General features: G+C 33.6%; 4 protein-coding genes and 1 long non-coding RNA gene across 6 annotated transcripts; 3 read left to right on the forward strand and 2 right to left on the reverse strand.

Moving 5' to 3' along the window:
• Positions 1-13385: 13385 nt before the first annotated feature.
• LOC132731597 (uncharacterized) lies at positions 13386-23495 on the forward strand. Its single transcript, XM_060717805.1, has 7 exons — positions 13386-13882; positions 15796-16711; positions 17511-17601; positions 18605-19180; positions 19436-19591; positions 20916-21066; positions 23392-23495. The coding sequence occupies exons 1-7, from the start codon at positions 13495-13497 to the stop codon at positions 23493-23495; spliced, it is 2382 nt and encodes a 793-aa protein (XP_060573788.1). The 5' UTR covers positions 13386-13494.
• A 7-nt stretch (positions 23496-23502) lies between these two features.
• Positions 23503-26229, forward strand: LOC132731608 (zinc finger protein 501-like). The gene is made up of 2 exons (XM_060717817.1): positions 23503-24257; positions 25860-26229. The coding sequence occupies exons 1-2, from the start codon at positions 23663-23665 to the stop codon at positions 26003-26005; spliced, it is 741 nt and encodes a 246-aa protein (XP_060573800.1). The 5' UTR covers positions 23503-23662; the 3' UTR covers positions 26006-26229.
• Positions 26230-26568: 339 nt separating this feature from the next.
• On the forward strand, positions 26569-27636 carry LOC132731609 (uncharacterized). The gene is made up of 2 exons (XR_009625911.1): positions 26569-26892; positions 26971-27636. It is a non-coding gene; the product is annotated as an uncharacterized LOC132731609 (long non-coding RNA).
• A 2415-nt stretch (positions 27637-30051) lies between these two features.
• On the reverse strand, positions 30052-39726 carry LOC132731612 (uncharacterized). Of its 2 annotated transcripts, none has more exons than XM_060717824.1 (5): positions 39590-39726; positions 34235-34347; positions 33558-33651; positions 32666-32801; positions 30052-30697 (listed from the first exon to the last, which is right to left on the reverse strand). In XM_060717824.1, the coding sequence occupies exons 2-5, from the start codon at positions 34324-34326 to the stop codon at positions 30531-30533; spliced, it is 489 nt and encodes a 162-aa protein (XP_060573807.1). In that variant the 5' UTR covers positions 34327-34347; positions 39590-39726; the 3' UTR covers positions 30052-30530. The 2 variants fall into 2 exon arrangements, with proteins under 2 accessions (XP_060573807.1, XP_060573806.1); XM_060717823.1 differs by lacking the exon at positions 39590-39726 and adding an exon at positions 35572-35949.
• A 7050-nt stretch (positions 39727-46776) lies between these two features.
• Positions 46777-56328, reverse strand: LOC132731605 (G patch domain-containing protein 4-like). The gene is made up of 7 exons (XM_060717811.1): positions 56169-56328; positions 52607-52680; positions 51999-52091; positions 50737-50838; positions 49940-50031; positions 49550-49603; positions 46777-47694 (listed from the first exon to the last, which is right to left on the reverse strand). The coding sequence occupies exons 1-7, from the start codon at positions 56212-56214 to the stop codon at positions 47145-47147; spliced, it is 1011 nt and encodes a 336-aa protein (XP_060573794.1). The 5' UTR covers positions 56215-56328; the 3' UTR covers positions 46777-47144.
• Between the last annotated feature and the right edge of the window lie 4256 nt (positions 56329-60584).

The raw sequence follows: 60584 nt of genomic DNA on the forward strand, positions 1-60584 counted from the left end.
AGCGTCCAATCATTTTTGAACAATGTCAAGTCTATCAATCATAATGATTTAAGTATATACAGAGCACAGACATATCACCATGACTACTGACAGGTTTACTTACATGCTATGATGGGTCCGATAGTGGTAAATTCTGGAAGATCACTGCTACAAAGAACAGGTTGTACGTCACCCATGAACGTGGCATGAAACAAGTATTTCAAGTTCGGTTTATTAAGTTCGTACAAGTTCTTCCTATGAAACCAAACACCACTGTCCCCCTTTGGTTCCACGCTTGTTCCCACCCAGTCCTAGTAAAAATGTAGTTTTAGATGAAAATGTTTTTAGGGTAAATCGTAAAATGTTTATGGCGTTTAAATCAGACATTCATGTCACATGAATAGTGATAAATTCAGGGGGCAAAAACTGTACACAAGAAATGGGTCCAGTGCATTTGTTATAATATAATTATTGCCATACACATTATCTTAAAGCATTGTTGAAACAATCTGAATTAAAATAAAGGTTTTAGCGTGAATATATGCTTCATTACATTTCTAGTGCAATAAACATGTATGTTCTATGCTTGTTTGTTGCGTGAAGAAGGATTTGTCAAAAAAAGGAACAGATGATAACATAGTCAATGTATATCGGTGATGCGTATGTTGTGCATGTCTATCGATTATCAATTTATCACTGAAACAAACAAGGCTGTAAATCACCTCATATTTTGTCACTTGTGTCCCAAAATCTATTGTGAAGTTTTTCCTGTTAGCTTTTATCTTTTTTGCCACTTCAAACATACACAGGCCTTCAATCCTTGTCCCTCCATTATCAGGCCACGATTGTAAAATGGTTGCAGCGAACGTGTTTGAAACTACATAAATTTATGAAGACAAAAGGTATGAAGCAAACAGAGTCATAAACATATTTCACAAGCTTGTTTCTACAACTGGTAGTGGAAATAAAGTACAGAATTGTAAAGTGATAAACAGTTGCTCAAAACATGTAAAAATGTCAACAAAAAACAAATAAACAAATTGATCCTGCTGGAACTGAAGGAGATAAACTTTTGCAACAAGTATAGAGCCATGCAAGCGTGCAAGGTCCCGCTGTCCGGCTAGGCTCAATACTGTTAGCAGCTCTAGGCTTTTGTTAGCATTATTATTATTATTTTGATACTGAAAACAATTAACTTTTAAAACTGAAACATTCAAAAAAAAAAAACCTTTATGATTTTAAAATTGGGGGGTTTTTTTTTAAATTTAAAATTAGAAGGGAGAAATAAAAATTTTGTTTTTGATCACCCTTTCTTTGGGAATTTTTTGTTCAAGGGTTTTCCCCCTCTAAACTAAAAAAGAACAGAGTTTCAAAAATTTATTTAAAACATGTAAAAAAATTTTAAAAACCAATTTTCATTTACTTTCCATAATAATTTGTAAGCCCAGCAAAAAATTATTATTTTCTAAAAAATTTTTTTTTGCGTTAAATCCCCCGTTATTTTTTTTTTTAAATTTAAATTTTTTTTTTATGTAGACTGAAAAAACGAAGGAGTTATTAAAAGGGAGCAAATTCAAAAGTGGAAAAAAATTAGGGAATTTTAAAGGCAAAAGAAAAATGTACCCACAAAAACCCCACTTACACCGTTGATCCAAATTTTAAATTGGGCGCGCGTCGGACCCTTTAACAAAGCCAAAACCCAAAAATTTAAACCCCAGTTTAAAAAATGTTTCATTTTACTGACCCGACGTTTGGGTTTTTTGGCGGTAAACTGACAAATTGTAAAATTTAATTTATAAAACCAATATATTAAATTTTAAACCCTAAAAATTTAGAAAATTTTAAATTTCTTTTAAAAAGGGGAAAATTTTAAAATTTTTTTGCCTAAAAACAAAAAGGGCAGTGGGTGGCTACCCTTCGATAATTTGTGGGGGGCTCGTTAAAAAGGTAGCGCAATCAGAAAAAATAAAATTGCTCTATTTTTTTTTTTAATAAAAAACTTTCCCTGTTAGTGAAGAAGCTTTTTAAATAAATAACAATGAAGTTGTAATCAATTTTGTGGCTTCAATTTAATAGTGGAAATAATCTAGTAAATTCGAATTGGGGTCTTATCGGATTTGAAAAATTCAATTGTATTGGCGGACAAAAACGAAAACGGGTTGACAGACAAAGTTGTATATTCCAAACAAATAGAAAAAGGTAGGCATACTTTATACATTGTTTTTAATGCTTATTTACCGCATGTTTGCATGGATTCGACGGTTAAATTGATCATTGTAAAGTTTGACTGGTAAAACTTAAATTCACATGATTTCGCGAGATAATATATTTTCGTTTCCTCGTTAGAGCACTTTTTTATTTGCTTTAGAACAATTTGTGTTATCGGATCATTTTTCCCACACTATATCGCCATTGCCAATTATTTTTTTTTTTTGCATAAACAATGGTAATGGTAAAAATATACTAGCAATTAAAATCAATAAAAGGTTAAAAATTTATGCAGTACGTTAATTAGACCTATTTTTAAAATTTGGGGCTATTTAAAATTTTCCCTTATTCTTATAAACCCTGATTTTTTTTATTATGGGGGCCCGTATTTACAAAGTATCAATAACTGTAGGATCCCCCCCCAAAATTTTATTTTTATTCTTTAGTTGTTAAATAAGGTTTTTTAAATTGAAATTTTAAACCCTTTAGATATTTTGTGTTTCCTTTTTTATTTTATTCAAAGGTTTTTTTTTATGTAAAAGATACAAACTTTGGGAAGGATTATCTGAAACCAAAATTGTTTTTACTTTATTTTTTATTAAAAGTAAAAAACAAAAATATTTCCCGTCAGTAAAAAAATTAAAGGGTTTTTTCACAAAAAAAAATATTTGTTAATTAGCTGCCTTTTCAAAATAATGAAACAATTTAAAAATCCTATAAAAACTTTTTACCCAGCCCCGTCTGTCCTTTTTTTACTCTTAGGGAACCCGGGTTTGCTGGGCAGAGATATTATATCTATAAAAATGACAGTAACATGTGAATTTCTTTGATGTTGTAGCATTTATATAAATTAATAATAAATATAAAAAATATCAGTTTCATATTAAATTTTGCGCAGGCAAAAATCATAATTTCTTACTAAATTTTCAGGTCATACTTAATGAAAATTAAATGTAATTATTGAAGATTTTTATCAGTTTTTTTTTTTTTTTTTTTTTTTTTTTTTTCGTAAACGTGCTTTGATAATCGTAAAATTGTTTTGTCTTTCAGTGAATATCAGAGATTGTGAAAAATTATGATAATTCAACAACTGTCGAAAGTTCAGAGGAGCAAGATGAAATTATTAAGAGGAAAAGAAGAAGAAAAAAAAAAGATTTTGTGACAGGTATATTAAAAATATTACATTGATCACGAAGCATTTTTATCAAAATCAAAGGATATATAGGTACATGAAACTACATGGTTAAAACTAAAGTATAATAAAAATAAGCCTCTTTTTGTTAAAGTAGTCGGAGAGTTTTTGTCAGAATTTCAATTTTTGTAATATGTAAAAGTGATTTATTGCTTGCAATTGTAAGTGATTATTTGATTTATTTTTAAATTTCAGATAGTGTGAATGATGATATCTCAGGTTGGGGACGGTAAAAAGGTTCAGATTATGATATGCTTGAACTTTTAAAGTATGCCCAGATCGTCATAGTGGAGGTGGACGAAAGAAGAATGCTAATTAAGATATATGAACATTGATTTGTAGTAATATCAAATTATTCACAATATTGTTCCATTTAACATTCAGAACAAAAGTACAAAGAAAAATATACAATCAGTGAGTTGGATAGATGATTGGAAAATCCCAACCTCAGGGTGATCGGGTTCAGTCGGAAATAAGCCTTGGTGATATAAAAAAACATGCATGAAAATGTTAACCATAAAAAATGTCCAGTGTTAATGTTTATGAAGAATTTTGTATATCTAAAACATGATTATTAATACATGAAGCGTTATTTACGTACATACTGTCAAGTTTAATAGTTCAAAATACATTATGTTTAATGTTACATTTGTTATAGTACCACATTTATTGTTTTGTACATGTGATTCGTATTTGAAAATAAATTGTTGAAATTATAAGAATGCTTATTTGTTACCCTACTAATGAGCTTAAAATGAAAACATCATATTCCAAAAAAGTTTGAAATAAGGTTAAATCATGGTCAGATAAGTTTTGATTATGGTCAGATGATGGTCAGAAAAGGTTGGATTTATGGTCAGATAATGGTCAGAAAAGGTTGGATTTTGGTCAGATAAATGGTCAGAAAAGGTTGGTTTATGGTCAGATAATGGTCAGAAAAGGTTGGATTATGGTCAGATAAGGTTGGATAAGGGTCATTTTATGACATTGTTAGACGTCCGATTTGACGTTAAAAAAATTTTAAATCAACTTTGAACGTTTATCCCTTCAGGGGCTAACGTCAAATTTCAAATTGGGAAAAACTCTTTTTTTTTCCGGGAAAGGGGGTTAATTTAAATTTTTGTTAAAATTTACTCTTAAGGGGACACCCTTGGGGGGGTTTTTTTTTTCTAAGTAGAGGGGATGGGTTCCCTTTGGCACCATTTCAACCCTTTTCAAAATCACTGAAAAAGCCAACAAAAAAATTTTTTTTCATCTTTGTTTTTAATAGCTTTTTAAAACATTTCCCCGTTTTTCCCGTTTACCCGAAAGTTGCTTTATTAAACATGGGAAAAAGAATAGTTTCAATTTTATAGATTTTAAATTTGGGATGCAAAAATTATACCTTTAAATTTTAAAAAAAAGCATTTTCTATTTATTAAAATTCTATTTAAACATTTCTTATCAAATTTTTTTATATTTGAAAAATTTTTTGCAAATTTTAAAACAAAATCAAAAAAAGGAAATAATTTTGCGAATTTTCTTATCAATTCAAATTAAATTTTTGGGATTGAATTTATTTGTTTTTAAATTTAAAAAAAAAAGGATTGGTCGAAAAGTTTTGGGATAAATTTCATTTAATAACAAAATTTGGGTCGCATTTTTAGGGACAAAAAATCTTTAAAAACAAGCTCCCCTAAGCATTTGCATTAAAGGTTTTTAATTTTTACGGGCACCCTTGTGACTTTTAAACAAAGTTTCGTTTTTTCCCGTGCTTAGGGTTTATATAAATATTTCAATATTAGTAACACAAAATTATAAAAAGATAACTATACTATAAATATATATACACACATAATATCCCCTATAGTTTCAAAGTTTATTTCATCCAAATGCTTTAATCATGCATAACAAGATATGCCAAATAATTGACAAACTGAGTGATTGCATTAAACATGTACATGGAATATTTTGCTGTTCTGAAAATTGAATTGTGACATTGAATGTGTTTGTGGGTGTGTCAAATCCTATATCAAAAGCAACTTGTGCAGTCTGTTTGGATAGTTTATAAACGCATTTTGCTTTGAGTAGCATGGACTTCTTTGTCTTCAAGAAAACATAATTACAATTCTGGCCATTACGAACAAGTAACAACATCGACGCAACCAACAACCTACAAAACAAAATATTGTGGTTTGAATTAAGAAATATATATATATTTACTACTTACATGTATTTATATATTTTTATTATCTAAATAAACAAAATGTATTTTTTATTAATCATACTGCAAGCAGTTACAAACTTGCAATGAAGAACGCAATTAGAATTTTCATTTCACAAGTTGTTTCAAGTGGACTTAAACAAAAAGGCGCTGGAAACGGTCTAAACACTCAAAACATCAAGCTCTACAACAATAAAGACACCAACAAAAAACATGTGTAACAGCACAGTATTATTTGCTATTTTGTTATGAATTGAAATTTGAAAGTTGCGTTTTATTGAAAATTGAGTTATATTGTCAACAACAATGTCAAAGAATGCCGCAGTAAATGACATAAGTATTTGTCTTTCGAATCTGTTTTTTATAAAAGATTGAATTAAATTAAATTTAATTTATCTTTTTTGCAATACGTACATGACTGTATGTCCTTTGTGAAGAATTTATTCTTTGAAATTGTAATTGAAACTGAAAGAAAACGTTTGTCATAGAATCAAAAGATCTTTATTAAAAAGCACATTAAAGTTAATTGCTAGTTATCGTCCACGCCTTTTAGAATAGCTGGAGCAGAATTTAACATTAATATATTTATTTCATACGGCGGTTGTCCTGGAATCTTCGATGTGACAGGCACATGATATTCCATGAATAGCGGCGTATGGTCCCCCAAGTAAAAGAATGTTTTTGCCCTAAACGCGAAAACAATGGGCGGAACTAAACAAAATGAAATTTTGACAAGGGATCAAAGGTTATGAAGTTGTATGAATATGTATCCTAGTAAATAAGATAAACTAATTAAAGTAATTTTCAGGGTTACAAAAAATATTACAATATTCAAAGCGAAACATGTTTTGATACTTAATTTGTGTTGGTTTTTTATCCAATTATCCTAAAAAATATTACACAAATATAACTGTACATATATATTGTACAATTATAGTATTACAGGCAATTTTTAAATTGCCTCAGTCATTCATTATGGTAATATGTTTACAGTTATGTCTCGGATGAATACATCCAGTTAAGGTGACAAATCATCGGTCTTAAGTAATAAAGTTATATTTCGGATCAGATTTGTTGATTAGATATCAACTATATAATGCCTGTAGGGATGTTTAAATATAGATGTATGAAATATTACAGCTTCAAACATATATTCACAAATCATGCACCATTAAGATAAAAATATGTATATGAGAAATTAATACACGAATAGATATTTCGCAATTTAACGAAATATTTCAACAAATATCATAAAGTGTGTTTGTTTTTTATTCATATGCCATTCAAAGTATTTATTCAAAAATATATTGCACGAAAATTATCAATTGTAAAATGTTAATATTCATGTTTTATCAATCGTATATTTTATGTAATATTTGCTATACATTTGTATACCATGTATAATGCCAGAGATATTAAACAAATGAATATATTTATATAGCTGAGCTTGAGCTGGTTGAGGCAAAATTAACAATTTAACCAATTTGATTTACAGTGTAGTCAATTTGATAAACAATGTAAGTAACCAATCTCATTAACTGTGTACAAATGTAACTAATTTCATTAACATTTCAGCTTATTTGATTAACAGTGTAACCAATTTGATGAACAGTGTAACCAATTTAATCAATAGTTTAGCCAATTTCATTAACAGTGTACCCAGTATGATTAACAATGTGGCCAAATAAATAAATTGTATAGTTTATTTAATCAGCAGTGTAAACAATTTAATTAACAATATAGTAATAGTACATTTGATTTACAGTTAATTGTTTGACAAATTTTATTAACAGTCAATTTAGCCAATTATATTAACAGTGTAGTTGACATGATTAATAGTCTAGCCAATTCTTTAAGAGACAATCGCATAAAGAATAGTTTTATGATTACGGAAAAGTGTCTTACTTCCAACGTTTATCAAATTTTCTCTAAATCAAAATCAAGTCAATTTCCTTTATTACATACATTTGTTGTCAACTTGAATAATTGTGATAGTAACAAGAACAATGTTAGTAGAGGTTCTATGGGCATTTACAATGTATATATAAATATGCGTTATAAATCGCAAAGGTGTATTTGTTGCTGTTATTTGCTAATGCATAGGCCACTGTTCAGTTTACCATATAAATAAAACACTACAAATTGATAGATATTTTAACAAATCAGTAAACACAGTGTCTTTCAATTTAAATGACCCTGGTAAGCCATCATAAAACTTGAATAGTTACATGAAGTAGACGATCTTAAGAAATAATTTCATTCATTATATAGAAAATTGTTATTACCATGATGATGATGACGATGACGCTGATGATGATGATGAAACATAAGTAATAATTTTACAACTGAAAAGTGACATATACTCATATACTTCTATATTTTACAATGCCATTTAAGTTATTCCTTTTTTTTTAATTTTCGCTGTTGTTTTGCTTAACAGTCGATTTGTATCTCATATCAAAATTAAAATCATAAATGTTATGTTACACCCGCTAATTTACAATTAAATTGAAATATATCAAGTCATAATCACCTACCTTATAAAAATCATCATACAGTCTCTGCTTCAAACTCTATATGTGATACAATACAAATGTTGCAATTTATTTACAAAATATGATTAACACTTTTGGGTGGTGGATGAAGATCTTCTATATAACATAACAGTGAAACAGTGAGTGACATTTCAGCGGCATATCTGATCACTCGGGCTGTTGTTTGTGCACGCATATTAAGTTTTATCTTCCAAATTATCTCGTGCGGGTTTTTTTTTTTTTTTTTTTTTTTTTTTCATTGACAACAAGTCAACCAAGAAGTTGAGATTTGATTATTATGTAAATATATAAATAATATAAAACTGTAAATGCGCTACTTATATAATTTTATTTTACAAGACATTTTGGATAATCTGAACTTTGATCCGAATAAACAGAATCCTATGTACATGTTTATCATAGCTTTTAACCAGTAAACAGGAAACTGTGTGTCACAATGTAAACAGGATCCTTTGTATAATGATCATTGTTTTTAACTAGTAAACAGGATACGGTGTGTCACAAGGTAAGATGTGATTAAAATGATCGGTGATATGGACTAAAGGCACACTTGCCCCATGTAATAACCTCTACGTACAAAATATACGGAAAGAGAAATGGAATTACATTATGCCCTGAATCTGTTCTATTGTATATCAGAAACATACCAGTTAGTAATCATAATAAATATGCGATGAAACACTATGCCACACGTTTACCTATTACTTATATAGTTATTTATTTTATTTTAAACTCCTACTTATGCCACTAACAGCATACTTACTGTACGGGGAATATACAATAGGTGTTTATTTTGTCATGTGTATATACAGATACCACATCAAAATAGTTTCCAGTGTGATGAAAACATATACGTATAACACATAAAAAATATAGAGAGAGCTAATTTCTGTCTTTTGCAAGACAATTCGTCGAAAGCCGATTAAAAGAATACAAAAAACTGTGGTAGAATGCTATATTCAAGTATGACCTTTTAAAGGTAGGGCACGAAACTGTACTATTTGTTGTATAAGTCTCTGGCAAGGAGCTGCATATCAATGTTATGAGCTAGGCCTTATATAGGTTTATGGGTAGCAGTTTGTTAGAAATAAAGAATAATAAATTAAAGAATAATATGAAACTGTTTTACCAGATTTTTGCTGATTCATCGTAAGACCTATTGTCAGTGCTATATATGATTTTTCCAATCATTTAGATATATAGTTCTGTATTGACTAGCACGAGTAACTTCTTTGTTATAAACAACAAAAATTTACAATCAAAACAAATAGTTTCAGTAGCATCAACATCGGGTCGAATACTCTGATGCATTTGAAATGGCCTAATTTCTTAAATAGCTAGGTATATTGTTGTGGTTCATCACATATAACGGGTACATGTTTATAAACCAACGTTGAATAAGGAACTGCCTTTATATTAAAACTTTTTTCGCCATCAAAATTTAATGATTTGTCAGAAATGGTTGTTTTGGCGCAAACTGTCGGTACTATGAGCCGTGTCACGACAGAACCAACATAGTGCGTTTGCGACCAGCATGGATCCAGACCAGCCTGCGCCTTCGAGCAGTCGGATCAGGATCCATGCTGTTCGCTTACAAACCATATAACAAGTAGAGAAACTGATAGCGAACAGCATGGATCCTGATCAGACTGCGCGGATGCGCAGGCTGGTCTGGATCAATGCTGGTTGCAAACCCATTATGTTGGTTTTGTCGTGACACGGCTCAATTATCAAAACCAGATCAGACAACGTAATCATTGAAATGTTATGAACAGATAGTTGACATAAGAGGCAGCGCCTAGTAACTTTAAAGATCCTGTAACTCATTTTTTATGGTTTTATATCATAAATCTAATGCTCAAATGAAGATTTATCAATAGTGTAAGTTCCAAAAAAAGTAAAGGTAAAGATATTACCGAATTTACATTTCATGTTAATAAAGGGAGGTACATGTAATTCAAAATTTATTTTCAAAAGTCTTATTTTTCAGTAAGAAATGAATGCATATATTTTAATGATCGTATATATTGTGGACAAATATTTGCAGTACATATTAAATATTCTTCGATATTTGATAATTGTTGTAGAAGCATTATTCTTCTTCTTCTTCTTCCAATATACTGGCCACCTTCAACTAACTGAAGTTTACTGCCAGGTTAATGCGCAAGACGGAAAGAAAGAGTAAAAAATAGTGAGGAATATATACAGTGCAGGTTAAAAACGGACAAGAGTGTGGTTTAGATATAGAGTTGGGACAGATGAGTACGGAATGACTCAACTGTACCGGCTGACGTAGCGTCTGGAGGTAGGCTGTTCCAGTCTTTGATGGTACGTGGGAAGAAGGATTGTTGACGGTATTGTGTACGGCAGTAGGGTATCTTGTAGGTTAGGTTGTGTGAATTTCTTGTAGATGTGGAGTTGGAGGGTATGAGTTGTGAATTGTCTAGAGCGACCTTGTTGTTGATGACTTTGTAGAGCATGATCAGTCTGGCCTCCTTTCGACGTTCTTGTAATGGTTTCCATTCAAGATCTGCAAGCATGTCTGTGACGCTGGACCTGTTGTGGTACTTGTTTTTAACAAACCGTGCAGCACGTCGTTGGACCATGTCTAGACGGTGTATGTCTCCCTTCTCGTGGGGGTCCCAGACAGTGCTCGCATACTCTACTGTGGGGCGGACTAGAGCTTTGTAGGCTGTTTCTTTGGTGGAAGTAGAGGCGATGTTGAGGTTTCTTCGCAGGAAGCTGGTGGTGCGGTTGGCTTTGTTACAAATGTTGTGTATATGTTGGCCCCAGTCTATGTTGTTATTCAGGGTGCATCCAAGGTATTTAGCTGATGTAACGTGCTCTAAAGTATGACCATGAAGAGTGTAGTTATGGCAGATGGGGCTTCTTTTCTTGGAGATGGTGAGGACTTGGCATTTGTCTGGATGGAATGACATTTTCCATTTCTCTTCCCAGACAGCTAGTTTGTCGAGGTCAGCTTGTAGGGTGGAACAGTCAGACTTGTTTGTGATGGCAAGATAGGCCAGCGTATCATCTGCAAATAATCGGACGACTGCGTTGAGACCCTCTGGGATGTCATTTATGTAGAAGAGGAACAGACTCGGGCCAAGGACTGAGCCCTTTGGGACGCCGGATTCTACAGATACTGTATCTGAGGTTACCCCTTCCAAGACTACAGATTGGGATCGGTTGCTTAAGAAAGCCTGAATCCACAGGTTGGTCTTGCCTCTGATGCCGTAGTGCTCCAGTTTGTGGGATAAAAGGCTGTGACAAACTTTGTCGAAGGCCTTGGCGAAGTCCATGATGAGAACATCAGTCTGTTTGCCATTTTCCATGTTCCGGGTTATGTCATCTGTGAATTCAAGAAGCTGTGTTTCCACAGGATCTGCCCTTTCTGAAGCCATGTTGGAGAGGATAGAGAATCTTTTGTTTTTCGGCATGGTTCATGATGTGGCTGGTGACAATGTGTTCTAGGAGCTTGCAGCAGATGCACGTTAGGGAGATAGGGCGATAGTTTTCTGGTTTATATCTGCTGCCTTTCTTGTAGACTGGGGATACATTGGCTTTCTTCCAGTCATTAGGGATGGTGCTATTTTCAAGTGACAGAGTGAAGATGGTGTTGAGTATTGGAGCGATGTCAGATGCCAATTCCTTGAGGATGCGAGGACTTATGGTGTCGGGTCCTGCAGCTTTATGTGGGTTCAGTGCAAGAAGGAGTTTGGTGATTCCGTTTGTGGTTATCGATATTTCAGGGGCTACAGGATGTGTTGATTGTGGATTGACGTAGTCCCCCTTCTTGAAGTCATCAGCAGTGATATTGATGTTGTCTGTGAATACAGATTTGAACTGCCGATTTAGAACGTTAGCTTTGGACTTAGGATCGGAGTGGAGTTGTCCATGTTCTTTTAGTCCAGTAATTGTTTGATTGTCTTTCTTCTTGTGTTTTATGAAGGTCCAGAAACGTTTCTGACTGCTGTGTATGTTTGGATCTGAAGGCTGCGGCGTTACAATATTATCGACATATGTCCAGTAGACTTGTCGGAGTTTCTTCTGTACTAAGTGTTTGCAGGTCTTGTAATTTCTTTGATGTTGTTTGTCTTGAGATTTTTTCATTTTCTTATGGAGACGGTCACGTTTTCGAATAAGTCTTTTGATGCTTTTGTCAATCCATGGTGATGTTTCTCTTGGCCTAGCAGTTTTGTGGGGGATATGTTGTTGTATACTTGTTTTCAGTGTAATTGTAAATTTGTCCCAGATAGTGTTGATGTCGGTGTTGTTTTCCGCCATGGACTTGATAGTTTGGTGGAGTGTTGCCATGTCTTCCTTCATGCTATCCCATCTAGCCTTCTTGTATAGTGGGATCTTCCGGGGTGTTTGAGTGTGGGTGACAGGGCTGAGGTCAAGCTCAACGAAGACAGTGTTATGGTCAGATATGCCGGGCATTGTAGTTACTTGCTGTACTTTGCTAGGGAGATTTGTTATTACAAGGTCAAGAGTGTTGTTATTTCTTGTTGTATCTTCAACAATTTGGGTAAGTCCCTTGTCATCTAGGCAGTCTGAGAACTGATAATGGAGGCGTGCATGGGCTGTGCCTGCTTTCAGTGTTTTTGATTTCCAGTCCCAGCCTGGGAGGTTAAAGTCTCCCGCAATGAGTAGAACAGAGTCTTTAATTGATGTTGCACGACTAACAGATTCTTGGAATTGAAGTAGGCTGTGTTCATCTGATGTTTTAGGATGGTAGAATGAGCAAATAAGTTATGATTTGGCTCCAACAATGTTGACCTTGGCCCAGACTATCTCACAGTCTGTTTGGAGTTCTGGGATGTCTGTGCTGAGTATTGAATCCTTGACTGCGATGAGTACTCCACCGCCTGTGCCTGTCTTGCGATCATTTCGCCAAAGTTTGAAGTTGTCTGGGAAAACTTGGTTGTCGGTGATAGAGGGGTCCAGCCATGTTTCTGTGGCAATGATGATATCTGGTTTAGTACGTGCTCTCTATGAGGTTTTCTATTCTGTCTTGTTTTTTCTTTATTATATACATATATAGCTAAAATTTCACTTAAGTGTGGAAACAACCTTAATTACAGCATACAGGATCTTAAAATTCCCATACAAAATGGGTGTAGCTCAGCAAAGATCATGACCTCCCTTGCGTGTTTAAGTTTTACCGTTCATTTCGTTTTAAGCAACATACCGCTATTTGACAAGTAAGTTATCGTTCTTACTTTCTAATCAATCACCTCTAATTTCTACTTCCGGTGTAAATAATAAAAAATTAAACATGCTAAATTGCATTTTCCTTTTAAAGTTCAATAGATTTTTTCATTAATGAATGGTGTTAATTAACATTGAAAATGATGGGTGTTTTTGCAGCCGCTGTAGCACGTTTAACCCCGGCATTTGTTGAAAGTTTTGATCCCGAAAAATTAGCATCAAAATTTGTGAGGGTAGAAAAAGAATTTGGAGTGAAATTCACAAAATCGAACAGTACTTTTAATATAGTTGGCCATTGGGAAGCAGTAAGGAAAGCACACAAAAGCTTATTAAAATTGAAATTTAATGAAAAGGTTACTGAAAACAGCTCTGAGAGTGTTGACATCAAGGCAGATATATCGGGTACTAAGATAACTCCATTATCAAAGTCAGGAAATGTTCCTGATGAATACAATAATGTTGAAGTTCCTCAGACATCAGAAACAGAGCAGATCACAGAAAAAGAACCACTTTTAGTCCGAGGAAAAGGTCAGTAAATTAATTGGCAGTTGATTGTTGTGTTAACATGTAAATGTAGGCCAATAAATATGACATTGCTTTATAATATTTATACTTCTTGGCAAAGCAAAATCATGTCGAAAATGCTTATTAACCCACAGCACTTTCTGTGGGAAAATCTTGCTATAAGATGAAAAACATAAGTCTGCGTATGCATATAAATACATTAAACATGCATACATGTATATTGCACAAACTACAACACACGGATTGACAGTTTCCGAACTAGCAGATGACAGGCTATTCTTATCAGTAGAATTGCAAGTAAAGATAACCAATTGCATATCTCGCTGTATAAAACTTATGTAAAATGGTCTGACTATTGGTAGGTTTAACTGTAAATTTAAATACCTTCAGTGTCAAATAATGTGTTGAAATATATACTGAGACGAAGTTAAGATCAAAAGCTTTTCATTGATGTAATAATTTTTTTAATCTGACATTAAATGGCCCCAAACTAGCGGTTTAAAAATGGCTAAATTTGCATTGTTTCAGCATTAGGGATATCGAATTTACTCGAAGATAAGGAAAACAACTCGTGTTTTTTCACTTGACATACCTCGGTTATTTACGTAGTTCATATAGAGACTGTCAATGGGTGTATTCTTTTTCACATCCTCCTGACAAGGGTGACACAAGGTTAAAGTTGGATACAGTTAATATCCAGATTTGTTTGGGTCAGAAGCTCACTTTAAAGGTTGAAATATTGACTTTGCCTAAAATTAATACAATATCTTGATTCAAGTGCAATAAGCACAGCTCAAGCGATTTTTGCACTTTCAGCTTTGTCTCTGCGGACACTTGTAACGGCTAGTTGAAAATACTGGGGGACATCCTAGGGTCAGTCACAGTGACAAATCACCGCAGACCGGTTAAAACATCCCCGCAAACCCCAGTGGAAAGTTACAGAGATATGCCGTGCTAAATATCTCATACAAATTACAATTATAAATGTTCACATACATGTATTACAATGCAGTCTTGTTAGAAAATAAATCAATAACACTTACCCATTGGTAAATAATAACAGCCGTAACAATCTGTATATGTATAAAAGTCGGTAGTTTTGAAGTTCCATTTGCGTAAAAAAATGTTACAAAAATATCACAATCAAAATGCACGATTATCATCCAACATTTTATTTTTACTTTTGAGCAATAATTGATTATGTGTTATCGTTTCTTTCGCAAAAAAGATGACAGGTTTTTTTCTGATATAAAAAAGGGTGGAAGTCAATTGAGTATTGGTACTTCTTTGATGAATTGGCAGGGACTACACATGTGTAGACATCAAAGATTGACAGATTCTTTTGTAGAGCTGACTAGTCATTTGTCAGAGGTCATCTTTTGTGTAAATTTTGTGTATATTATTTAACAATGGAAACATTATATTTTATTTAATTATGGATGCTACTTTGTGCAGGTTTATTTTGTGTACTTTAGCGCTTTGGAATTTCAACAATTGGCATTGAATTTTGGTAACTAACATTAAAGATTTTAACATTTTTAAAACAGGTGTGCAAATATCTGCCATTCAGAAATTATAGAAGACAAATGTTGCCTTATTTTTCACAGATGCAAGTAAATACATGTAATAAATTGATAGATGGTCATCCATTATAGAGCGAAATGACCCTGCAATATTTAACAGTGATCCACGATGAGGATATTCTGTGGTGAAGCATTACCAGATCGGATGATGAGCAGAACATCACAACTGTCCAGGGGTGTCACAGTGAAAATCCACCTTTAAAAAAATCACGGGGATTGGCAGACTTTGGAAAAATTGTTAAAGCTGTTCTGTATGTACATTACATGTATGAATAAGGCAGATGCATTTACATGTGTACAGGTTTGATTTCATATATATTTTATCTTTTATAGGAAATCCAAAACGAGGGAGACATGCTGCTAAAGAGAGTCCATATTCCGGTGTTCCTGAGCCAGTATTCTACTTGCAATACCAAGATAAAACGTTCGCTGATGCATGTAGCCTAGACATTGACTCTGTCTTAGAAGACTTTGAAAAGTCGCACAATAATACAAAGGTCACAAAAGAAGAGTTGAAGAAAATTTTAGAGAAGAACAAAGATCAGATGGGAAAGCCATTGGAAAAGGGAATTCCTAAGGGGGCTATATTACCAGTGGCAAAAGTAACTGAAGATAATTGTGAAACATTTGCAGTGGAGGATATGTTAAATCCAATACCACCATCAACTCGTATGCCCTCAGATGTTCCCCAAGGATATGGATATGGAATGCCAGGATGTTCTAAAGAAAATACTATCAGTTTCATGAGCAATGGCCAACCTTTACTTTGTTCATCTGGTGCTATGAATATGGAAATGGCAAATCAATTTAACACCTCCATGGTAACAACATACACTGTAAATTCAAAAATGACTACTCAAAGTCCAGGATTGGTTCCTTGTATCAATGAGGCTATTAATCAAAATTCTACAACAAGTGGACATTTAAATGTATCAGACTTTTACAATCATACAGATGTTAAAAATGGTAGAGTACATGTTAATGAAGCAGTCTTTTCAGAAAACCAGTACAATGTGAACAATACAAGGCCAGTACAGTTGTCAGACTCAGACAGTGATTCATTCAGCAGTATGTTTGGAGACTATGATCCCCAGGCCATGTTAAATCAAATTCCTGCTTCTGAGATGATGGGAAATATTACTGAAGTTCCTGACAAAAGGTTGCAGGAAGTGGATACTAAACTGGCTAGGAATGATAAAGAATTACAAGGGGAAGCTGTATCAAATACTGATAATGAAAGTAAACAAAGGTTAGTAATATGTTTGATCAGGAATACTGCAAAAGATTAAATGGAATATTTTTTAAATAAAAAAAATATTATGAAGTCTGTTTAGTGGAATGAAAGGGAGGTCCAAGGTAACAAATTATGATAATTGTAAGTGAACGTTTTGTTGGTGGCTCTACATGGTTACAGAAATGTACCTTAAATAATGTACAAAAGGTAACCTGAGGTCTTCCACAAGTAAAGCTGAGAAAATAAAAGCCCATCAAAGAACAGAAGTCTTGGACATTTTTCCCCCAACTCCTGTCCCAAGACATGATTGTGCCCTTTAGTCTAAGTGTGTATTCTTGGACATCCCTTCTCAGGTGCCTTCATTAGCCTGACTTACAGTTACCTACTGACTTACAGAAGCAAATTGCTTTTTCCCAGGTGCCCTCAGTGAGGTTTTTGTGCCTAACTTACAGTGGCTTAATGCTTCTTCCCAGGTGCCCTCGGTGAGGTTTTTGTGCCTAACTTACAGTGGCTTAATGCTTCTTCATAGGTGCCCTCATTTTCCTGATATTTTCATGATATACATAGGAAAATCTTTGTTCTTCCTACACAACAAAAAGGTTGGAAATTTGCAATAAGACCAATACTATTAAACCTTATAAAAATAAGACATCCAAACCTTAAAAAATATTTTGAAAATTTCTCTTTCAAAATTTCAGAACTCATTATGTGTTATTTGTTTGTATTTATTTTGTTGTTGTTGTTGTTGTTGTTTGCAATGTTTAGGGATGCTGAATGTTACTGATCTGTACATTTGTATTCTGTCTTATTTCAGAAATTTCCAGAATTCTGAAGAATTAGAAACAAGTTTCAACCCTCCAGAAGTAGCCAATGACGGTATTCCTTGTGAAAGTAATGGGATAAAAGTATGTTAACTGTTATGCTGTTTGTGAACATTTTGTCAAAATATATTTAGAGCTACGATACAATGATTATGTAACATTTGAACAGTAAGGAATTTTAAGCATGACTATTCCAACCAAGAATGGGAGAGCCAATGTACTCATGTCAGTATGGGCGTTGCAGTCACGCTCAGGTTATGTTTTCCATGCAGGCTGGTATCTCCAAAACAACAAAAGGGAATGGGTTAAAACATCACACACTTGTTCTGTGTGACTGTCTTACATGATGGGCACAGGTCCCATAAAGTATACCCATATCTTTTTACATAGTTATGCCCCTTTTTTACAGTACTGTCATGAATAACAAGGGTTCCAGTCTGTCGATTCTTATTGTGCTTCTGATCGCAAATCGACAGTTGATACTATCAAAAACATGATCGAATGAGTAAAATAATAGCACGTATGTGATGAATAAGCAAAATATATCAACGTCCGAATCCCAGGCTATGTCATGCACTAAGAACAGTAGAGTACACTGACTTATAGACAGCTCTTGTTTGTTATTATGTTCAGCAATAAAAAATGTTACATTGACTAATTGCTACAAGTTATTAATATTTCTTTTTGTCCAATAGGATTGCAGTGTTTTAAATGAATCAGAACATGTAATTACTTTCAAATTGCTAAATCAGCTTTAATTAATTAACCAGTCTAATAAATTGACTGATAATGAAAATTTAAATAGGTTAGGGTTCATTAGTTAAGCATTTAAAAAAAAATAGATTTGTCAGATGGCTGCAAAAATAAAATATCAAACATATTTATCACTTTCAAAATGAAAAGAAGGCTTGTATGGAATCTATATTTAAATTAATTTGTAAATATGATTTTAAATCTTTTTTTTTTCAAGTTTTACTAGGGTGTTACTAAAGATGTTATAACCAAACAAATTTAAACACCAAAGTCTGATGTAAGACTGATTAATGTCTTAATTTATATTATTAAAATATGTGTTATTATTTCATAGATGGAAATGCATGATTTCAAAGACGGCACAGCGTCATTTGAAGATTTTACAGATCTGCCTGTTGGATCAAAGACATTTACTGCCAAAGACTTCTCCCGTATTGTGTTACATGATAGTGAAAATAACTCTGCTATAAACAACACTAATACGGATATCATTTCCATGGCAACAAAGGCTGAACATGACAATGTAGGTATTCCCAATGCTGGTCCACCAAGCCACCACATAAATAGCAATAACACTGTTGTATCAAACAACCAAATGATCCAGAATAATCCAAGTGATTTTCTGAAATCAATGCCAACTGGAGAAGAGTTTATGAAAAGTTTAGAGGTTGCCACGGCAACTGAAAACCAATCTGTGCTGTATTCTAATGAACATTCTGCTGGACAAGCTTCTTTTCAAAACAGTGCAGATGCCTTGGACAAGAAAATTGCACACTCAGATAGATCAACAGTTGCCATGACAACACAAGTTGTAACCATAGCAACCAACTTTAAAGGTCAACAAGTCTATGGAAATGCTGCAAGTGATCATTCTGCTGTGTTCAGCAATAACGACAATATGAATCCTCAGGTTAGTGCCATTTGGTTTGAAAATTTTTGTGCCCCCCACTTATGGGGATGCATTTAGATTTGCCCTTGTCCGTCTGTGTGTCCAAATGACCAATCTCGAGTGTGCTATTTAGGGCCTTTATGACCATCTTGATGCTGAATTATATCCTTAAGTAAGCTAAGTAAATTTCTTGATAATATTTTATAAGCAAGATTAATCGCTGCAAGTTTGACTGTAATGGTAATCATAAACTGAATTAACTCTATTTGTGAACAGGCTGAGTCTACTTTTGAAAGATTTGTACCAGTGCATGAGGTAAATATGATCAATAATGATGTTCCAGACACAAGAAATGGTGGTAATATTCATGATGCTGAAAATATATCTCAAGATGAGGGCAAAAAGGAACAGGATCAGGACTCAGTAGGAAAGGTATATAACTTATTTGAGCCGCGTCACGACAAAACCAACATAGTGCGTTTGCGACCAGCATTGATCCAGACCAGCCTGCGCATCCGCGCACTCTGATCAGGATCCATGCTGTTCGCTTACATACTCTATAAAAAGTAGAGAAACTAATAGCGAACAGCATGGATCCTGATCAGACTGCGCAGATGCGCAGGCTAGTCTGGATCCCTGCTGGTCGCAAACCCATTATGTTGGTTTTGTCATGACTCGGCTCATTTATAGTTCAGAAAGTCTACCTTTTAGCTAATTGATGGGATAATTTACATGTATAATTTATTTTTACTGATTTTGTAATACATTTAACATGATGTCCATCTTGTGTAGTCCAACTGTATCCACAATTTGTTTAAACAACATCTCTTTAAAAACATAGTAGATTTTTACGAAACTTCACTAGAATGGTCATTAATTGGCCCTCTACTAAGGGTGTATAATTTTTTCCAATGTAATGCATAATTTTTATCAGACTTGGCTGGCACAGTATAACATATGTGTAACATATGTTGTATGCAAAACCGATTGGTATTATTTTGTTCACATAGACTTATGATGAAAGACACATTTTTATCTTCTTCTTGTAAAAACTACATGCCCTAGAGCTTAGATATGTGGCAGCTGCATGTAGCATTGATAATTGATTTCTGTATTGAAAACAGTTATATAAACCATTTCCAAAGGATAAAAATCCTCTATCAATTTTTTATTTTTATAGGAAACAGACCTTAAAAACTATCTTTTCATAAACAACAGCTCCCAGAGCTTAGATATGTAGCTTTCTTTTGTTGTCATCTACAGAGCTGAAATATATCCCAGGTTAAAATTGACACTGCCTGAGGGTCACTTATTTTTACATGGTCTTGTATAAAAGAAAAACTTTGAAATCTTTTTGTGTGAAACTGCAAGATCAAAAACTTGAATATTTCGCTTTTTTATAAACATATGTGCAAAATTGGTCCCAATCATGGGGGTTATTTATTTAACAAAGGTTTATATACATATATACATGTATGAAAAACATTTAGACTTTCTTGTGAGAAACTGCATGGCCTAGAGCTAAGATGCTTAGCTTGTAGCACTGCTTTAGTGAACCTCTATTTAAGTTTAATAGATAATGGCCCTAGAAAATATGTTTTCAACCCAATTTTATATCTAAATGATATTTTAGTTTGGATCTTCATTTGGGTATTGTACATAATCATGTAAAGAGTCTTTGATGATGTCTCTTTCTATACAGAACTAAATTATTTGCATGGTTAATAGTACTTTACTAAATATCTTAACTATTCAGAAAACATCACAGTTAAAGGTGAAAAAGTCAAGACCATCTGTCAAGAGAGTCAGGAAAAAAACATCAGAGAAATTAGAAAAACACAACAGAGGAAAGAAGCCAATCACTTCAGATGTAAAGGGTTTAGAGGAGAGAACTGCAAGAAAAGATGGTACATTGTTTTCATTTTGGGCCTACATTCTTTTCTGTGGAACAGTATACCACTTTCATGGAACAGATAGTATATGAGCTGTGTCACGACAAAACCAACATAGTGTGTTTGCGACCAGCATGGATCCAGACCAGCCTGCGCTTTCGCGCAGTCTGATCAGGATCCATACTGTTCGCTTACCAACTCTATTACAAGTAGAGAAACTGATAGCGAACAGCATGGATCCTGATCAGACTGCGCGGAGGCGCAGGCTTGTCTTGATCCATGCTGGTCGCAAACCCACTATGTTGGTTTTGTCATGACGCGGCTCGTATATTGTTTGTATTTAAGGCACACACACTTCTTTTTTCTTTGGGAACAGCATATCACTTTCATTGAATTGCCAGATATTGTCACATTGAAGATTCTATGATAATTGCCATATAATCACATTTTATGTTGATGTAAAATGAATTCTAAATTTCACCATTTCCATACATAAATTTTGAATTCTGATTAAGATGGTGCTAGGTGGCCTGGACAGTAGTTTGTAATTACCTCTACCGTCTGTAAAAAGGTTCACCTGTAACATTTTCAGTTTTTTGCTATGTTGGGTGTTCTTAAAGGTTTGCATTTTATTATTATATATAAAATCTGTTTATAGTTTGGAACTTTAGTTATGCATTGCTTGAATGCAAACCATGATAAAGGTTTGCCCTTGTTACCCGTATAGAACCACAATTCAGTTTTTACTTTCAACTGCTTAATTTCAGAGTTTTTAGCTCACCTGTCACAAAGTGACAGGGTGAGCTTTTGTGATCGCTTTTCGTCCGGCGTCCGTCCGTCCGGCGTCCGTCCGTCGTCCGTCCGTAAACTTTTGCTTTAAATGACATCTCCTCATAAACCACTGAGCCAATTTCATCCAAACTTCACAGGAATGTTCCTTTGGTGATCACCTTTAAAAATTGTTCAAAGAATTTAATTCCATGCAGAACTCTGGTTGCCATGGTAACCGAAAGAAAAACCTTTAAATATCTTCTTTTAAAAAACCCTAAGAGCTAGAGCTTAGATATTTGGCATGGAATATCTTCTAGTGAGTGTCTACCAAGTTTGTTCAAATAAAATCCCTGGGGTCAAAATTGGCCCCGCCCCAGGAGGTCATTGATTTTCCCTATATGCATATAGTAAAAACTTACAAAATCTTCTTTGAAAGAACCCAAAGAGCTAGAGCTAAGATATTCAGCATAAAACATCTTCTAATGGGTGTCTACCAAGTTTGTTCAAATAAAAGCCCTGGGGTCAAAATTGGCCCCGCCCAGGGGGTTATGATTTTCCTTATATGTGTATAGCAAAAACTTAAATAATCTTCTTTGAAAAAACCCAAATAGCTAGAGTTTAGATATTAAGCATGAAACATCTTCTAGTGAGTGTCTACAAAGTTTGTTCAAATAATAGCCCTGGGGTCAAAATTGGCCCCGCCCCGGGGGTCTTGATTTTCCCTATATGCATATAGTAAAAACTTAAAAAATCTTCTTTGAAAAAACCCAAATAGCTAGAGTTAGATATTAAGCATGAAACATCTTCTAATAAGTGTCTACAAAGTTTGTTCAAATAAAAGCCCCGGGGTCAAAACTGGCCCCGCCCCAGGGGTGTCATTGTTTTTAACTATATGTGTGTAGTAAAAACTTAAAAATCTTCTTTTAAAAAACCCAATGAACTAGAGCTTAGATGTTTAGCATGAAATATCTTCTTATGGATGTCTACCAAGTTTGTTCAAATAAAAGCCCTTGGGTGAAAATTGGCTCTGCCGGGGGGGGGGGGGGGGGTGAAATCATTGTTTTTCATTACATGTGTGTAGTAAAAACTTAACATTGTGAAACATCTTCTAATGAGTGTCTTCCAAGTTTGTTCAAATAAAAGCCCTGGGGTTTAAACTGGCCCCGCTCCGGGGGCCTATATACAGGTGAGCGACCTCAGGGCCATCATGGCCCTCTTGTTAATTAACACATTTTCATTTTGAAATTACTTGAATTACATGTTGTATAGAAATGTTGATATCAGAAATGCAATTTCATAACAAAAATGGGTAACAGTTCTTATTAGCAATGCTGCCTGTGTAGAAATGAAATTGTTTAATCGTCTAAAAGTAGCAATAGGTAATAGCATGGCTCTTCCGGTTAACACTTTAGTAGGAATCTGTGTTCACTTAATTTGCAATTTGCTCTAGTATTAAACTTTTTTTTTCCAAAGGAGCTGAAAGATGGCATAATTAAATTTCTTGAATTACACACTTGATAAGCATTATTCCTTTAATTTTTATACAAAATTACCTTTAATGTGTTTCAGGGAGTACATCTGACGGAAAAGAAGAACCAATGCGAACAGACGCTGAGAAACTAGATTTAAACAGTATCAAACTTGACAGTTCTTATAATAAAAAGATCTCGTAAAATAAGCTTGACAAGATATCAGAAGTTAAGTTAACATCAGAAGTGAAAGGGAAACAGATTTATAAGTGTACTGAATGTGATTATCAGGGATACAGAAAGAAAAGGCTCTCGGAACATATGGGAAGAGTCCATGGTCTCCTGCCTAACGGATCATTGCCAGAAAACCAATGTTCTCTTGTGACGAATGTGAGAAAACTTTCGTTTTTGAGAAAGATCTGTCCAGGCATAAAAAGATAGTGCACCATGGACAAGTGTTTGTTTGCCTTGTGTGTAATAAGAATTATAAATCAAAATACGTGTACGATAGGCATACAGCAACCCACGCGGAGGGATATGTTCAGCCAAAGTTTAAATGCCAAATCTGTGAGCAGGAGTTTACAACGAAATTTTCTCTGAGTTCTCATATAAAGTCAAAGCACCTCGGCGTGAAGAAGACTTACAGTTGTCCTACATGTGGTAAAACTTTCAGTCAGATCCGTTCATACAGGCAGCATGCCAATGTTCATGCTGGAATCCGTCCATACACATGTGAGGTTTGTGGAAAATCCTTCACGTATGACAAATCTTTAAAAGAGCACCGTTACATGCACGATACTGTGCGAAGATTTCAGTGTACTGTGTGTCAGAAGGCTTTTCGCCAACAAACCTGTTTACTGATTCACATGAAAACACACAAAGATAAGAAAGATCACATATGTAGTGTGTGTGGCCGTGAATTTACACAGAAACAGTCCCTTTTACGCCATGAACGTATCCATACAGGTAAGCATTTAACCTATCCTGATTGTTGTGGAAATAAGTTAAAACAAGTCGAGTCAAATATTTTATTGGCGTATAACAAATTTTATGCATGTTCAACGCCAAGTGTCAGTGGCTGATATAACATATTATATCTCATAAGAAAAGTGTTGTCAGAACGAAAGTCGTATTTCTGAGAATAATGAACGTTTTTAGCTCGACTTTTCTATGAAAAGGGGAGCTATCCTACTCGCCCCGGCGTCGGCGTCGGCGTTAGCGTTGGCGTCACACCTTGGTTAAGTTTTTCGTACCACCCCACTTTATTTCAGAAGTATTACAAGTATGGCTTTGAAACTTACCATACTTGTTCACCATCATAACCTCCATCTACAGACAGGAGTACATAACTCTGTCAAGGTTTTTGACAGAATTATGGCCCTTTTTTGACTTAGAAAGTGTATTGAGCTTGGTTAAGTTTTTTGTACCACCTCACTTTATTTCAAAACCATTGGAGGTATTGCTTTGAAACTGACCATACTTGTTTACCATCACGACCTTCATCAACAGACAAGAGGACATAACTCTGTCAAGGTTTTTGACAGAATTATGCCCCTTTTTGACTTAGAAAATACATTGAATATGGGTAAAATCCACTTATTGCCTTAACCCTTTGAGATATTGCTTTGAAACTTTTAATGCTATTTCACATCATTACCCCCATCTGTACGCAAGAGAAGGTAACTCTGTCAGGGATTTGTTTTAAAAATTAAGGCCTTTTATCGACTTAGAATCTTGGTTAACTTTTTTGTACCAGTCAACTTTTTGACTGAACTGGTTGAGATATTAAATTGAAAGTTGGAATACTTGTTTACCATCATGGTCCCAAAACATGGGCAGGAGAAGGTAATTCTGTTAAGGATTTTATTTGAATTATGGCCCTTTTTGACTTAGAAACTCAGTTAAAATTTTCATTCTTGTCCACTTGTTGACTTAACCATTTGAGATATTACTTTGGAAGTTGGAGTTCTTATGTGCCATCATGAGACCTATCTGTAAGCAAGAGAAGATAACTCTGTGAAAATGTTTCTTGATTTGTACTTAGAAATTCCTAGTTAAAGTCTTGTGTGCCCTTAACTGTCAAAGTTTTGTTTTATAGGCAAGCACTAAAAAAGTCGAGCGCGCTGTCCTTCTGACAGCTCTTGTTAAGTATTCGCCCGCCTAAAATATATAGGTTGTAAAATATTATGTAGGCGAAGGGGCAGAACTCTTCTGCAGCATTATTATAAAATTTCCTTTTAACGTTTATGTTCCCATTAATGATACAGTGTACATTAATAAAGTTAATGCTCAATTATGTTTGAATCATTGTACTATTTCGTTTCCTCACTTATGGCATATACTTGCTCTTTTATATTAACTCGGCGAGAGGTCAAGTTAGTGGCCGATGTTCATGTGTACATGTATATTTATTTCTATCATGGTTCCTTTGTTCTTTTAATTTTCATTTGAAAATAGTTTGTAAAAATTCATGAGTTACATTTGTATTTAAGAAACTGTATACAAGTTGTAAGATAGTGTTAGCCATTAAGTTTATGCGTATTAACATTTTATTCTTTCCTGGTATAGGTGACAAGCCGTATTCTTGCAAGCTTTGCTTCAAGTCATTTGGTGATTATGCAGTCATACGTAAGCATATCATGATGGCGCATAAAGACCGACAAAGACGGATGGAAACAATTTGCATTGACAACAGAGAAGAGCAAACGCTCTAATCATTATATAGACGGTGGTCCAGGATATGTCCCCCCGTGAATCGTATGCAAAAATAAATGAGAAACCTCAAGAAAAAGTGACTACACCAATCCTTCACTTTGGACAAGATGCTATTAATCAAAGACTTCAACCTGGTACCGAAGTCGTGATGCCAGGAAATGAAATGATATCCCGCACCAGAGATGTACCAGATGCCCTCATATACGGCCAATTTAGATTTCCCCATTCTTTTTCGAAAAGGCAGCCCCTCCAATAAAGCAAGAGTCTGTTTTTAGATATTAAAATATCAGTTTTAATGGGTTCCCCCAAAAATAAATTTTCCGAAAAATATCGTCCTTTTACCCCGCAAATCATTCCCCTGGGTGCCCCCATCACAGTTCCAAAAATTCCCTTCTTTTTTATTTTTGTTGCCCCGTTTTCCAGCGCCCTTCCCTTTGCCCGTTGAAAGAAATATTGAATTCTTTCCCCCCCGGGGTCGTTTCAAATGCGGGGCTTTACTACTTGTGGTTTTTTTATAGTTTTCAGCATATCAAAAATTCCCAAAAAAATTTAAACCCCCCGTACTCCACAATAATTAACCTTTTAGCCCTAAATCAGCTGAATTCTTGAAATGAAATAGTCAAGCTTCCATTTTATCCATTTTCGAGATATCAAGATGAAAATGTTAGGTCATCCTTCTAACATTATAGAGCCTGGTCAGGCGCGTGGACGTGCAGGATGGTCTGGCTCTACTGGTGGCAGAAAGTTATCTTTTTAAGTTCCAACACTTGTATGGTTAATTATATAACCATTAGTCTGACTTTTATCAGTGGAAATATTTTTTCTAATAGGAATTGCCTTTGTTAGGTTGAATGCCATACGCATCACATATTTTCCAACATGATTCGTTATTCGAATGCCGTTATGTTTAAGCTTATTCGAATGCCGTTATGTTTAAGCTTATTCGAATGCCGTTATGTTTAAGCTTATTCGAATGCCGTTATGTTTAAGTTTATCCTGACAAGATATTCATATAAAATGTTTACAGTTTTTGGCTGACAAGAAATATTGGTTAGTTTAAGTTTAAAACTCGATTAGTTCTCCTAGGTAATTGTATGTCATCTTGAAATACATTTTCATAGAGATTCTAAACCAAAGCAAAAAGAAGCACTTGTTTGTATTCATCCATGATTCAGCGAATGTTTTTTTGTTGTTTTTTTCAAACAGATGATTTACATGAGTCTTGTATTATTGTGTTATTGGTCAGGATCTTTAATCTTTTAATTAATATTTGTCAAGCTCAACTATTTTGTTGCTTGTTTTAATGTCCTTTATAAAGGATAGTATGCCTATTATTACGACTGACACGGTGCAATATCTATATTTCCTGTCTATCATTTGTTTCTGATAATAACTAAGTGTGGAGTAAAATTTTGAATTTCATGAAACGAATCAAAAAGTTTACTCAGCTTTTCTGATTTTATATAACTGTTGGCGTATATTGTTGCATGTATTATATTATCACTTGCGCTCAATCAAGTCTAGCTAGCTAGAAGTATAACAAATATGAGAAACAACCTAGTCATATTGATAGATTTTGTTTTTGGAATCTCATGTTTGAGACAGTAGAAGAATAAAAACTAATTTGCAATGCTTTTGTTGTTTTTATTGTGCCCCCACTTTAGTGGCGGGCATTTAGATTTTCCCTTGTCCGTCCGTCCGTAACCAAGCAACCAAATAGGGTTCCGAGCAACCAAATAGGGTTAGGGGGCCATCTAACAGTAAACAGAACAAAAGAGAACAATAAAGTTCATTCCGTAACAATAGAATAAGGGGCCATGGCCCTCTATTAAACAAAAGAAAATAACAAAAGAAATGGCCCTTTAGTCCATTTAAGTGGCACTTCCGTCCGTCCGTTCTCTTTTGTGTCGCACGTAACTCAAAAAGTATTTGACCTAGAGTCATGAAACTTTACAGGAATGTTGATCAGCATGTGTAGTTGTGCACCTGGGTATTTTCGTCTGGATATGTTTAGTATTTTTAGAGTTATTGCCCTTGACTTAGTAAAATTTTGCAATTTTTCAACTTGTGTCGCATGTAACTCAAAAGTATTAGACCTAGAGTCATGAAACTTTACAGGAATGTTGATCAGCATGTGTAGTTGTGTACCTGGGTATTTTTGTCTGGATATTTTTAGAGTTATTGCCCTTGACTTAGTAAAATTTTGCAATTTTCAACTTGAGTCGCATTTAACTCAAAAAGTATTTGCCCTAGAGTCATAAAAACTTTATAGGAATGGTGATCAGCATGTGTACCTGGGTATTTTCGTCTGTATATCTTTAGTATTTTTAGAGTTATTGCCCTTGACTTAGTAAAATTTTGCAATTTTCAACTAGAGTCGCTTGTAACTCAAAAAGTATAAGACTTAGAGTCATGAAACTTTACAGGAATGTTGGTCAGCATATGTAGTTGTGCACCTGGGTATTTTCGTCTGGATTTATTTAGTATTTTTAAGAGTTATTGCCCTTGACTTAGTAAAATTTTGCAATTTTCAACTTGTGTCGCATGTAACTCAAAAAGGATTTGACATAGAGTCATTAAACCTTACGGGAAGGTTGCTCAGCATATTTAGTTTTGCACCTGGGGTTTCGCTTGTGGATTTATCCAGTATTTGTAGAGTTATTTCCCTTGACTTAGTAAAAACCGTTTCATTATGTTGTTATTTGTTCCTTGAGTGCTTGAGTTAGAATCAACCAACTTTACAGGAATAATGATCAACATCACTAAATTACAGGAATAATGATTCACATCACTGTGAAGCTATGCACCTGGGACTTTGCATGTGGATTTTTTCAGTTTTGTTAGAGTTATTGCCCTTGACTTACAGTAGTATAAATTTGCAATTTTCAACTTGTTCATGCATAGCTCAAAAAGTATTTCACTTGTAGGCCTGAAAGTTTACAAGAATGTTGGTCAGCACGTGTACTTATGCACCTTGGGATTTGCTTGTGAATTTATATTTGTTAAGTTCTTGCCCTTTACTTAGTAAAAGAGTTTTAGTTTTCAAAAAAATAGTTGACCTAGAGTTCATAAGATTGACAGAACAGTGGCGCGGTGGGGGCACCCGTGTCCTATGGACACATTTCTAGTTGTGTTTTAACTCACTTGTCCAAGAGTTAAGGTTTTCAAATAACGCAGTGTGGTCTGTGCGTTGTATGCCTGTTAAATTCAGAGACATTTTAATGTATGATGATGTTAATTCAGAAAGTGATTTTCTGTGGTATTTTGCCAATGATCCTATTCCAGAACGAAGGCTTACTGTCGCCTACTTTGAACCATTTGTGGAAGCATTTGTTATCTCTCAACTTATGTTTCACGTGTTTGGATGATGACCATGTTTCCTCATATGACCATGCTGCCGATACTACGACACCTTATGATCTGCGTGGGACAAACAAACAAAACCTCAACACAAACGACAGTTTTTTCTATAACTCACAAAATATACACTCTTTTTTTATAACTTTTTAAATATTTCTTATTTTTTATCAGATAAAGTGTAGAACTCTCTCATTCTAGTAACACATACATGAAATGTTTCAGGGGGAAATCAGTATGCTTTACCTGGGACCAAAAATATACATCATATATTTTTTGTCCCAGGTTTTACGGATAGTGAAAACGCGTGTTTTAATAATCAGATTTTCACGCGGTTACACATTTTTCTAGGAAACATTCTTTGTATGGGTTCCTCACACTAGAATGAGTGGTCTCTACACTTTATTCCATAATAAATAATGAAATATTTGAAAAGTTATGGCAGAGAATAAAAATTGGAACTTTTTTTTGTATACGCACAGCACAAAAAGTCACGTGGTTTCGGCACCATGATAACACCAGTACCGGTTACTTCCGGGAATAGTGGTTTGAAAATACGTTTCAAGTTGACCTAAAATTGATGTGCCTAATGATTCAAAAGTGACATGTGTTCTATAAAACGATATTATAAGAAAAAAAACATGTTTTGAAATAATTTTCTGATTCAATAATAGAAACAAATTCATAGTTTTGTTTAAATGTCCTTTATCTAACAAACAATTTTGAAAAAGAAGAACGCAATTTGCGATGATCACTTGCATACATTTTTTTTCTCAATCAATTTTAGTCATGTTTTTATAAATTTGGAGATGAATCTAAAAGTAACAAAATACTAGTATTGCAGAATTTTACGACGGCATGATTTGGTCGGATAACATTTAACACACGAGTGGCAATACTGCAACATGAAAGCTTCATGGGTGTATTCCGTGCGATTCGCTCGGCTCTTGAGGTACAAGAGTCGTTCATGAACACTGTCCACCGACTGCTGAATGAGCTTTGAACTTCACAAATACATGTATGGTACCAATTTCCGGTTTATCCTTCCATCAGATTTAAAGCAAAACTGGTGTAATGCTTCAACACTGACCAATGAACATGCTTGTACCAGCTTCTGTTGACACCACGTGTCTATTTTCATGATCGTAAGTGGTGTATCGTCAGCAATCAAGGCACATCTTGTTGATATTTGACATCTGTTGTATTTGTCAACCCATTTGTTAGTAGCACTGGAGTTTTAGGTATATGTGCCGCTTGCAATTTCGTTGATAAATCCCCCTTCCCTTGTGTTTCATTAAATATGTAAACATTTGAGCGTAGGTGGGGTTTCGAATCTGAAAATAAAGAAGAAATAGAATTATTATGGTAATTATGTAAGTTATACAGACACACTATAAATCAGATTCTGCCGTTTTTAACATAAACGCGGCAAGAGATTTTATAATGTGAATATCTTCAACAAGGTTTAAATGAAGGGTGGTATAGATGTATAGATTTATGGCACTTGATTATCATCATAAAAATAGTGTGAATCAATTATCTGCTTTAAAATATGCAAAGTGATATTTTATTATGCTCTTATGATTATACGTTCATAAACCATATACATGTACCCGATGTTAAGTATGCAAAATGAATAAGAAACTTTCCCTTCCTTGAGTAACAATTCTTTGTAATTGCATTTTTTACAATTGTCATAATAAATTATGACATTTTTAGAAAAAAAAAGATATATGTTGTTAACCTATGTTTATGGGAATTTTAAAGTTATGCCAATTGCCATCAAAGCAAAAGAAAAAAAGAAAGATCATGTGTATGGCAAATGGGTGTTTATAGAAACTGTTACAACATACCAAAAATTTTAAGTTTTTAGTGAAATATAAAAATGATAGGATTTTTTGGCTTAATGGGCCTTTAAAAATACTTATGATAATAAATACAGGTTAAAACAAAATTTCTCTTTCATTTCTCCTTATTGATTTATAGTGGGCTTGTCGATACTTGCTGTTTAGTTGTGTAGTTTGCTCTCCTGGAGCTATATAAATGCTGGATAGGCTATTGAAAAAAATTTGAATAGGATCGTATAGAATTACAAGCGCAATATTTAACATTGACGGTCATATGCGGGTAGGTTTATAAAATGGGACAAAATTCCTGATGTAAACACACATACCATAGATATCAAATAAGAATAGTTTTAAAATCGGTTTTGCTTCACAATGCTCGTTTGCTGAATAAATATGAAAAAAAATCTGTCAGGTTAGAAAAAAATATTTACATTTACATACTCACAAACCAAAACCCTGTCCAGTCGAGACTCGAATAATTTATTAGCATGTTAGGTTTAACTGAGATGTCTGACATCATAGATATTGCTTTAAAGGCACATTAGGCCTCAGAAACATATAAATATAACTTCTTGAGGAAGAGCAAACGTGAATTTTATAATGTTTAAATAATGGTTTTAGAGAATGTTAGATGCTTGTTACTTGAAGAAAGTAGCGATAAATGTGAAAATATTTGTAATAAAAGTATCAATGTAAACAAATTAGTATTTTGACTTCCATACAAAATATTAACTTACTTTACATAATATTATACTTAATGCCAAAAAGCAAAAGATGAAAAAAAGCATGAATCAGACAGGTATAATTGGCATGCAATGATTAACTGTTTGGATACTATAAAAGTTCACCAAAGTATAAAAAAAGCTTGTTTAGACAATAAAAATAAAATCATATCTAAGACATAATGGGCCTTTAAGCATAGTTAACTAAATCTAACAAAATACACAATTTCAGGACAAATTAAGTTTAATTTTCAAATTAAATATCAAAAGCGTACGAACGTTTTACTCAATACTGCTCAATATTGGATTAAATTCTCCAAGACAACTATACAAAGACACTGTTATTTTGTTTGTCGCTATCATATGTTTACCTTTACATAATACTTATTCTTATTTCCTTTTTTGAAAATTATGTGCGGTATGGATGCTATGTTGTGCAGATTAATACAGTTCTTTAAGAGTATAATGTATACCGCATGTACATGATATGATATTTATAGTAACACGACCCTATGTTATTAATTCGGCTATTTAGTGAAGTACGAGGAAACATGACCGTAAAACTTGTAGGGCTCGAACCCTTGATGCCTTAACAATGCACAGACGGTCTCCAAGAAAAAAATGTTTTGTATGGAAATCTGTAGAATATGTTACGATGTTAGACGCAAAAATGTGGATTTTGTACGGTGAAAGTAAATGTTACATATGAGAAACATTAAGAATGTCTCATTACCTTGACCGTTGCTTAGCAGTGTTGTTGTTGTAGAATTGTTAGCCTCGTTCTGGATGACAATGTCACGTGTCTTCCTTGTATATTGGATACATTTCTTCTTTAGGTTGTCCAGGGTCAGGCATATTTCTATACGAGTCTGAAAAAGTTAACCAATTAATAGTATATACATTAGTTACTATTACATGTGTACTTCATTATATTTGAATATAAACATCTTTTAATGCACGTGGTGACATCAAGTTTTAAGTTCTTAAGTTGTACCACTACGAGATATTTAAGAACCTAGATCATCGAACTTATGTGAGTAAAGCATGTTTACGTAATAATAGGATTTGATCATTAAATAACGTACGGTCAACATAGCTCGGAGACTTGTACGGGAAACTCATACACTGTTTTGTAAGGCTATACGTAGGTGATACATTTCACTAAGGAATGTGGACAATTAAATTCACGACAAGTTTGATATATAGTTGCTGTATGTTAGATTCATTTCTCCTTTCATAATCACATAATGAAACACAACACCTCGATATGTATGGTTTTAGCTTTCATGCGAAAATATAGACAAACATTTACATCAAGGTTACTTAATTAAACGTATGTCTATCTGTGACATAACGAATATTTTCAGAAAAAAAGAAAAGCTGTTACCAAAGTCAATCAAGTAGCAGACGTTACAAAATTGTCTACAGTAAAACATGTGCTTACAGACCAAGTAAAGAACAATCGGTCATCATGGCAAATTGTATGCTAGTAAATCTTTTAATTTGAGCAAAATCAGCTTTAATAAGGACCAGATTCTGGTGCTAAGTTCTTTATATTTGCTTTACGTGCTCTTTATAGGAAGGTTTGAGTGTTTGTTATACAAAGACAGCAAGGTGAAACTTACTGCAAAGCACGGGCACACGAGCATTATCATTAACCATATTATAATACTGCCAAGTGCCCCTCCTGTCGCCAGTTCACACTCTTCTTCTGATTTGCTAAAATGGAAGAATGTACAGGAACTTTACTGTAACTTGTACATAATCTTTCTCCTTAAAGTCATAGAAAGAGATTACGTTTCACTTAAAACATATCAGTTACGAATGTAGACAATTGATGAAAGAACGTTTTCGCTTTGTTTAATCATCCTTATGGTAAAAAGAATAAACATTTGAGCCGCGTCACGACAAAATCAACATAGTGGGTTTGCGACCAGTCTGATCAGGATCCATGCTGTTCGCTTACCAATTCTATTACAAGTAGAGAAACTGATAGCGAACAGCATGGATCCTGATCAGACTGCGCGGATGCGCAGGCTGGTCTGGATCCATGCTGGTCGCAAACCCGTTATGTTGGTTTTGTCGTGACGCGGCTCATTTGTTATCTGCCGAGACATTCATGCCTTATACATAAATAGTGCGCAAAACACACCAGATGGAATCGGAAAGATACATTATTTTTCTTTGAACTTTGCGTACTTGAATCGTGTTCTTGGCGGCATTAGAAGTAGTCTTTTTTTCTTATGACTATTATAGGTTGCTACAGTGAATTATAAAATAATGCTACAGTAAAGTTCAGTACCTGATATAACATTTCCATAATATGATTGACCCTCCTACTATCAAGTCCATCACCAGCACTAACACATAGATCACCATAGCATAATTCGGCATCCTTCTATAATCTTTATACGCCTGAAATGAGGTGTGTAAACAAAGCTTTATTTCAATACTGTATTCCTGTTTTCCAGCTCTTTACCTGTTTTACATATGAGCCGCGTCATGACAAAACCAACACAATGCGTTTGCGACCAGCATGGATCCAGACCAGCCTGCGCATCCGCGCAGTCTGATCAGGATCCATGCTGTTCGCTTACAAACCCTATAACAAGTAGAGAAACTGATAGCGAACAGCATGGATCCTGATCAGACTGCGCCGATGCGCAGGCTGGTCTGGATCCATGCTGGTCGCAAACCCATTATGTTGGTTTTGTCGTGACGCGGCTTATATATTTTAACTTGAGAGATTATGATCAGTGTGTGCAGGCGCATTATTTTCTAGGATATACCATATTTTCTTTAAGACAATTCAGAAAGCAGCAATTTGGATCATGCCACTTGGCCTCTCCCACTGGTCATATGTAGAAGTTGTCATTAACTTGCCGAGGAAATGTTTATCATTTATACAGAAGAAAGTATTTTGATAATGCTTTGAAAAATCTCATAATTGAGAGAAAAAAATCTACTGTCTACATTTTTACCAATTTTTCTATGTAAAGCCAATAGCAAATGGCAATATTTTAATAATTCCTTATTTGACACGGATTTTTAACGGTCCACCATCTTTTCTTCATTGATTGTTTTGAATCAATGAATCAACTGAAAATGTATAAACATATGTTTTTGATACACGCTATCAAAGACTGATGTTACATATTTTGTAACATTTTTTCATAAAGTTTTCTCTTTCTTTAAAAAATAGCAAAGATTTTAATAAACAAAATACAACAGCACGCGTAAAGACACGTCTTACATAATGTTTATCTTCGTATTTTAAAAACAATGGTAAGAGCAATGATTTAGAATTACATGTAAAAATATAAAATAATTTAAATGTCTACATTGAGTCATACGTCCAGAGTCTGATAAGGACTTTAAAATGTACATCTATATCTTATATTATAGTTTTCATTCATCACGTGCATTGAATAGAAAGTGCTTGTACTTAAAGATCTGTTTTTTTCTCTCTCTTTAAATCAAACAAAAGGCAGGTATTTCCCTTTTAAGCGAGCAGAATTTTATCCTTCAACTTGAGAAAGAAAATACCATTTACGACTACTAGTATATTTTATACACGGCTGACTACATAAATTTATAAAAATAAAAAAAAAATAAAAAAATATTTAAATAAAATATTACCTTGAATAAAACAAAGCTTAGTAGTAATCCAATTATATAATACATATATACATGTACACATGTCGGTATACCAACATACTCTTCTAAAACATTGGTATATATATCTATAAGTAGTTCCTGTTCCCAAAACAACTACCAGCTTTTAAAAAATGTTAACATTCACATAAGCTTGGGCGCTCTATGTGTGATATATCGTTTTTCTTTCCTAAGTCCTTGGGGTTTCAATTACATATATGAATAACATCAAATATCGCATAACGGGGTTGAAAGCTTAAACATAATACATGTACATGTATTTTATTTTAAAGAAGTATCGGAGCACGCTCTATTAATTTATGGCATCTAAAAACTTAATAAGTACGAGAATTTGAACGCATAAAATTTACACTAGTAGATGGGCGCATGCCATAACTTTAAGTCAAAACGAGGCCGTTGTAAATGTGTTTAACGTAGAACTATTGATTCTACTGTTTCTTTGTTAAGGATTGAATTACAAAAATAATTGACTGAACTCTTTATGTTAATTGTGCTTAAATCATTCTGTCAATGTATTGATGAACTATTAATGTATTTACATAGACTATGTGGCATTGATTCTGGCAAACTTAAAATCATAATTACTGGCAAATAAACTCGAAATTGAATATAAGTTGTTGGAGACAATTATTTAATTTAATTGTTACAATACTATCCTGTTTCACTTATAAAAATGTATGTCCTTTAAAAACAGGAAAGGTATATAAATTACAAAGAAAAAACAGTTTTTTATGACCTCCATAAAAGAACTTATATCACCCAACCTCTATGTTTAACTATTGCACAAGTAAGAGACCACCGTGTTAACAAATGAAAAACACTGGCTAAACGTCAAAATACACGAGACAATGTCACATGGGTTAGGAACGGACCAGTCCCCACCACCTTACTAAAGTCGTTTCATTAAACAAGACAGATTAGTAATTTATGTAATGTTGTTTTCTCATTTATGTTTGATAAAAATTAGATTCGGTCGTGTACAATATCCAACACCAAAATATGATAAAACTATTATTTTTTTAAACATAGAAAAGTTCTCATGCATCGCACCTTACGGCCCACTTTAACAAAATGTCTATCTACCCTTATTAAACAGAAATTAATACTTTGAACATTGCAGCTTCTGCACCATCCTAATTACAATTTATTCACATTTTAGTACTAATATACATGTTTCCAACTGCAAGAAAAAGTTACTTTAAACAATTCAACTGAATATGTATTAAGTCTTTATTGTTATTGTTGTTGCTAGCAAATTTAAACAATTTTGTTGAATATAGAAATCAGTTCTTTTCAATCTTACATTTATATAAACAATACGCGCTTAAGGGCGTATTGTTCAAATCTTTTTTCAAAATATTTTCTCGATCCCTCTCCGTCCAGTAGTGACATAATAACAGAATGTACCAAATAAACAAAACCGTATTTGTTTGATGTGGTTTTGGAGTACTACTGTACAGAAACCGACCATTTAATTCCAAAGGCAAACATATTTTGTAGGGTCTATTCTTCATATTGTATTCTTAAAAGCACTGTTTGCAAAATAAATGTCAATTTGTTATGGATACCAAACTTACCGAAATTGTGTTTTTTACTTGGTTTAGCAGACGATACATTGTAGCCTTCTTAAGTCGGCCATTGCAAAGAACAACAATATGCATACGCGTAACCATATTACCAAAGACTGGTGGTGACGTATAAAAACATAACCTCCTCTGCTCAACCCCAACAACCCCGCACCATAAATGCAACATTTCAACTTCGTAAAGATGAAATCTTGAATTCGTGAAGTTGAAATCGTGAAGTTCAAAACATGAATTCATAAAGTTGAATTCAGGAAGTTGAAATCGCGAATTCATGAAGTTAAAACCGTGAATTTCGTATGTTGAAAACTTAAAATCATAACATTCAAATTGTAAATTCACGCAGATGAAATCGGGAATTCATGAAACCAGTCTTCCGTTCAATATTGTGCGTAAATCAGACCAAAAATATGTAAATTAAATAAATATGAGAAACTTCATTCTGTATTGGTTCATATATGTATTAAAAACATCACACGTGCTAGTGAAAAAAAGATAAATTTTAACCATTATATTGGTTTTAAACGTTTTTAAAAACTGTGAATTAGTAGCGTAGCGTGACAGTCTCGCAAGAAGTCTTTTTTTATAACTTCACTCTTACATATCTTTTTCTTTAAGGTGTTGGTTCTTCGAGTGATAACTCATTAATATATTAATATTAATAAAAAAAACATTCAAATTTCGGAAATCGCCTTCCTTCAGTACTTAAAAATACTTGTATACAATTCAAAAATTAACCATGTATCGATAAACCAATTGCCCAAATGATTAACTCTTATTTGTATGTCATTAAGCAATCTCGGTTTAATAAGAGATCAAGAATTTACTGTCTTTTTAACCCCCACCCCTCCTGTCGAAAGGCGGTTGAGAATATGGTAATGGCAGAGCTTGAAAATTGTCTACGGAAATTGAAAATCAAAATATGAAAAATAGGTGACAATTTGAATAATTGTAAATATCTCCCTTTCTTTCATTTCAACATACATTTTTGCCTATAATATTTGTATTACCAATATTAATGCACAAACATGATACCCTAGCCTTCTAGAATTACACATTATTACTCAATATTTTTACAAACACTTTTCATAGACGTCGTATTAGTTTTCAGAATAAAATTACGCTTTGGAAAAAGAAAAATGAGCCGTGTCACGACAAAACCAACATAATGGGCTTGCGACCAGCATGGATCCAGACCAGCCTGCGCATCCGCGTAGTCTGATCAGGATCCATGCTGTTCGCTTACAAACTGTATAACAAGTAGAGCAACTGATAGCAAACAGCATGGATCCTGATCAGACTACGCGGATGCGCAGGCTGGTCTGGATCCATGCTGGTTGCAAGCCCATTATGTTGGTTTTGTCGTGACGCGGCTCAAATCATTTTTTATAATCCAGGTCTCAATTTTCTTAATTTTTAGGCGTGTTAAACATTCTAGAAACAGCAGAGAGCACGTTTTATATTCTAGACACGTGACAATGACGTAATAAATTATAATGAGAAAACATATATAATTTCCCGAGCTTCGATTAATCATGCCCGGGCTGATGAAGAAAAAGAAAAAAAATATGTTCGGTTCTGTCGATGAAGAAGTTGGGGGAGGGTGGCTCGCATATCAAGTGTCTGTAGGTTCGAACTCCCTCTGCATAAAAAAGATGTCAACCACACGTGTCACGTGGAGAGCTGGGGGTCTTAAAAACAATATGACCAATTGAAAATATCACTTTTTCGTCAGATTACAATAAGTGAATGTCCCCAACATTCATAAATCAGTGAAGCGCTTATAAATTAACACATCCTTAAGTATACTTCACATGATTTATTCATTATATTAATTTATTGCCAGATTTCATCAATTGATATATAGATCTTAATGTGGATTAAGTGCTAGCAGGCACATATTGATTGAACCTAAAGTATATACCAGACCGTATGCGTTCTACAACATTTAAATCATATATTTTATCTATATATGAGAGTCTTAAATGACTCATCATATAAAACAATAACATTTGTATATACTTATAGTTCATAATGTGGCTTTTTCGTTACATATTTGTTTCTATATCATAATTACATCATTAGTGCAAAAAGGTCACACGTACCCTTCAGAAACTTACATGTAATTTATCTCGAAGTTAAATAGTGTTGAAAACAACACTAAAGAAACCTATATACAGCTTTTGTACAGTAAAAATGTTATATAAACAACATAGTACATGTAATTAATTCATCTTATATTACATTGCTAGAAACAAGACTTAATTAGTGTCATTGTTTTTATGATTATTTCTCTGTTGTACATATGATTTACCCTGAAACATTAATATAAACTATTCTCTATTCTATTTTTATTCAGATATTAAAGTCAATCATGAAATATATATTAAAATGCGTACCTTATAAATTTGCTTTATACATACATCCGATGAAAGATACACATATACATGTTTATGATCTACGCAGTTCAAGTAGTCGTTCTTTGTTTACTTATTTTTAAAGAGCTAGGTCAAATGTGCCTTCTAGTGTATGTTTTATAAATATATAACCTTTTAAAAACCTCGTGGTCACAAATCGTACGATGGTGCGATATTAAAATCTAATTTTATCACGTATTAACGCATTAAATTAATGCAAAATCTTTTCGAATTCACTCTTAATAGAATTATGTATTTGGTAAAATGTCATATATCTTTCTTGATTTAAATACAAGTATTGATTAAACTGATATAAAAGTTACATTTAATATCGAATTAAACACATGTTTATTATCTATTCTCGGTTAGTGATACCTATAGTTCAACTGGGTTCAATAGATTACATAAATTGAAAATCGAACAAATTACACTTTAAGTTCAAGAATTGTTAAAAGTTATGATATCAATCAAGCATTCCTCTTTAATAATTAATCAAGCAACATGGAGTCTTAAGCCAATCGACTTCTGAAATAAAATTGCATATTTAACTTTTTTTAGTCCTTGTCACACAAGACAATAAACCTATGGTACAGAAAATCGGACATAAGTCATCAACGGGTCAAAAAGTAGCTCAATATTTTGAAAATCAAATTACATCAAAACACATTTGATTGAATCTAAATCAAGCCTGATCTAATTATTTCGACAGTTTTTGGTAACACAATCTACATCGATATTGCTACGGTGGAAAAATTTGTTGGAAAAAATATGTATACCGATTCCGAACCCATACAACGGGCTGCAAGGCAAAGATTAGGGAAATGTTTTCTTACAGTCTTAAAATAATAAAAATAAATCAGAAGAATGGAACCAAATCATTCTTAGCCAAAGCAAAAATAATCTTAAATAAAGCATAATGTGGATAAAAACTGATTCAGACTTTACAAAATAATGTAGGGTCATGATCTGGGATACTGTTCCATTGTTAATGTATATGGCTAGATGCAATATTGACGTAACGTAAATGGCTTAGCAAGTTTCTGTCATAATGTTTATGTATCGGTTTAAGCATTGGTTTAAAAATTGACCATTGAAACTACTTTATACAACAAAGAGGACCAATTAACTTGCGAACAAACATTAATTGGTCTATTGATCGTATGTTTGTTTAAAGTATTAGAAACGGCAATAAACAAGACGACAAAGCACGATTTTGCAATACAAATAATTAATAGCTTTCCTTAGCTGTATAGTGGTTAATGTATAGTATAAGAATGCCATACAGTCACAGTGAGCACGAGAAATCACAAACTTTAAAAGAATCACATACTTTAAATAAAAGGAACCGAAAGTCTTTTAATGTCTATTATTTCATCACACCAGGCATGATCTAGTACTTAGTTAAAATAGCCAAGATTGCACCTGGATACTTAACTACATGCTTTCATAAATTGTTAATGATTAGTTATTTAATTACTATTTAAAGACTGAACTGAAGTTTTGCAAAAATGAGTTGTTACATCACCAGAGAAGAGGCATGTATTGAAATATAATTCATGTACATGTACCCCTGATTTACGTAAGTGCAACGTGATAATGATGAAACAAAACTTATCAAATAAATCATTCTCAGAGCTTTATACAGGACTTTCCGAGGACAGCTCCGTTTTTTACCCCAGGCTCATTAAGTTATATTTCTTTTTGTAGTTGTTAACCAATACTCATAATTTTCATTCATTATTGATTTGTAAGGTATGATTTTGGCTGGGCAACCAAAAAATAACTGATTGGCTGAAATAATAGATGAAAATGTTCATTTAGTGGGAAATTAGCAGAGTGCAGCTTATAACGGAATCCATTTATCAAACTTTATTTTAATCTTGGACATAATATCCAGCGACTGTCATTCACTAGACTTAACAATTACAGAGACATAGATAACAATGAATGACAGTAGCTGGATATCATAATATGACCTTGAAGGATAACCTTTCAACAATTCAGACTCAACATTTTTTCCTTTAAGTGTGGCCTTACCCTGCAATGCATTTAACATTCTTCAAATTATTTTAACTCCTTAACTTAATAGAACCGAATGTGATCATCAAATATTCCCCTTTACTTCATTAAAATATCGTAAAAACAAGAAACATGGCAATGCCACGACACCAGGTTTTCAATTATCGCCATTGTAGATAAATATGTAGTAGCTGAAATACAAATACAAGCAACAAACAATGTAACTATGTGCAATGTAAATCATGAATAATGAATTTTCTATTTTTAGTAACTGTAACCTTGACCCTAGGAGGCCAAAAAGCCATCCCAAATGAGGTCTTCATAAAAACTTGCTTTATACCAAATTTCATAAAAATATCTTATTCCAAACAAGTTATTGACCGGAAACCTATTTTCTATTTTTAGTAACAGTGACCTGACTGGAAAACAGATTTTCTATTTTTAACAACAATGACCTTGACTCTACAGGACCCAAAAACAGGCAGATGAGCTGGCAGGCATGCAACAACCTAGATAGTTTCTGTTTTATAACTAAAAAAAGTTTGTTGTGATTAATAGGATATATTACACTTATAATTAAATCTTATGGCAAAACAAAGGGCCATAATAAGGTAAAAACTTATCCAATCATAAAACCCTTACAATACACATCACGGCACTTGAAGATAAAGCTAATCTGTGTTTGCATGACTGGAAACTTTAGGTTCACGACTGGTGAGATTACTGGAGGTTACGTACCATGAAGGAAACGTACCAGGAGTTTGCGTACCATTTTTTGAGGTTACGTACCACATATATATTTTGAAGTATATATGTACCATTGATATATTTTCATCTAATTTCTATAAAATATTTACAGAGAAAATATTGATGGCTTTTTAATAATTAAAATAATAAAATAAATGAACAAATTATTATATTAGACTTTTACTTATTTCCTTAAAGACATATCATATCAAAGCGATCTTAAATGGCAATAGTATCTACATATATCAGGCTCTGTACTGGTGGTACTGCTAGCTCGATTGTTTGCATTCTCATATTGAAATATTTCAAATTTTGAATGGACTGTTCAAAATTCAAACCATGGCAAAATTCATTCCGCAAATTTAGCAGGCTATGAATCAATGTTGTTAACATTTAACTGATACAAGTTTCATTACTAACTTGGCATGGTATTGTCCAAGGTATTTCAAGTGTGGACCTTAACCTTGAGCTCCAACAAGGTGTCCTGCTGATGATGAAATTGTGGTTAGAATTTGAAACAATTTTTTTATTTTTCTAAAGAATCTTCAATATAGAAGATATTAATATCCAGATGTGAAAGGCAAATTATTCAGCAATCCCCTTGAAACAACAGCAGGACACAAAGAAGAAAAATAAAATATTTAACAAATTAAAAAATTTACTATGCTCACCCTTGAGTATACCATTTTATTCACAGAAATGGGTGAATTCTTACTGAATATGTCTAATTTCAATAAAAGAATAAACTATGTAAGAGAAGCTGCGTTTCCTATTACCAGACAAGTAAAATTGGTCCTTTCTTAAAAATGCCAGTTTTTTTAATGACACAATATATTCATATTGTAACCATCTACAGAGTGTAAAATTTTAAACATAACATATCTAAGTCTTGTGAAGTCAAAACGTGTTTTATTTATATTGGAAAAAAAAAACTGTATAGCAATTATCAATATATGACAGTGTCAAATTTGAGCATTGTGTATCTTTAAAGCTTTCTAGTTTCCAAATAACCTTACTTACTTTTTGATGCTAAACCAAATTTCTGAATTTAAACAGGGATATAACTTTGACAAAATGTTTGCAAGATAAATTCAAACGGAAAGTACATTTTCTAAAAACATGAGTGAAACTATTAGAGAGTTTCTTTAAACCAAATTTTCTGTCTTAAAAACTTGGGAGTACAAGTTACTATAACTTTTAGCATTAAATCTTACAGTCAAAATAGCCATATATATTTGTCAGCTAGTGTGTCTAAAATATCAAGTATCATTTCCAACATCTGACACATTCCAAACTATTAACAGGCAGGCAGGGTGATTTTTCTGTAGAGGGGACATGTTTGTAATTGGATATAAACTAAAGGTTATGCAATTGTACCATAAACTTGAATTAATCATCATCACGCAAAGAATATTTCCAAGATACATGAAAGCATCTGACAAAATAATTTCTGAGATACATGTATTCAACTTTTCTGCTAATAATTTCATATAACAGTGTTATAAAATTCCTGGGAAAAGCAGGTTTTATTTACTTTTCAAAGAAATATTGACTACAACAAGAGCCACCGCCGGGCGGGGGCAACGCTCTACTTTTTACTTTCTCTAAAATCAAACAAAGAAATGTTTGTACAAAATCTTAACGTTTCCTTTTTATAAAATTAATCGGTCTGTCTTGTCACATAAGTTTTGTCTATATATTTTGTATATAAATATACTAAATTATATATATATATATATATATATAAATAGAAACACTCAATTCTATAAATAGAAAATTCTATAAATAGAAACATGCAATTCTATAAATAGAAACATGCAATTCTATAAATAGAAACACACAATTCTATAAATAGAAAATTCTATAAATAGATACATGTGGTAGTCACGTGGTGGAGTCACGTGGTAAAGTCATGTGGTGAAGTAACGTGGTAGAGTCACGTGGTAAAGTCACGTGGTGGAGTCACATGTTAAAGTCACGTGGTGGAGTCACATTGTAAAGTCACGTGCTGGAGACACTCAGTAGAGACACGTGGTAGAGTCACATGCTAGTCACGTGGTAAAGTCACGTGGTGGAGTCATGTGGTGGAGTCACGTGGTGGAGTCATGTGGTAAAGTCATGTGGTGGAGTCATGTGGTGGAGTCATGTGGTAAAGTCACATGGTGGTGTCACGTGGTGGAGACATGTGGTAAAGTCACGTGGTGGAGTCACGTGGTGAAGTCACGTGGTGGAGTCACGTTGTGGAGTCACGTGGTGGAATCACCTGGTGAAGTCACGTGGTAAAGTCACATGGTGGAGTCACGTGGTGGAGTCACGTGGTGGAGTCAAGTGTTGGAGTTCAAGTGGTGGAGTCACGTGGTGGTGTCACATGGTGGAGTCACGTGGTGGAGTCACGTGGTGGAGTCATGTGGTGGAGTCAGGTGGTGGAGTCACGTGGTGAAGTCACGTGGTAAAGTCATGTGGTGGAGTCACGTGGTGGTGTCACTTGGTGGGGTCACGCGGTGGAGTCACGTGGTGGAGTCACGTGGTCAAGCCATGTGGTCTAGTCATGTGGTAAAGTCACAACAAGGTCTTGTCCTTAAGTATGTTCTGTTATAAGATGAAGTTGATCCCTTCAATAATAGCAAAGTTACAGCCAGTTACAGCCAAAACAATGAAAATTTCAATAATTTGAACTTCAAAGTCAAGGTCATTAATGAGTGAAGGTCAAGGTCTGTCTGGTTATTTTTAAGGGTTTTCCTTGAAGATTATTATGTTCAAGTTTGAAGACAATCAATTCAAAAATAACAAAGTTACAGCCAATAACAGCATGAAAATTTGGACTTTTAACCTTGAAGGTCAAGGTCATTTATGGATGAAGGTCAAGGTTAGTGTGGTCTACTGAAAAGTCTTGTCCCAAGGGTTGTTGAGGCCAAGTATGAACACAATACACCAAGAAATAAACAAGAGCACCGCTAGGCGGAGCATTATATGCCCGAAAGTGTTTTTTTTTTTTTAGTAAAGATGAAGCATTTGTAAGACATGGGAATCAAATAAAGTATTACCTTCTTCACAAAACAATCCTCCTTTGAAGTTTCAATATTTAGGTCCAAATGGAACTTAAGTTATGCCCCGGAAACTGTTTTCAGTTCTAAGGTAATAGTGACCTTGACCTTTGACCTTGTGACCCCAAAATCAATAGGGGTCTTCAACCCAATATGGACAATCATACTATGAAGTTTAAACACTGTGGGCCAAATGAAACTTAAGTTATGTTCCAACAACTGTTTTCAATTTTAAGTTAATAGTGACTTTGACCTTGTGACCCCAATATCAATAGGAGTCTTCTACCTAATATGGACAATCATCCTATGAAGTTTGAATATTGTGGGCCAAATTGAACTAAATTTATGCTAAAGAAACTGTTTTCAATTTCTAAGTAATAGTGACCTTGACCTTTGACCTTGTGACCCCAAAATCAATAGGGGTCTTCAACCTAATATTGACAATCATCCTATGAAGTTTGAACACTGTGGGCCAAATGGAACTTAAGTTATGCCCCGGAAACTGTTTTCAGTTTTAAGGTCATAGTGACCTTGACCTTTGACCTTGTGACCCCAAAATCAATAGGGGTCTTTTACCCAATATGGACAATAATCTTATGAAGTTTGAACACTGTGGGCCAAATGGAACTAAAGTTATACTCCGGAAACTGTTTTCAGTTTAAAGGTAATAGTGACCTTGACCTTTGACCTCAAATTCAATAGGGGTCTTCTACCCAATATGGACAATCATACTATGAAGTTTGAACACTGTGGGCCAAATGGAACTTAAGTTATGTTCCAACAACTGTTTTCAGTTTAAAGGTCATAGTGACCTTGACCTTTGACCTTGCAACCCCAAAATCAATAGGGGTCTTCTACCCAATATGGACAATCATCCTATGAAGTTTGAACACTGTGGGCCAAATTGAACTTAAGTTATGCTCCGGAAACTGTTTTCAGTTTTAAGGTCATAGTGACCTTGACCTTTGACCTTGTGACCCCAAAATCAATAGGGGTCTTCTACCCAATATGGACAATCATCCTATGAAGTTTGAACACTGTGGGCCAAATGGAACTTAAGTTATGCTCCGGAAACCAAATTGCTAACGGACGGACGGACAGACGGACGGACGGACGCCAGGGGGTATAACATAATATGCCCGAAATTCTTTCGGGCATATAAAAAGTTATGATCCAGGTACAAGTTTGCGGACGTCAACGGCAACGCCGCCGCGACTATAACAATACCTTCACTTTTTTTTTTCAAAAAAAAAAAAGTCGAGCTAAAAACATTTCATTTCATAAATAGCTCAAGCTCAACTTGACGTTTGACCACTGCTGAACTGAAATCTGAGGAATCAAAAAAAAAAACTTTTAAAATTATAATGTTATACAATAATTTAATTGTACATGTAGATCTATATATAACTTCCTAACATTTAAAATTTATCTAAAATTTCATAAAATGAAATAATCATATAATTCATATTAAACATACTGTTCCATAAAATTTTGCAACTAACACATCACAAAGCACCTATAAAATGCTACAATAACACCAGTTACAAGTTTTTACTGTCATTTCTTAAACATCAGTTGAATCAGATTTCGAAAATTCACTTCACACTTTATTTTTGAAATTTAAATAATCATTTTCCACATTGTGAACTTTGAAATATAAATAATCATTTTCAATTAAATACATGTATATAAAAATTTTGCTATTCTCATTCCTGTTTTCTATTCAATCATATATCTCTTTGTTTTTTCTTCTTCTTTTTCTTTAATTTCTTAATAGATCTACCATCATTATTATCTGCCAAGTCATTTTCCACAGCTTTACTATCTATATCATCACCTACACCTGAATCAGGTATGTCATCATTATTACCATCTATAACATCATCTTGTATCTCAACATTCTCCATGTCCGTCCGCTTTTTACTTTTCTTACTTTTTTTCTTTTTCTTTGGCTTACTACAGTCTTCAGTGCTTTTAGATTCTATAATTTTACTTTCGTTTTCTATTTCATCTACAGTACCATCATTTATTGCATCTGTATTTACATCATTATCCTGATGCTTTCTTTTCTTTTTCTTACTTTTCTTCAAGGTTTCATTTTCAACTTTGTTCTCATTCATTTCATTACTGTCATTCACTTGTCCATTTACATGATCACATGACATGTCACGATCTTTCTGATTGGCTGATTTTGAATTGTACTGTTCTAATAATAGTTTTTCTTGCTCCTGAATCCTCAACAATTTCCCATTTGCCTTTAATCCATGTCTTGCACCCCTGCAATTCATTAATTTTATAATGCAAAATAATGGTATATTTAAAAATATGTTTTCAATATATATATATACAAGAGCTTACGGAAGGACAGTGTGCCTGACTATTCTCGGTGTTTGATAGTTAAACTAGAGTCTGGCTAATGTATAATTTTGTTAAAATATGGCCAAATTGTGTCAAAATCCATGTTAAGAGTTATAGGCCTAGGACAACGACCTCCAATTAAGCTCTCAAATAAATGTGTGGAGTTTCATTCCATTTTCCATCTGTAGTTTTACAGATACCAACTTGAAACGAAAAACTAATTGAAGTGTAACATCAACACCAAGGCTAACTAGAAATGTGTCCATAGGACACGGATGCCCCCACACGCCACTGTTCTGTCAATCTTATGACTCTAGGTCAAATATTTTTTGGACTACATGTGCCACAAGTTGAAAACTAAAAATCAACAAAGGGCCATAATTCTGTTAAATTTGGTCGCACCAAAAAATTCCTTCCTTTACCATCTACACATTAAGGTTGTTCATCCCTGGAAGTTTAAGCAAAATCTGCCATCCGGTTTAAGAGGAGTTGCGTTCACAAAATTTCTACATAGTATATAGTGAAAAAATCAACAAAGGGCCATAATTCTGTTAAATTTGGTCGCAGCAAAAATTCCTTCCTTTACTACCATCTACACATTAAGGTTGTTCATCCCTGGAAGTTTAAGCAAAATCTGCCATCCGGTTTAAAAGGAGTTGCATTCACAAAATTTCTACATAGTATATAGTGAAAAAATCAACAAAGGGCCATAATTCTGTTAAATTTGGTCGCAGCAAAAATTCCTTCCTTTACTAACATCTACACATTAAGGTTGTTCATCCCTGGAAGTTTAAGCAAAATCTGCCATCCGGTTTATGAGGAGTTCACAAGATTTCGGGACGTACGGACAGACGGACGGACGGACAGACGTACGGACACTCGGACGGACAAGTGCAACGCTATATGCTCCCACTCTGTTGGGGCATAAAAATGTATATTTTAACTACAAAATGTATATGCCTCACTAACATGTATTACATGTATTACAGTTCACATTTTATTGGCATAAGTAAAACATGCCTTTATAAACCACAAATAATTATACATATACACATTCAGACCATCAATGATGATGTTTATGCCTTTCCCAGCTTTGTAGTAGCATATCAACTTTGAGGTAAAAAGTGACTATTTCAGACCACACTGTAAAATAAACCCCAATTCTGCGGAGGGCAGCTGAATCTAGCAATACAACCAGTCCAAGATCAGCCAGCACTTCCTTGACATCTGATCATTGTTTGATAAGTACTTTTTTTTTAATTTTCCTAACAACTGATGAATGGTTTTGTCTAGATTGAAAAACGGACATATCCAATTAAGCTATTTCGTTTGGTACAGTTTAAAGCCAACAATGGAAATAAATTTATTTCACTAAACTCATAATGGGTTTTTCTGTCATTTTTACATTCATTTGTTCAGGTGACAATGTTTATCAAGAAATCACATGTGCACCTGATTCAAACATTTAAAGAACATAGCTACCACCATCATTTCAAACAAGAGCAATCAGTGACATCACACATGTCGCCATTGAAATAAGCAGTTGTATTGAGAGTTGATTGACAACTTTCTTTGTTTTATGTTGTGGCTGCTTTGTTGCATGTTGCAGCTACTGAGTGAGTAGCAGGAGACACAAAAATCTTCAACAGGTCAAAATGCTTTTTTATTTAAAGGTTTATACTCAAAAATCATTTAACCAAAAACCAATGAATATGCACAAGAACTACACTGCAGCAGGCAACAAGAAAATTTAAACAAAGGGAAAAAAACTCACTTGTGAGCAGTTCTGCCCCCACACATTTTAAAAACAACTTCTGCCTGGTCTGGCCTGTAAAATAAAAGTTGATACTAACAATCTTAATAAATAAAACATTAACATGATATTACTTAAAATAAAATTTCAACTATTAATAGTCTATGTTGTATGATACCTATAAATTTTAGAAACAATTTGCTTGCTTATCTAAATGACGCTCTCTCCACTTTTAAAAGGGTCAAAAAAGCAGTCTTTTATGGCATGTGTGGCCTGCACTTGACTATCGATGAACAGAAAGGAAACACTTGGAAATAATTTAATCAACCAAACTATCAATCCAGGGGTATCAAAAATTCACAATTAGCTTTATATTATGTACTAAAACCTGACCCCAAACAAAAAACTTACATGAGACATTGGGTTTCCTCCCCTGGCTCTTCATCACTACTCTCCTCAAGAGTTGCTTCCCTTGTCTCTAAACCATTTGATAATGTTGAACCCTGTAAATGATTCAAAATTTAAATTCCACATTTAATTGAACTATTCTGAATCTCAAAACAAAATTAAGTTACCAAGTAAACCTAATTTATCTATAAACAGTCATAAAAAATTTAAGATAAAAAAAATAAAAGTTAATTAAAGCAGCATGCCTCCAGATTCATGTTTATTTCATGAAAATTTTGGAAATGTATTTAAACGTAAAATATTGCGAGATGAACAAAGTAAAGTAATTAACATATTACAATCGGCACTTACAATCCAAGAAAATTACCAAAAAGTGGTCCATATATGCAAAAACAGCCCTTACTGCGTTAGTACATTGTAAGGCAGTAGAATAGTAAAATATAACAAAATCAGTCTCAAACCGTACATAAAATGTAAAATATAACTTGGATCTTCAATACTTTTACCTTTCTTAAAATTTTACTACATTTTTCTCAATATTGATTTTCTTAAATATTTTGGCTCATCTGGAGGCATGCAGCTTTAAAATTAAGATTAGATTTGTTTAATTATTTTCTAAACAAATACTTTTCTGGATAAAAAAAACCATTAAATATTGATTTTCAATTTCATTCCTAGTATATTTCATTATTAACATTAATTCATAATTTTTTTCCATTTGATCTATGTAAGGTTTTTAAATTCAAATGTTAAGGTTTTTAGACCCCAGTCAAGCTACTTTAATTTGACGTATAGTTTACCTTTACAAACTGGCCGTACAGCATGGCCTTATTGTCATATGTTTTAGAATTTTTAGTCTTTGATACTTTTGTGTCACCACTGTTCTTTATCTGTACACCATCCTGAAATAAAAAAAAAACTTATGTATGGAAAATGACTTTCATCCAATCAATGTAACTAAGGTATCATCTTCTACAATAATGCAAATAAATTTCCAAAATTTATCCCCATAACTGCCTAATCCACCTATATGAGTTTATGAATAGCATATTTACAGCCTTCTATTTCCTTTTTACTTATCACACACATTTTTTTATTCTTTTCATTTATTATTTAGCAATATAACCTAAACTGAACACGTGTCATTAAAGGGACTCCATTGAAGTTTTTTGATGTGGCTGGACTGGAAAGTATATTTTCGAAATGAATGTTCCATTTGATGAAGGTCTAGACTAATAACTTGTGTGCACATTTTCAGAACATTCACTCACTCTGTTTTTTTCTAAAATAATTAGTTTGTGAAAAATGACCAACAATTGAAAAGTGTTACAATGCTTTCACTCAAATCAGGCTAAAAATAGCACAATCATATGATTTTAAAATTTTTTTCTGAGTATTTTTCTGAATTATCTTTTGAGTATTGCTCTGCTTAAAGTACCCCAGTTGATCTATGTATGAAATTCAAATTTTATGTTGATGGGCTTTTGGACCTCAGCGGAGTGTCTTTAACAAATATTTTTTTGTTTTGTTTGGTTTTACCACACACTGACACAATTTAGGTCATAAGGCACTAAAACAGGAAAGATAATTTTGGCTAACCTTGGGTGTTACAAACTTAAAGCAACACCAGGGGTCAAAACCATCCCACATGCTGGTGCTGAGAGATGCAAAGTCTCCAGTAATTCCAACCGATTAAGTCCCCTTTTATGATCACACAAGAACACTAGCTGCAATTCTAATGCCTCAACCCTTAAAGGCAACCTTACAGGCACAAGGGTGTTACAAACAATATTGTTTTTGTTTACAAAAATGAAGTTAAGAAAGCTATTTAAAATCATCTACATTAGCTGCTTGACTCTCTAGATAAATTAAGTGATTCTAAACTTGCAAGTTTGAATCCTTAGTTCCTAGCCACAGTGGGATGTTTTCTGATACAGTTACGATCCTAAAAAAAGCTCCCAGAATAATTTTATCTGTTATAAATCAAATATATTGTTCAGCGTCATTCAGTATCAATTATATTGTCTGCATTTTAGAATTATCATTAATAAATTTTCCATACCTCTGTTCTACTGACTTCTATTTTACTGGCAGCCTTGTTGAAGACGTGATCCCACCAATGAAATGAAAACTCTTCACCTGGATTGTGTCCAACCTGTTTAAAACAAAATTTATATTTTATAAAAAATCATGTAAAGTGCTGCTCTTTACAAGGTATCTTCTAGAAATGCACTGACTACATGTTCATTTTGCATGAACTAAACCAAATGGATAAGCACTACACCATTTCATGGTTGCCTGGGAACAGATAGCTGAGACAAACAGTTAATGTTCAACTATAGCCAGTGATCTTTTCCTTATTGTATTTTACAGTTGAATACCAGCCATTTCCCATAAATTCAGAAAGCTAGAATTTTCCCAAAAAATATTATCCCCTAAATTGCCACTGTGCACATTTGTCATCAGACTTAACCCCTACTGGCTTAGAGCAGTTATTGATAAATCTAATGGTTTGGAAGACAGAAAACTGTGGTTTCATTTTCTTTTACTGTTAGCACACCCAGAAAAGAGTCATCAATAGGTTTTTAAATGCCATGTCCAGGAGTTTGACAGTATATTTTTAATCTTTCAACATCAAGAAGCTTATTTTTCCTTGAACTTTGTACTTACACCTTTCTTGTCCTGCTTAATTTTTACTTTAATTGCCTCAGTGATGCCCTCTTCATCTTTACCTAGGCCTTGACCTGTAACACAATATAAAATACATGTAGCATAAGCTGCATTAAACAGGAGATATTATGCTTTCATAATTAAGCATTACTGTTGTAGATTTCCCTAACTGGCATGTCATACTTTACATTATGGGTTGTTGCAGCATTGAAGAAAATTATCTGCAAATATTGACTGTTTAATGGTAACAGAAACCCTACTTTTGGAAAGCATTTTTTGCTATAAACTTATAGTGCCTACTTTTGTTTCTGTCATCATTCGAATGATCATTTCGGTTTTTAATCACTGTGTACAGTCCTGTTTTCTCTCTGTCCATGTACGAAATGTGCTTTGAAGCAAATAATACTTTCCATTCCCTGTGTTCATGTATGAACAGTGTTCTATTAAAAGCAAATAATATTTTTAGTTAAGGATAACATTAAAATAATTCCTTGTGTTTTAAAACTGTATCAAACACTCACAATTTTAACAAACTTTCAGGATTTTTTGAGTTGGTTGAATTTTACTTTACTGGACGGTGGTTGAGGTAAACCTCAAGTGCCATTCCGTGCATTATTTCAGGTATGAATGGGTACCTCTGCCCTAAGCCGAAATTAACTATTTATAGCTAAATGCTAATGGAAGCTAGAAAATTAGAGAAAACTTGGAAATTCTGTTTACATAGCATTGTTTGTTTTAACTCATTAAAGTTGAAGTATATGTTCTCTGTTGCTTTGTTAGTTTGTATCGTTCAAACTCATCACTTACTGTTAAATATTACAGTTGTTGAAAATAAATCTCTGCCTCATGTATGGTTTTGTGTCTTACTTTTAAATCATTCAAATAAAAGATTTTTAGAATAGTTGCTATTAAAATATGTCTATTTGTGTACTGTGTTTGGTTTAAGGAAGTGGCTAGCTGTACGGTACAGGACCGTACGGCTAGCCAAAAGTTCTAGCCATGCGTGAGTCACGTACGACTAGCAAGGACACACTGTATCAGTGTCTATTCTAGGACGCGCGATTGCGCGATTCACGCTAGAATTTCACAGATAGCGCACAATTCAAAATCGTGTGCGTGAAAATCGGGCATCTATAAAACAAGAGCTGTCGGTAGTACAGCAACGCTCGACTATTCTGAGTGCTTGATAGTAAAAAAATTACTTGATACAGTTACCTCCTCCTGTTTACAGGTTGGGGTCATGATGGTGAACAAGTGTGCAAAGATTCAAAGCCATATGTCTATGGACTTTGAAAATATTTGAAGTATAACGGAAACTTTAACATAAATTCTAAGTCAAAAAAGGGGCATAATTCTGTCAAAATGCTTGATAGAGTTACCTCCTCATGTCTACAGGTTGGGGTCATGATGGTGAACAAGTGTGCCAAGTTTCAAAGCCATATATCTATGGACTTTGAAAATATTTGAACTATTACAAAAACTTTAACGTAAATTCTAAGTCGAAAAAGGGGCATAATTCTGTCAAAATGCTTGATACAGTTCCCTCCTCCAGTCTTCAGGTTGGGGTCATGATGGTGAACAAGTGTGCAAAGTTTCAAAGCCATAAGTCAATGGACTTTGAAAATATTTGAACTATTACAAAAACATTAACATAAGTGGTTACGCCGACGCCGACGCTCGGGTGACTGCAATAGCTCTACTTATTCTTATCGAATAGTCGAGCTAAAAAGTTAATAAAATCGTAAAACTTCCATCCTGCATTATATTTGGTCGTTTTGTTTACATTTACACCGGAAACTGAAGGGAAGTAACTGTAAGCTAATTATAATAATTTAGTACCATATGGTACTGGTTACGTGAGTTGACGGAAATTTACGGAATGTTCCGTACCGACCGAAACTAGTGTGCTAGGTCTGACAGTTGGGCGCCATTTTAGTGTAGTAAATAATCAAGAAAAATGAGGCAATTCCTATCTTGGCTACGATCTAGACGTGAAAGATATGTCAATTGTTTGTATTGTCAATCCCTTTATAATCAATCGCGACAGTTCAATAATGATTTGTTTTCGTTTAAAATTTAAGGGGGGACAACTTCTGCTGCCTTAGTTGTAATTATTTCATCGGTTGAACACCTCAGTTTAAACTTAATGCAGACACTTTAACATTGGCAGTTTATATTGGCACCCCTTGATTTTAAAAATCACCCCCTTTTTTGAAATAGAGGGGGGAAAATCACCCCTATTTTTGAAATCCTAGAATAGACACTGCTGTATTGGCTAGCCGTACGTCATTTTCAAAATTAGATGGAAGTCCAAAATGCATATGTTATTTTATGACTTTAAGCGAGGATTTTAACCAAGAAAGAGCAATAATATTGTCTTCGTATGTTTACTTTTTAGAGATTAATCGCCTTGTTGGCTACAGTAAAAAAAGTACGAATATCGATATTTGTCATCTCAAGACGTTGAGAAAAAATAGCGTTTGATCGCAGTTAAATAACATCAATTGAAATAGTTTACAAAATTTTGATTTTGATGATAATCCGTTTTCGTTTAATTAAGTTTAAATTTCGACACCTTTAAAATGAAAAATTGTTGTTGTTGGGATCTGATAATTGCGTCAATTACCGACGGTATAGAAGTTTGTTCATCATTAAGGAATGTTTGCATGTTCCATGAAACGCATTTTAAAATTTATTGTCAGTCCCTGGGTATGCTTTAATTAAGGTTTATTAATTGATTGTGCTTTTATGTTCGATATTTATCTACTGTATTTGAAAATTATACAATTATTTTTGCTTTTCACCGTTTTTGTTTGTTTTTTTTCTCAATGTTCTTTTTATTTATTCCACTCCATTCATTATTTATTCGATCCATGTGCTTAATTAACAAAAATTCACCTGTCATACAAATAAAACAACAAATCATAATCATGAGTCACAAAATAACATATGCATGTTCGACTTCAATATAACTTTGAAAAGTGACGTACAGCTAGACAATACTGTGAGTCTAGGCTAGTTGTACGTGACTCACATACAGCTAGAAATTTTTGCTGGCCATACGGGCCCGTACGGCTAGCCACTTCCTTGGATTAATAAAATATATGTTCTGTTCTATTATTTTGTTTCGGGTAATTTCTGTCTAGGGATGGAAATGACCTGAAATCCCCATGATACGACACAACTATGTGGTGACCAGAAATTATTGATATTACTTAAGTTAACATTATGGTTTGTTCATAATTTGATTTCCCTTATTGTTAACACTGGTTAATAAACATTTGCCAGTTATGAAATGCACAATTTATCCTTTAAATTTTTATTTCTAGCCAAAAAAAAACTACTTATGCCAACACCGAGTGTCAAATTGAATGGTGCATGAATTATAAAAAGTATTTCATATGATCTGGAACTACTCTTTAAAGCCAACGAGTGGTAAAATCATTTCAGACAACACTCCTATCCGAATACTAATCATTTAAGTAAATATTTTTTATCAGCAACTTATTGTCATAACACCCATCTTAAAATGTTAGAAAACCAATTAAAACAAATAAAATACCGTCAGTCCACCCATGCTTTGATAAATGTTTTCTAGCGAAATCCATCTTGAAAATTAATAGATAGCACGTTCGCCTTGTTGTTGTTGTTGTTGTTGTTGGGTAAACTCTAAATCATTTCACAAGCAAATATCGCTGCAATCTCTTTGTCAATTTCCCATTCGCCTGCTACTTTTTTTGGCTTGTGGTATGTCTTTTGTAATTAAATTAAGAGGCATAGACCCTATATAATTTTTATATACCGTTTACATATAATCCTGTATGATGCAGGTTTTACAACTGTAACAAATTCATAATAGATACTGAGCTAGAGTTGTTTCCCTTAATGTTCACTAATAATGCTACATAGTCTTTCTTTGATTATGAAATGATGCTCACATTTTGAAATACACGTTGTGCATTTCCCAGAAAATTTTACATGCAAAGGTATTAAAAACAAACCTTTCCATGGTGCTATTATGAAAGACACTTTATGATGTTATAATAAAAGCCCCTATAAATAACCATTATAACCATTGACGAGGTAATTTTTTTTATGAAAGATTAGAGGTACAATCATTTCGATTATTAAGTTTCCAGTATTCTTTATGTGCCTGTATCTTACCCTAGCATATACTCCTTTAAAAGCCCATTAAGCCCCACCCCGACCCCAATAAAAATATAATAATAATAAATAAATGGTGCTCTATATATAAATAAAAGAAATACAAATGAATCATAAAACACTATTTTTGTTTGGTGTAAAAAATGTAAATACATCAGACAAATACATAAAGTATGAAACCCAGCTACACGCGCTGCATGTAAACGACGTCAACGACGTAACCATTACCGCAACGTTAGCGTACACGTCACTCCTCAAAATAACACCCGGCGTGAAGGAATGTGTTTTATATTTAATTCTACATTAAATATATATTGCATGCAGTACCTTTAAACTTGTTTGATAGGCTCCGCCTACTTAGGGTACTGACCATCTGACTATATATTGTTAAGACAGTCTAAGAAATAAACTGATATAATCAACATCTCGTATTTTCTGCATCCACACCAAACAAACAGACATAAAACGTTACGTATGTCAATGGTAGGATACTACGTCATCGCGCACCTGCTGAATGCTCCAACTTGGACCATTTTTTCGTCGACTCGAAGGTAAAATACAATTTTATTATAAGAAAACGTACGAGTATCAAAAAATCATGGAGCGCACCAAAGAATGGCTATAGTACTGGAGATAATTGTAAAAAAAGTTTATAGATTCATTGCCTAGTTTAGGCCTGAAAACGGGATAAATGTTTTTCTCTGAATGCTCCCACTCGGACTTTTCTCGAAAAATATATGAAATAAGGTTGAAAACCTTCTTGAAAATTATTTTTAACGTACTGGAATATAAACCGAGTCATGTTCACACATTTTTCTAGATTAGTTTCAAATAGTATTATTTAAAAGTCAGTTTTTTTAAAGTTTTTTTTTATAAAAATGGAAAATGCTCCCACTCGGACTCGATTTCAGAGATGCTCCCACTCGGACCCAAATATATACATTTTGAAAGCACATTGCTGTGTTAAGCTTTTATGGGTTATTCTCACAATTTTTTACATCATTTTGTCAATAACTACTGTGACATTTACATTTTCCTCTTTTTACAGATATCACTTCTTAGATTCTGAAGAATGACGTCGTTGGGCAGGAACAAAGTGCCATGGCAAAGTTTCAACTGACAGGATCACTTTACAAAAAGGTGCACTTGGCTTGTGTTGGATCCGAAGGGATGATTCAAAATTATTGCCAACAACAAAACTAGGACTATAAGACTTTAAATGGACAGTTTGGATCTCAAGAATAAAGTTTTGTTGAGATGTTAAAAAATGGTGGTGTTTTATAAAGAAGTCATTATACATTGTTTAGTACCATACTGGATTAAGATTCTATTGGACTCGTACACATATTAGAGACCTGCATTTATTCAATAATTGCTGACTTTAATATATTGTTAATAATTTAAAACCCAATGATTTGCGTGTTTGTTAAACTTGTGATTTAGATATTAAAACGACATATACTGGTACGTTTATGAACATGAAGAAGTCAATATCTATCGGTTGATTTGAATAGTTTATTAAAGAACAACATGTAAATCATTTTTGTCATGGACTGGTTAAAAAGTCAATGTTCTGCCATACCATGGCACATAAAACACGCATCACAATTATTGACAACTTTGACAATTTTAAGTATAAAAGTTATCATTTGTACGTATTTTTACCTAAAATAACAAAATTAAATAAATAAGAAAACAAAGATCACAGTTATTTCTTTATCACAGTCTTTGCCATATCTTGGTTATTAAAGATCCTGTAAGTTATATTTCAGGTTGTTACCAATTGAAATTTTATATGCATATCATGATATGTATATAATTATGCTACTAAAAAATTTTCAAACACTTAGGAATATGTAAAATACGTACTGCAAATGCTTGTGCACATTATATGTAATCATTAAAATATACATGTATGCATTCATTTCTTATTGAAGAATTCAACTTACACTTAATAGAAAATATATTTCTAATTACCTCCCTTTATGAAATGTAAATTCGGTATTATCTATACAAATAATGCTTTTTGGAACATACAATATTGATAAATCATCATTTGAGCATTATATTTATGATATAAAACCATAGAAAATTGATTTCAAGATATTTAAATGACGTTAAAATAATAACAATCATACAAGAAGGAATATCACAGACAGTAAACCCCCCACCCCCCGCAGAAAAGGAGTAAATACATTTCATAGGAGAAGTAACCCTTACATACATGTAAAAATCCAAATAATGACACTCGTGAAAAATAATGAAAAGTTATAGCCTAGACATAATAAATCATGACAAAAATAACACTCCCGTGAAAAAAAAACAAAGAAAAAAACAACAAAGAAACATTAAGTGAACACTTCTGGTCCTTATGCTCTGCTATTCACATCTATTAAAACATGTTCAATATAAAGTTTCAAGTTTATATCACAAATACCTTAGAGGTATGGTCCTTGCAAACTAATCATAGTGAATACAAAGAGCAATAACTCCAAAACTGGAAGGTTGTCATTCTTGTTTGCGGTATTTTACTTTATTGAAATCTATCCTCCAGTGAAGTTTCAGATTAATTGATCTTTTATGACACATTTTCCAAAAATTAACGCAAAAACTGAACTAAAGACTATTACTTCAAAGAGCTATTATTCTTGTGTTTTCTAGAGTATTCCTCCTCACTTTGATATATCCACAGGTGGTATCTAAAATATTTGCTCCAGCTATGACGTGCCAAGATGTCCTGCCATGTGCTTCCTTACGTCGCAATGTGGTTTATACCTCTTCCCATACTGGTCTTTCTGCAAAACAAAAAGTTATTATATTTATAAAATGTATAATCAATTTGTTTCTTATTTCAGCGACTCTATTTAAAGAGGAAATGTTTCAACACAACCTTTTTTCTTATTCTTAGGCCGATAACTGATCCTCTAAGAAGACATATTTACGAGACTGTTATGATAAAATATGTCACAACTTTAGTGATCTAAATATTAGTATCGTGTTTTAAAATTGCTGTTTCATTGAATTCTAACTGATTATATGAATATATGAACTTTAATATAAAGATATTTTGAAAAATAAAAATAATATTGTAACACAGCAATGTGCTTTCAAAATTTGTATATATTTCGGTCCGAGTGGGAGCATCTCTGAAGTTGAGTCCGAGTGGGAGCATTTTCCATTTTTTATATAAAGAATTAAGAAAAACTGACTTCTGAAAAGAAATATTTGAAACTAATCTAGAATAATGGGTAAACATGACTCGGTTTATGTTTCGGTACGGTAAAAATAATTTTCAAGAAGGTTTTCAACCTTATTTTATATATGTCTCGAGAAAAGTCCGAGTGGGAGCATTCAGATAAAAAAACACTTATCCCGTTTTCAGGCGTAAACCAGGCAATAAATCTATACACTTTTTTACAATTATCTCAAGTACTATAGCCATTCTTCGGTGCGCTACATGATTTTTTGAAACTCTTACGTTTTCTTATAATAAAATTGTCTTTTACCTTCGAGTCGACGAAAATGGTCCAAGTGGGAGCATTCAGCAGGTGCGCGATGACGTAGTATCCTACCATTGTATGTGTCCGTCTGTCATGAGCCTCGGTACCCATCTTGCATTAACACGTGTAATCTTTAAATCTTCTGTAGGAATTCAATATACAGTACCTAACTGAGGCTTGTTTTCGAGAGCAATTTGATTAAAACCAGCTCGGCCAGTGCTTGCACGATCATCCAGCGGGTTGTCCTTGTCTACCATCTGAAGACAAATCTTCTGTTCACAATAGTTTCATCAATTGCTAAATTTACTGTTTCC

The sequence above is a fragment of the Ruditapes philippinarum genome, unplaced genomic scaffold (assembly GCF_026571515.1).
Source record: "Ruditapes philippinarum isolate M1 unplaced genomic scaffold, ASM2657151v2 ctg518_1_1_1_1, whole genome shotgun sequence".
In the NCBI taxonomy this organism is placed as follows: domain Eukaryota; kingdom Metazoa; phylum Mollusca; class Bivalvia; order Venerida; family Veneridae; genus Ruditapes; species Ruditapes philippinarum.

What these genes read in the sequence shown, in the direction of transcription:
- LOC132731597 (XM_060717805.1), top strand. Translation starts at nt 13,495, where the DNA reads ATGATGGGTGTTTTTGCAGCCGCTGTAGCACGTTTAACCCCGGCATTT. An exon ending in GATAATGAAAGTAAACAAAG is followed by an intron (nt 16,712 to 17,510) that starts GTTAGTAATATG and finishes GTCTTATTTCAG; the next exon opens with AAATTTCCAGAATTCTGAAG. An exon ending in GTGAAAGTAATGGGATAAAA is followed by an intron (nt 17,602 to 18,604) that starts GTATGTTAACTG and finishes ATTATTTCATAG; the next exon opens with ATGGAAATGCATGATTTCAA.
- LOC132731608 (XM_060717817.1), top strand. Translation starts at nt 23,663, where the DNA reads ATGTTCTCTTGTGACGAATGTGAGAAAACTTTCGTTTTTGAGAAAGAT. An exon ending in CCATGAACGTATCCATACAG is followed by an intron (nt 24,258 to 25,859) that starts GTAAGCATTTAA and finishes TTCCTGGTATAG; the next exon opens with GTGACAAGCCGTATTCTTGC.
- LOC132731612 (XM_060717823.1), bottom strand. Translation starts at nt 35,616, where the DNA reads ATGTATTATATAATTGGATTACTACTAAGCTTTGTTTTATTCAAG. An exon ending in TTATGGAAATGTTATATCAG is followed by an intron (nt 33,652 to 34,234) that starts GTACTGAACTTT and finishes CTTCCATTTTAG; the next exon opens with CAAATCAGAAGAAGAGTGTG. An exon ending in ACTGCTAAGCAACGGTCAAG is followed by an intron (nt 30,698 to 32,665) that starts GTAATGAGACAT and finishes CTTTATTTTCAG; the next exon opens with ATTCGAAACCCCACCTACGC.
- LOC132731605 (XM_060717811.1), bottom strand. Translation starts at nt 56,214, where the DNA reads ATGGATTTCGCTAGAAAACATTTATCAAAGCATGGGTGGACTGACG. An exon ending in TAGAAGTCAGTAGAACAGAG is followed by an intron (nt 50,839 to 51,998) that starts GTATGGAAAATT and finishes TTTTTATTTCAG; the next exon opens with GATGGTGTACAGATAAAGAA. An exon ending in TGTACGGCCAGTTTGTAAAG is followed by an intron (nt 50,032 to 50,736) that starts GTAAACTATACG and finishes AATCATTTACAG; the next exon opens with GGTTCAACATTATCAAATGG.